The 71,823-nt window shown below is 47.4% G+C and overlaps 4 protein-coding genes and 1 non-coding gene across 5 annotated transcripts in view; 3 read left to right on the forward strand and 2 right to left on the reverse strand.

The window, feature by feature from the left end:
• The first annotated feature begins 14,988 nt into the window (after window positions 1-14,988).
• LOC100825848 (disease resistance protein RPP13) lies at window positions 14,989-20,315 on the forward strand. Its single transcript, XM_003575756.4, has 2 exons — window positions 14,989-16,057; window positions 17,804-20,315. Exons 1-2 carry the CDS (start codon window positions 15,111-15,113, stop codon window positions 19,764-19,766), a joined length of 2,910 nt encoding a protein of 969 aa, XP_003575804.1. The 5' UTR covers window positions 14,989-15,110; the 3' UTR covers window positions 19,767-20,315.
• Window positions 20,316-21,331: 1,016 nt separating this feature from the next.
• On the forward strand, window positions 21,332-21,470 carry LOC112269054. The gene has a single exon (XR_002960644.1). It is a non-coding gene; the product is annotated as a small nucleolar RNA Z247 (small nucleolar RNA).
• Window positions 21,471-51,672: 30,202 nt separating this feature from the next.
• LOC100826472 (uncharacterized protein sll0103) lies at window positions 51,673-61,596 on the reverse strand. Its single transcript, XM_024463515.1, is given in 15 exon segments — window positions 51,673-52,249; window positions 53,060-53,281; window positions 53,557-55,028; window positions 55,131-56,180; window positions 56,255-57,851; window positions 57,853-58,272; window positions 58,364-58,425; window positions 58,428-58,814; window positions 58,816-58,948; window positions 58,950-59,220; window positions 59,308-59,373; window positions 59,570-59,621; window positions 59,802-59,926; window positions 60,287-60,514; window positions 60,985-61,596. Coding segments are annotated over 9 exon segments (1,539 nt in total). The 5' UTR covers window positions 59,811-59,926; window positions 60,287-60,514; window positions 60,985-61,596; the 3' UTR covers window positions 51,673-52,249; window positions 53,060-53,281; window positions 53,557-55,028; window positions 55,131-56,180; window positions 56,255-57,712.
• On the reverse strand, window positions 53,590-54,321 carry LOC106865452. The gene has a single exon (XM_014902305.1). It carries the CDS (start codon window positions 54,319-54,321, stop codon window positions 53,590-53,592), a length of 732 nt encoding a protein of 243 aa, XP_014757791.1.
• A 9,561-nt stretch (window positions 61,597-71,157) lies between the features above and the next one.
• LOC100827093 overlaps window positions 71,158-71,823 on the forward strand; it is a 675-nt gene continuing 9 nt past the window's right edge. Inside the window, exon 1 of the mRNA XM_003575757.3 lies at window positions 71,158-71,823. This exon is cut by the window's right edge and continues 9 nt beyond it. Within this exon, the coding sequence (XP_003575805.1) occupies window positions 71,158-71,823 (666 nt within the window).

Consider the following 71,823-nt stretch of genomic DNA (forward strand, 5'->3'; position numbering starts at 1 on the left):
ATTCAAGTCCCAAAAGTTCACACTTTAGAGAATTTAAATTTACAAATTTTCTGAAGTTTATTTGGATTTATTTGGAGTTAGGAATCAAAAGTTATTAATAAAAAAATAAATGCAAAAAAAAAGAAAAAAAAAGAGAATGGACCGACCCAACTGGGCGGGCCCATCTCCACCGAACGCCCCAGCCAGGCACGAGCTCGTGCTTCCTCCTCCTCTGCACGTAAGAAATCCTTTCTTTCCATATTTTCTTTCTTCAATTTCTTTCCTTTCCGCGCGTCTCTCTCCAAAAAGAAACCACCCCATCAATCCTCACCATCCCGGGAACCCATTCAGGAAACCAATTTGAAGTTTCCTCTCATTATCGCAGTTTCCAAAATAGGTGCCCCGAATGTCGGCCGTCGACATCCACGCTTGATCTCCCTCCTCGGCCACTATAAAAGGATTCCACGCGCGTCACTTTGAGCCTTTGCCTCTCCTCTCCCATTCCCATGTAGAAAGTTTGGCCTCAAAACCTCTGTACAGCCGGCTATGTCGACGTCTTCCTCCGCCGGTCACCGCCACAATTGTTGCCGGTGAGATCACCCCGAACCTCCGTTCATCCGATTCTTTTCACCGGTAGACTCATGTGACCGTTACCTACCTTTGTGACAATGTTTCGTGACCTCTTGATGCCGTTGGCCGCGCCGTCCCCAACCTCATGCCAAAGCCGCGCCCGGAGCTCCGCCCGTCGCCATCCGGAGATGCTACGACCGTGCAAGCCGCGTCACGGTGTCTGCCTCAACGTCTTACACCGCCCCACCGAACCCTAGGTCAACATCATCGCCGTCCTTCTTCAACTCCGGCGAACTCCGTGTCTTTTTCGGTGAGCAACTTTTCAGCCGCAGCAGTTTTGATTAGCCATGTTCACAAGCCCATATCTTTTGATCAGTGTATCATTTTTGTCCTAATATTTCTGTTGTAGTTAGAGCACGTCCACCTCTCTATACCAGACTAGATTTTATACCCCGTCTCCATGATCTTCATTACGGCATCTTCGTTGGAAATTGCTTTTCACAGTATGTTGTTTCTGGATTAGCCACCTTTCGAAATTCATATAAATTGTTCAATTGATCCGTTTGGTTCCAAACCTTCTGTATTTCATCAATTAGATCCTGTTCTACACATTAGGTTACTTGTTGCACAACTTAGGATTCAGCTACAGAGGTGCATCTTCAATCAAAAGTCGTATCTGTTAACACTGTCACATCAGTTAGCTGTTTTCCGAAGCCTATATCTTTTGAGCCATTACTTCAAATTGTATGATTCTTTCTGTCATGTCAAGATCAAATCCAAATCTAAATCCTAGACCTATTTTAACACCTTTAAAAGTTCATCCACACTAGTGCATCGTCGTTGCAAAACAGTACCTTTAGTTACAGAAACTTTGTTATAGATTAGCCTGTTTTGTAAGCCTGTATATTTTTACTCACAACTCCTATTTAGGTTAAATCAGTGTCTGTTGAAATCTTGTTAGATCTCGTTTAGTTCATCCCATTGGTCCTCTGTCTTTTGAAGCCATTAGAACCAGTAAATTTTCAGTATAAGTTAGTATCTTTAATCTGTCAGAATCAGACTAGCCAGCTTTGCAAGCCAGTAGGTATTTCTCTGTAGATCCTTTTGGGATGAGACTTGTTGGGTTAGCAAGTGCAATCTTAATACTATACATTAGTATACTTTTCATCCCATGTTCTGTCATTTAGCACCATTTACCAAACAGCCAAAGTATCTAAGTTATAACAGTTCCTATAGACTTAAATTCTAGACTTAGCCACATTAGTCCATGCCCAACCAAACTTTGTATCTGTTAACACTATCTTATTGATTAGCAATGTTCCAAAGCCCATACATGTTGATCCATATTTCCAAACCAGTTCATTCTTTCTGTAGTGACTAGAGTACACCAAACTCTAATTTCTGGACCACTTTGTACACCTTCCAAAGTTAATTTACAGTAACCCATGACCCCTAGAAAATTGTATCTGTTAGCAAACATTGACTTCACCGTTTCAACTCCGATAGAACCCAAGCCTTGTTCCTACCTCTTAGATCTATGCCTAGGATAGCCTAACAGTAGTTAGGTACTGTTTAATTTAAACTTCGTATATTGTTTTGGTTCTTTATTTGGAGTTATGATTTGGAGTTCTCGAATAGTCATTTATTATTGCTTTTCGTTCTTCGCGATAGATTATACGGAGTGCGGTAACTGTGAGTATCGAAAAGAAGAAGAATACAAAGACACTAATCAGGCAAGTTCACTTTGATCATTCACCTATTACTTTATTATGCACTAGATTTTATTAGTTGCATTGTTAGGATTATTATTGTATCTATGCTAGCTATGATCGGTCCTACTAGTATTGGATACCTTTGTCACGACCCTCACCACCAATTGCCATCGTAGTAGTAAAATGCTATGCTATGATAATATACGAGGGTGGTATTATTACAAATATGATACTATTGAATTACAATATGATTTTCCTAGTGTATGGCAAAACAAGTAATTCAATGAATCGTCCTGAGTGGGCTGCTTTGAGTTTTTGGATGTCGTGACGTTAGGTCCATTTCTATGGGGCCCGTTGAGTCGTCTCTCCGTGTGATTCAGGAGCGTCCATGGTCGTCTCCCCGTGCGATTCGGGGGCGCCTGCGTCACAATGTGGGAGGCCACCCGGGATAACCAGAGACTGGACTAGTTTACTGTTTAGTAGCTTCCAGTACAACCACATGGTATTATGGGCTCTGCCAGGATGGATGTAAGAAATATGAACCTGGATCCGAGGTGACATCGGTATGTAGCAGTGTAGGTTGGAACGCGTCCCTCAGGTGGTTTGGGAGAATATGTTCTGAAAATTCCTGTAATCGATGCCGTTGCTACTCCATCTGGAGGACAGCAAGGGATTAACACGTCGATTTCTTGTGGGTAAAGTGTACCACCTCTCGAGAGTGTCAAACTAAGTACTTAGCCGTGTCCCCGGTTACGGACAATGATGAGCAACTAGATATTGGAGCTGTAAGGAAAGTCTCACTCATTCCAATTTCCTAATAAAACGAATGGATTGAACTGGGTAGGAGCATTGATGTTTCTACTCAATGTGCCTAGGTTAATAGGAGCATGGGTGTTTCTACCCCGTGTCCAATAGAATTCAAAAACTATTTGTCTAAAAATGATAGGATTTGAATAATGACGCTTTTATGCAAATAGCCAAACCCCCACCTTGCCAAATATTGCATGTACTTGATAGGTTCTGTTATAACCCTTTGGTGAACTTGCCAATACATTCAATGTATTGACCCCCTAGTGGCTGCAACGTTTAAATGTTGCAGGTGAACCAGGTGAAGTGTGAGGTACGAATTGATAGGTTTGCGAGTTTGCATTCCAACATGTTTCGACTGTGGAGTTGTCATGGGACTCCCGTATCTTCTGCCTTCCGCTGCAAGATTTTATTTTCTTTCGGAGATAACCCATGGGGTTATGCAATATGTAAGGTACTATTAAATTATGGATCAATGCGATGTAATATACTTTTGACCTTTGTATCTTGATATTACATCTTGAAACTGTGTGTGTGCTAGCGAGTCGATCCAGGGACTAGCACTGTAAGCACAGAGATCGAACCCTTGGTGAAGGGGGATCGCTTCAATTTCATTCCGATTTCGGGTATTTCCAAGCGAGTCTGTCGAGTTTAATTTTTTGAAAGAGTTGTTCTATGACTTCGCGATTCATACGTCGAACGCCGACAAGGCAGACAAAAGAACCGAAGTCATAAAATTTCGCTAACAGAAAAAATAGACTCGGGGACTCGGTTGGGGAACTCGGTGATTGAAAACTTAAATAAATTAAAAAGTATAGTGCTTCACAAACAAAAGTGTTATACTTCGGTTACATCTGCACCCGGCATCCCGCGGATCTGATAATCTTAAAGTATTCTTTCTAAACATGCCTAAGAAGCGACAGAAGGATTGGCGGCACCAAAACTCGAAGCATTTGTTGCAGTGGAAGCTAACTCAACGACGATCTCTTCGTGGACTGCCTCCTCGTCTTCTTCCTCGGCCATCTCTGCCTCTGCTTCGGATATCGGGCCCTCCACAAATTTATGATCAGCTCGTTCATCCAATATCCGATATTGTGGTGCCCGAGAGGTAGGGGGAGTCGACACGCATCGACTACAGCACGTCGAGGTTGATGCCGTCGTACCAAGAAAGTACAAACGACAAGGCTTCGTCGATGCCAACATGAGCGGCCGACTCCCGCCACTCATCCAGACGATCCTCCACCTTCAGAAGGTGCGTTGCCAATTCCGGGATGCCGGTCGGAGCTTCTTCTCCCGGCCACAAAGCTCGAAAGGACCGGTTGCCGGCGTTGAGCATGTTCACCCTGAAGGACTTCAGAGGCTTTACTCGGCTCGCAATGCTAACCAGGAAATCATCCAAGTCGTATTCGAAGGGTTCTGCCCTGGCTGGATCACTCCTTTCACGGGCTTTAATCATGGCAGCTTGGGCGGTCTCAACAGATTGTGCAAAAAATTCTGACAAAGGCAAAAAGTAGTAATAAGTCTCGGCACCCTATTACTATCAACGGACAGGTGATCAGAGGAAGAGATTTGGACAAGGGCCACTTACTAGTCAACATGGCGTCGATTTTGACGAGGTCACGCCGGCACACGCTGAGCAGGCGGGCGTTCTCGGCCTTTTCCTTCTCAGCACTACTGGCGCGGGTTTCAACCTTGGCGACAAGATCCTTGCATTTCTGCACCTCGCTTTCCAGGCAGATATTCTCGTCGGCCTGGGTAGAGAGAGCCAAAGTGAGTTGACCCACCTCGATCTTGTGCACCTCCGCCTGTGCTGCGACCTGCGCCTTCAGCCGGGCCACTTCATCCCGGTGCTGCTCTTCGAGCCGGGCCTTCTCATCTATTTAGCAGATATGTGTTACAGAAGCCTGAGTTTAAAATGGAGGGAACCCGGAATAAGGATAAGATGATACCTTGAACTTTAGCAACGCGTTTCAAGAGCTCAGATATTTGAGCATTGTCCCCGGCTGTAAACAAGAGCACGTATCAGTTTCTGCTCTGCATCAATACTCGGACAAAGTTTTTATGACGGTAAAATACACTTACTCTGGCCTAGCGATCGGTTACCAAAGCCTTGTGCTCCGCCTCCAGCTTCTTCTACTTCGCTAGCAAAATCTTGAAGGTGGCGGTGCGCTTATTCATGCAGCTCTGCAAAATAGTAATCCACATATAAGTTTGTTACAGTGGAAGGTTCACAGTTTCTCGGGGAATAAGTGTTTGAAGTTTTTAAGCTTCAGGCCGGCTATTCTAAAACCCGGCCCGAATCTTGGGGAATAAGTGTTTGAAGTTTTTTAAGCTTCAGGCCGACTATTCTAAACCCGGACCGAATCTCGGGGATTAAGTGTTTGAAGTTTTTTAAGCTTCAGGCCGACTATTCTAAAACCCGGCCCGAATCTCGGTGAATAAGTGTTTGAAGTTTTTTAAGCTTCAGGCCGACTATTCTAAACCCGGCCCGAATCTCGGGGATTAGGTGTTTGAAGTTTTTTAAGCTTCAGGCCGATTATTCTAAAACCTGGTCCGAATCTCGAGGAATAAGTGTTTGAAGTTTTTTAAGCTTCAGGCCGACTATTCTAAACCCTGCCTGAATCTCGGGGAATAAGTGTTTGAAGTTTCTTCAGCTTCAGGCCGACTATTCTAAACCCGGCCTGAATCTCGGGGAATAAGTGTTTGAAGTTTCTTAAGCTTCAGGCCGACTATTCTAAACCCGGCCTGAATCTCGGGGAATAAGTGTTTGAAGTTTCTTAAGCTTTAGGCCGACTATTCTAAACCCGGCCTGAATCTCGGGGAATAAGTGTTTGAAGTTTCTTAAGCTTTAGGCCGACTATTCTAAACCCGGCCTGAATCTCGGAGAATAAGTGTTTGAAGTTTCTAAATGTTGCAGAGTGTTTGAAGTTTTCTAAGATAAGCTTCAGGCCGACTAATTCTTACTTTGCCTAAACCTCGGGGACTAGGATTACGGGTGCTAGAGCTAGGAGTACAAATCTTAAATCTTTAAAGAAGTTTTTCATACCTCTGCAGCTCGGCTAGACTCGAATAAGGCGACCCTTGCCTGGAACAGCCCCGACTGCCGAGGTCCTGGCTACGGACGTCTCGGCTTGGGCAACTCGTAGCGTCGATGCTCGGGCCGACATCCCGGACGGGAGATGTCGGATCCGCAGCAGTCTCGGTCGCACCCGTAGCCTGAGCTGCAGGCTCGGCATGGGGAGATGGAGCCGCTGGGATCTCAGACGCGATGCACGTCTGAGATTGTGTGGCCGTCAGAGCCGCCTTGCAGAAATTAAAGTTGGTTATTTTCATGACAGTAAGGAAGAAAACCGACATCAAGGATTGAAGCATTGTAAGCCTTACCCAACGGTCATGGGCTTCGGCTTGGGTCCACGACAGGCGGTTTTCTCCGCTTCACAGTTCACGGAAGATCCTTCTCGGCGACACGTTTCTCACGGGCCGGCGCCTCAGCAGCAACTGGAGCCGACACCTCAGTAGCGACGGGCTCATCCGAGTCAACTATTTTTGGATTAATGCAGATGTAAATATCTTAGTGATAAATGTTCTAATGACTATAAGAAGATGTTGGAGATTGCTACCTTCGGTGCGACGGGAGCCGGCGTGGGCGATCGGCATGTGATCCTCTGAGTCCGGATCTTCATGGTCGATGGTCGTGCGTTGGCTCCCAAAGCGTTTATCTGGAGACTTCCCGTCTTCGTTGCGCTGAAGGGTGAACTTCTGCACAGAGAAATCAGATTGTGCCGAGATAAGTCTTTGTCAAATGAAGGCCGGCATAACCATATGTCGGATATGAATAGAAAGTGTGTATAAACAAGAACTCACTGGGGGAGCGCGGTGTTTCCGACTGTATGCCGGTAAAGCCCATTCCCAGCGCTCAGACATACTCGTCTTTGCGATTGCCTTAACCCGGCGCCGGACTTCCGCCTGGTCAAGCCGGACGGTGGACACCCGGTTCGGGTCAAACTGTCCACCGTAGAAGCACATCTTGTGCGTCCGACTTTGTAGCGGGCACAACCGCCGGTATATGAAGGTGGCCAACAAGTCATCGGCCGTCATCCCGTTTTCCTTGAGTTCGAGGATGCCGGCGTGGATTTCGTTGATCTCGGGGATGGTCTCCTTCGGATCATACGTCCAGTTTTTCTTCTCCTCCGGGGGGCCGACTACGAATGCTGGCAAGTTGATTTTGTCGGCCTTGGAGGAGTTCTTGACATAAAAGAAGGTCTTGAGCCACTTCTTACAAGACTCAAGACCTTGAATCCTAGGAAAGGCTGAACCTCGACGAGGTATCACGGTGGCGGCGCCGCACTGAGTGAGGGGCTTAGGGGCGTCGGGATTATCTTTGTCGGGAAGAACTTCGGGCCGAAACATTAAGTATTTGGCCCACAAGTCGGTGCAAGGCTAGAGGCCGAGATAGGCTTCGCAACAGGTGACGAACGCCGAGAGAGTAAGGATGGCGTTCGCCAGAAGCTGGTGCGGCAGAAGGCTGAAGAAATCTAAGAACTTCCTAGTGAAGTCACTGGCCGGGAGAGCAAACCGCGTTCGAAATGAGAGAGGAAGACAACATGCTCACCAGGCTCCGGTGTCGGCACAATCTCATTGCCGGGGAACCGACACTCCACTTCTTCCGGAATCCGCAGCGAGCGGCGGAGCCACGCAATGTCCGGCGGGGAGACATCGAAGCCCTCCTAGCCAGCTCGCTCCGAGCCCACCTTCTCTTTAACCTGTTGAGCAGCAGGGTCGATGCCGGCGGCTTCGCAGGATGAAGAGGCCATTGCTCGGAAAGTAGATCTAGGGTTAGCGTCTATGGCGAGAAGACGGTGGCGCAAGGCTCAAGCAGGCAAGGAAACGGCGGCGGAGAGCTAAGCGAGCACGCGCGAGTATGCGGTGGCGAGCTCGGTCGCTGCGAGCTAAGGTGCGCGACAGCGGAAGAGCTTGGAGCAGCAGCAATGGCGAAGTGCGCAAGAAGCAGAGGAGCAGAGGAGCGCGAGGAGGCTGGGGGAGTGCGAAGGGTTTTCACTCTCGTCCCCTTAATCAATTTATACCAGCAGCGCACTAATGGGGCGCGGATCTTCCGCGCCCACGATCCCTGTGCCCGACGAAAGGGCTGCGCACGATCATGGGGGCAATCAATCCCTTTAACGCGCACGCGCTCGGTTACCGCGCGGAGAGGCGCAGTAAATCCTGTCGAATCTGGGAGGATAAGGATCCGCGTGGGAACCAATATTCCTCCCTTAATGGCTTGCCAGTTTTACTGTCCGATGGGATGACACGCCGCCTTAAAAGACGCGCCGGCAGTACTTCGGGTCTTATCTTCCCGTTATTTAAGCAGAACGTGGAGTATAAGCGACAGGTGGCACCAATGTCGGCAGAAGCAAATTTTCTACTGCCAGCCACGGAGGAGAAAGGAATCTCAGTTCAAAGCTGAGTGAGCACGCCGACTCGGTATGTCGGATTGACTTGATCTCGGCTAAGAAGAACTCGGGGTTGTCTCGGCATCCTTTTCGGCTGGGCCCTGATGTGCTTCGAGGGTTTGTGTGTGGGAAACTGTCGTGGCCCGACGTTCTTCCCTGCCGGACCGCAACAGCTTCGGGGACTAGTGTCGGGGGGATGACCCCGGGTAGGGTCATGACGACATGCTTTAGCTGAGAAGACGAAGGCAAAGTCGGCATAGTCATGTATGCCGGCATCGTTAAGTCAAACTAATGCCAAGCCGGCATACCAAGTGTATATCGGCATGACTATCTTATCTTATAAGATTGCAGGATAAGGACGGATACTCTGATCTCGGCTAGCGCCGAGATGTCTCAACGGTCTTATCCTCACCGCGTGGCGCAAAGTAAAGCAGCGCTATCTTTATCACGGGAAAGTAGTCGCCGCTTACGTTGCGGTGCCAGGCAACTGCGCAGAGAAGCACCGAAAGAGAATCTCTGACGGAAGCCGGCAGATGATTGTTGTACTTGTTGCAGGGCGCCAGGAAAAGTAAAGTTGTCTTGTCCCCTGCGGCGCCACCCCGAGGGAACCAAAGCGCGTGCCCGGCGGGCCCAAAGAAGATAACATTAGGCTCCGGCCCGCATGTCACTGTGACATGGGCGGTCCATAAATAGAGCACTACCCCTCCCATGAGAGGGATCGAAGGCTTAGGCATCTAGGGTTTTCCCCTTCTTCTTCTTCTTCTTCTTCTTCTTCTTCTTCTTCTTCTTCTTCTTCTTCTTCTTCCTCAAGAATACAGCTCAAGGAGCGCCATTGTAGAGCTTGTTATCTCGGCTAATACAACAAACCAGGAGTAGGAGTCTTACCTCGGCAAGAGGGCTCCGAACCTGGGTAAATCCGTGTGTGCTTGTGTAATCGTGCGTGTTTCCCTTCACGTCTTCCCTCCTCCGGATCCTCCCTCGTCCATCAGCCCCAAGATAAGCCATCCCACGGCATCTGCCGTGACACCACCATGACACAACCGGGTACAGACAGTTCTTCACCTGCGGTACATGAGCCATTTAATTCCTTGCGCATGTTGGGATTGGATCCTATTGCAAGATGTCGCATGGAAAACTTTGTGTGTTTATGAGAACTAGCAAGGTGACCCACTCATCTGTGCGGCTAGATTTCTTAAACTTTTTTACATGTGTATTTTAAATTGTTTTTCATTATTTTTGGCACATAGTTGTAACAATTATTATTTCACACCAATTTGTTGATGGTGCTTATCTAAATTTATAAATGATAGTATTGTCAAAAATTCTAAGTCAATCTGGCAGTGCTATGCATTGTCATCAACATCTAAAAAAGTATGACCAACATTAATTCACGCATGTCTCACATAAAGAGAATTTGCATTGATTAGTTGATTTGTTTACCCAATAAAGAAGTTTGGACATTTCTTTGTTTTCCTATTTATTTGTGTTTTGACACTTTCACTTTTGAGTTCTGCAAAGCTTTAAATTTTGACTACATAATATATCCATACATGCATGTATTAAGTTCGGATAGTGAACCACCCGGTCATTGAAGCGAAACTTTAAATTTCATCAGACAGATACGCTACCACGCATGCCATCATGTAATTTTAGATTATTTCAAAAATGAAACAATGGTATGTTGTAGAGGGAATGAAAAATATGATGAACTTGCATGATTAGGTAATCTAATTTTACCTAATCTGCAAAGCTTACATGTACTGCAGCAGCATATTTGTATTTCTGATCCCTTGTCGTGATCCCCATGTTCTTAGAGAAAATGAATTCACTTTTCTTCTCTTTCCGCTATGTGGATCTCTTGATGGCCACCTTCCTGCACAGCGCGCGTACTCACAATTCATCTAATCGATCATGGAATAGAGTGTTAGGTTGAGAAAACCAGATTTAAAGCAATGAGGACGGGATCTCGAAGACATCCGCATCTGGCTACTTTGCACAGGAAACAAATCTTGCAGATCAATTCCCTTCCGTACAGCAGCACACTTCCTGGAACGAACACCCCTTCTATTTCCTGCGTCTTCGAGTCTTTACGTTATACATCATCACGAACAACTCCTCCCCGATGAAACTGGCCGGCGGTTTCTAAAGATCATAACATACATGCACGCAAGTTTGCGGATTTCGGCAGAGGACGATCATGGAAGCCCCTCTAAACAAATCCAGGACCTAGGAATCCCTACACGCCAAGGAGGGTAAGATGCTTTCCATGTCACCTGGCGGTGCCGAGAGGAATCATGGATCTCGGAGACTCGGATAGAGGGTGCCAATGTTGTCAATGGAGTTGGAAACGGGCAATTGTTGCCGATGGAGGTGGGAACCGCGCGAACGGACTATTAGATTAAGAAGGAGATCCAACGGTTACAGTTTGTTTAGACATTAAGGCCGACCAAATAAACGGTCAGATCTTTTGCTTTTCTTGTGAGATTTTCTAGCCTTTTATCTTTTTTCTGGTTGATCTGTCTCGTACTTTTAGTATATAATAGATTCTTAAAAAGCTTGATAACATTATCAGTTTGTAAGTTCGCTTGGTATGGACGTATATGTTGTAGTGCTTGTAGTTTCATTTGATTCTTTAAGTATCAATCAATGTCTCCTCTTGAGGCTGGAATGTAATCAACTGTTTGAACAATTTTATACTTATTATTTTGTCACCCTTCAAATTATGTATTTTCCTTGGCTGCAGCTTCTATCTCCGTACATACATTTGTGACATTATGAATTTTACAATTAGAACATAAAAAAAGGATGGCTAGTACTACAGTTGAATGGTAGCGAAATTATGTCAAAACCCTCTCTCCACTGGTGGCTCTAATTGACACCCGCCACTAGAGACCTTCTCTCCAGTGTCGGTGTTGATTTGGCAACAAATCGTAACTGATTGCAATTTTGAGCCGCCGCTGATCAGTCATTATATAGTAATGAAACGTAGAAGTCCCGCTCAATTTTAAAAATGAAAAAATTACGCAAAACCACCACAATTGAGGCAACCTTCTAGAAAAACTACTTTTTAAAAAAAATTACAAATGACCACCAGTTTTGAGCATAGCGGTCACACCAGACACTAATCACTCGTTTGATTGTGTTTTGATGGGAAAACTGACAATGGGTCCCACTTGTCGGGGCCAACATGGAGCCACGCTGGAGAAGCCGTCCACCGTGACCATGTAGGTCGGAGGCGGGCTGGAACGCGTCGGGCATTCGGTGCGCAGCCTTGTCAGGCGCGGCGGGCATCTGGACTTATCCATGCGCGGCACGGTGCGCACAGAGCGGCCCGCAACGGCGGCGCTCGCCAAAACTTGTCGTCGCAGTCCTTGACGGCTTGGCGCGGAGTCGGTGAAGGCGCTGGAGGAGAGACGCGGTTCTCACCTTCATCCTCCTTTCATTCGTCCCCTAGACTGCAGGGGATGTTTAGCCCGAAGGATGCACACCACATGTTCGACAAATTGCTACAGCAGGCCACCATGGGGAGCAGCCTATTCTCGTGTCCATGGACTACCACCTCTCGCTTGAGCACCGCCTCTCGGCCGGCCACGACGACGCGTGGGCGGCACTCCAGTGGGTGCTCAAGATTGAACCTACCGCGGCGCAATTCGGCATCTCCAAGGTCGTGCCGGCCCGCCTGCGGCTCCTAGGAAGACCACCCCCTCCAGCCTCTCCGCTCCTTCGCCGTGTTCCACCTGGAACACCCGTCCCCAACCTTCCCCAAGCAGCTCGGCCTCTGCCCGCACCGCCCACGCACCGCGCTCTCTCCGCCGCCGGCAGGGGGTGTTCGACGACGAGGGGGCTCGGCAGGAGCGCAGCGCCGGTGTTCTCTTGCAGAGCTTGTTGCTGGAGCAGGTCGCGGTATGCATCCGGTTGGTGACCGACAACACGTTCGCAAGCGAGCCGCACGACGGTGGGCAAGGTGGGTCAGGGGGTGCCTCCTCCGGTGGTGGCCACTTGGGCGACAAGAACCTGCGAGGAAGTTCAGACGAGGAGGTAGCTGTCAAGAAGTGCCGACCTGTACCAGAGCTCGTGGGGGACTTCATACTCTGCTGATGCGAGGACGGCGTCGCGGACGAGGACGACACCGAGGAGTTGCGCCGGCAGCAAGCCCAGTGCCGTCGGATTTTGTTCTAGAGGGGAAGAGACGGGTGCGCCAGGATGACCCAGTCCAGTGTGGCGCCACGTTGGCCCCGACAAGTGGGACCCATTGGAGTTTTCCCATCAAAACACGCTCAAACGAGTGATTAGTGGTTGGTGTGACTGGTATGCCCAAAACTGGTGGTCATTTGTAAAAAAAATTTAAAAAGTTAATTTTCCTAGAAAGTTGTCCCAATTGCGGTGGTTTTGCGTAATGTTTTCTTTTAAAAACCCCACTAAGGTTCTTAGCACAATCCCAAAAAAATTGTGATTGAATGTGACTTTGCCATCGCTCAATGGACTAAGAAAAACGACCTTCCACGTTCAGTTGCAAGCCTGAAATGAGCTAAGAGCATCTCTAGCCGTCCCCCCTAGAGGCCCCCAAAGGCCAAATGGGGGCGCCAACGCCGAAAAACCCACCCAGCCCCCCCCCCCCCCCCATTTTGTTTCTTCGTCCGGTGCGGCCCCACTTTACATTCGGCACCCTCAGGCCGAACCCAACCCACCGGGGGCTGACAGGGGTGCCGGCTCGTGAACAAAAACATGCGGGCCAGCATCGTCAACGGCACAAACCAAAAACTCACCCCATTTCACCCTCGCTGCCAGTTTTGGCCACTTCCACCCCCCGAATCGCTGCCGGAACCACCCCTCTCACCGGGGACGGTCCGCAGTCGATAGAAAATGTCAGGCTGCTGCATAGATCTTCCGTGTCGCCGCAATTCTACTTTCGCCGCGCGCCGCAGGCCACTTCCACCCCCGAGTCGTTGCCCACCCCGCGGCCACCTTGCTCGGGAGGTGTTCGACGATTTGCCAAGGCCATGGATTCGGACGACGAGGAGATGCTTGCCGTGCTTTTCGCTTAGGAAGTCACCGCTACCGATTATGCTGCCTCTAGCGGCGAAGAGGAGCATCAAGTCATCCTCTCGTCCCTTCTTGGCCTGATCGCCTAGGATGCACAACGGCCGGGCAAGGGAGGATCGAGGAAAGGCCGCCGCAAGAGCAAGGCGAGGCACAGGATGGAGGGCTACTGCATGATGTACGCCGACTACTTCGCCGATGGTCCATTGCACAAGGATGTGGTCTTTCGGCGCCGTTTCAGGATGTCTCGGAAGCTCTTTTTGAAGATCGCCGAGTACCTCAAGGAGTACGACGATTGCTTCAAATTGAAGAGAGACACCGTCGGCACACTTGGATTCTCAACAATTCAGAAATGCACGGTGTCCCTCCGGTTGCTTGCGTATGGAATTCCTGCTGATAGACAGGACGAATACCTCCGCATGGCCGAGTCCACGGCCTTCGATTGCATGTACAAGTTCTGTAGGGCAATTGTGGCGGTTGAACTATGAGATCAAGGGCCATGTGTTTGCCAAGCTTGTTGAAAGCACGGCTTCTCCGGTGAACTATGAGATCAATGGCCATGTGTACGACAAAAGATACTACATGGCAGATGGTGTCTATCCAAGATGGTCGATCTTTGTGAAGACAATCTCAAACGCACCCACAAGAGGAGCAAGATCTTGGTTTGCGCCACAACAGGAAGCATGTACGAAGGGTGTCGAGCGAGCATTTGGTGTGTTGCAGGTTTAATTTGACATCGTCCGGTACCTTGCTCTCACCTAGTTCAAAGATCAGATGTGGGAGGTCATGACTGCATGTGTGATCATGCACAACATGATCATTGAGAGCGAGCGGGAATGTCCGGTGTATGACACTGAACTGTATGAACGGATGGGTCCTCTAGCCGATGTTGATCATCGTGTGCCGGCCGCATTTGTTGCTTTCCTCGCCAGGCACTAGGAAATCCGAGACTTTGGTACTCATTAGCAACTTCAATATGATCTGGTCGAACATTTATGAAAACTCCGAGAAAACGTCTAGTTTTTATTTGTTTTGATTGAATTTGCTTGAATTGTGATTCAAAACTTATTAAATAATGTGCTTGTTTCAATTTACAATATTTGTAAAATTTGGTACATGGAAGCCGTTTGGGGGCGGCGGTTGGGAGACGGATGTGACTTAAAAACAAAATCTAGCAGGCGCCCATATGGCCGAAAAACCTGACAAGCCAGACGGCATATGGAAGAACGAGCGGAGATGCTCTAGAAAAAACCCTGGCTTAGATAACCATACATCTCCTCGCGTTTCATGTTCAGCTAGCTTATACAGAGAGAGAACTACTCACATGCATGCATGTGAGGTACTGTTGGTTTGTAAACGATCGAGGAGTTGACTCTCCGGTTTGCTACCCGGCCCGGATCTGGTGAGTAGTAAACTGAAGTGCAGCCCAATTCCCAAACCCTGGCTCATTTCTCAAGCCGACGCCGAGCGTCTGCGCTTGGTGTCCCCACTCCCCCTCACTCGCACCGCACACCACTGTCCTTGGTATAGCTAGCTAGCGCCGGCGGCCATGGAGTTGGCCGTGGGCGCTTCAGAAGCGACCATCAAGTCGCTGCTGGGCAAGCTCGGTGGGCTTCTAGCGGAAGAGTATGCCTTGGCTCGCGGCGTCCGGGGCGACATCCAGTTCATCAACGACGAGCTGGCCAGCATGCAGGCCTTCCTCGGCAACCTGAGCAGCAACGGCAACGACGGACACGACGACCAGACAAAGGACTGGATGAAGCAGGTCCGCGACGTCTCCTACGACATCGAGGACTGCGTCGACGACTTCTCCAACGGCATCCGTCCCGACCACCAGGGCGACGACTGCATGTCCACCATCTACCGCTTCCTGTACGAGCTCTGGACGATCCGTCGCCGCCGCAGCATCGCGGCCCAGATCGCAGATCTCAAGGAACGGGCCAAGGACGTGGGTGAGCGCCGGAGCAGATACGGCGTGCGCGACCCTGAGGCCGGCAAGAAGAAGAGCAGCTTGAGCGGGTATTCCGCCGCTGAGCACCAGGAGGCAGCCCGTCGGCTCATCGGCATCAAGGAGCCCGTGGGAGTAAAAGGTCACATGAACACTCTCGAGGACTGGATCGTCGACGCTGACAACAAGAACCTGGGCGTGCTGTCCATCTTCGGGTTTGGCGGAGTCGGGAAGACCACGGCCGCCTTGGCGCTCTACCGCAAGTGCGGCGTTCAGTTCACGCGCCGGGCAGTCATCACCGTGTCCCATAACACGGACCCTGATGTAGCCCTCCGTGAAATACTCACACAAGTCAAGACTCAGATGGAGGTCAAGAAGGATCAGCAGATCAATATCATCTCCGACATACAGCATCAAGCTCCCCGGTTGCTCAGCAGGTTGTGCAAAATTAGCCTCTGCTGCGGCAATCAAGACGAGGATGGCAAGCCCACTCACAGGGAGCACGAGGCCATAACAAAGGACCTGCGGAAGCACCTCCAGGACAATAGGTATCCATCCATCGATCCATTTCTTCGTTATCCTTAATTTACCACTTAGAGCTAGGGCGTGGGTTTCTGTGAGAACAGAGGGGCAGCGGAAGACTTCAAAACATCAAGCTGCTACTCACAATCATTTTAATAAACACCTTGTGTGCATAGAACAAATCTGAACCGGTCTATCAAATCTACAAACATCAAGTTCTCAAACCTGCACACACAAAATTAGCAACTGCAAGGATAGCTTACTGGAACATCAATACCCCAATAGAATCATCCATATATCAAATAATACAAGTAACACCAAATTTGAGCAATAAATGCTAACAGCAAGTAGGGATGATAACCAACCACAAATATAGCAAGAGAAACACCAAATCAAGCAGAGACATAAGTATTTACGTGGAAACCCCTTGTGGAGGAAAACCACGGGCGGCGGCGAGCAGAGAGTTCATTATGGAGATGAAAAGTACAAGGTGGAAGCAAGGATGGGGAGGCTTTAAATCCCAACAATCTCTCAAAAATTTAGATAAATTTGGTAGATCAAATGCCTCTCCTCTCACCCTAACCCTAGAACTCTCAAGAACAAGAAGACAGTGAACTCTCTGTCTATTTTCGAGCAAGGGGAAAGGCCTAAATAGAAAGCTTTGCATTCAGCCCCTCAGCTTCCTAACATGTGATAACAAGTCCTACTTCAGCCTACCACATGTCTAAGCATTGTTTTGCATGATTAACAAGTCAAAATGGCTCTCAAATAATGAAATTAGGAGCTGCACATCACCGTTTCAAATAACTCTTCGTACTACCGGACAGGACGACCTTTTCCAAATATGAAGCATACGTACCTGAGATATGTACTCCTAATATGAATGAACCCACATGACTTATGAAATCACATTGAAATATAGTATTTTTTTTTAAAAGTGAAATAATCAAAGTTTAAAGGAACTGCAACAACAGAGTGCAAGTATACCCAAATAGAATATATACATAACTTTGAGAAAAACATTTGAAGCAAAATGTTTCAAGGTATATTTGAATCACGTGTCCTGAAATATGAATATCTTATCTTGCATACGCTGAATTATCGGTATGTGGTTTTAGTAATACCCTAAAACCTTAGTTTTGTTCTTTTTTTTTTGGGAGGTATGTGTTTTATTTGAATTCTAGGACTCGGCTATACACCCAAAACACAATGTTCGAAAAATATATACCAAAAAATGGTTTGTTTTCATCTTTTTCAAATGGTGCCCCATTTGGTCTTATTTTATTTATTATTTTTCAAAATATTGAATCATTAGTAGCTCTAGCCGCCAAAGCCAAATCAATTGATCGAGTCAGGACTCTAGTTGGATTCAGCTTTTGGAGGGCTGGCTCGGCTCTATCTGTCGGCCTATTACATATGGAGAGTTGGAGACTCCTAATCGTACGTATTATATAATTATAATTAAGATAAGAAACGAAAGAATCGTTTGGGCAGGAGTCAATCCGCCCCAGCTGGTTATTTTGGTAATGCAAGCCGGCCCTATGTTGTCCATATTCAGTCGTGTACGTAGTTCATGTTTAAAATTAGGACAAAATTATGTTTCGGGTGCTGTCCGGTATCAATATGCTTTGATTCGTTACTAAATTATGTAAATCCATGTTCAGATCGATTACCTTTTTGCTGTAACTGACAGCTGACTAAAATCGGCTGAAGAGTACCTGCTGATCCTACTCCTGTTCCTTTGCTTGTCCTATTCTTGATTTCTTGGTCAGGTACTTGCTGTTAATTGATGATGTCTGGTCGGCATCTACATGGCAGACAATCTTGAAGTGTTTGCCAGCAAATGATGCTGGCAGCAGAATAATAGTCACAACAAGATTTGAAGCTGTTGCGAGGACATCACTTGTTGGCCACCATAAGATACACACTATGAATATCCTATCGGAGGTTAATGCCAAGGAATTATTTGAGAACAGTTTGTCAGAGAGCAGGTTTACCCAAGGCAGCAAGGCAATTCAGAATGATCAAGTTCCACCCAGAGTCTGGGGGGTGTGCGGCGGACTGCCACTGCCCATAGTCACCATGGCTGGTCTTGTGGCATCCAACAAGCAGGCAAAGCCACAGGAATGGATTGAAGTTTGCGAGACTTTGTTTCCAGAGAAGCAAGTGTGCCGCAAACCCGAGGAGTTTATGAGGATAATCAATTACTGCTACAATGTCTTGCCTAGTGATATCAAGACTTGCTCCTTGTACCTCTGCATATTCCCGAAGGGCCGCTGGATCAGCAGGAAGAGGCTGATCAGGCGATGGATTGCCGAAGGTTTTGTCAGCGAGAAGCAAGGGTTGAGCGTGGAGGATGTCGCGGAGGCATACTTCAATCAGCTGATTGAAAGGAAGATAATACGACCCGTAGAACACAGCAGCAATGGAAGGGTGAAGAGCTGCCAAGTCCATGACATGGTCCTTGAGTACATCATATCCAAGGCAGGTGAAGAGAATTTTGCCACTGTGGTTGGCGGCCAGTGGTCCATGCCAACACAAAGCAACAAAGTCCGACGGCTTTCCTTCCACAACAGTGCGAAGAAAGATGATGGGATGAACTTGTCCCATGTCAGATCACTGACGGTGTTCGGTAGCCTGAACCAACAGTCTTTAAGATCCTTCAAGGCCGGGATAGTGCAAGTACTAGACCTCCAAGGCTGCAATGATTTAAAGGCGAGTCAGGTGGTCAAGGATATCTGTGAAATGACTCTACTCAAGTACCTAAGCCTCCGAGGAACAAACGTCAGGATGCTGCCCCAGGACATAAAATATCTCAAGTACTTGGAGACTCTTGACATAAGGGAGACAGAGATTCAGGAGCTTCCAGGACATGTATGTCACCTGGAACGCATAAGAAACATACTTGGCGGAGATAAGAAAAAAAGGAAAACCATCAAGCTTCCTGCGGAGTTCAAGGGAGCAATGAAAGAACTGCACATACTGTCAGGGGTTGAGATTGTTCAGGGATCGACCGCTGCATCAGATATTCAGATGTTAACCAGAATGACCAAATTAGCCATTTACAAGCTCCACAAAAATGATGAGATGTTCAAGGATTTGCTCTCCTCGATCCAGTACCTCAGTGGCTATGCTCTGCAAAATCTTGTGATTAATGACGAGTCATCTGATTTTTTCGACACACTTGACTCCATGTCGGCTCCTCCAACATACCTGAGTGCTCTTGAGCTGTCTGGCAAGTTGCTTGAACTCCCCCAGTGGCTCCCGAAACTTGACAAGCTTATCAAGTTAACCCTTTCGGGCACAGCTCTCCGAGCAGATAATCTGGTGCTTCTTAGCAAGCTACGTTCATTGTTTTCACTAACCTTTTCAGTTAGTACAGAAAATAATGACGCTGATATGGCAGCCATTCTCGCAAAAAATAAGTCTGACTCTGGAGGAGAGATCTTTGTGCCAGTTGAGGGTTTCAATAATCTCAAGCTGCTTCGCATATTTGTGCCTCTTCTTCCAGTGCTGAACTTTTCAAAGAACTGTATGCCAGAGCTTGAAAGGCTTGAACTCCGTTTCAAAAGGTTGGAAGGTCTTCATGGTATGGACAAACTTAAAAAGCTCCATGATGTGCTTTTAACAGTTGATCACAAAGCAGGTGAGCCTACAAAGATGGTATTGGATGATTTGAAGAAAAGTTCATTAAAACAGAAGTACGCTCTGACTGTTAATGAGTCTCACGGTTGACTGCTGAAGCATCTCCATTGTGCTTGACCAGGAGACTATTAGAAGTTGATCTGAAATTATCTAGATCTCTATGTTTAAGCAGACATCTGTTTCTTGCTGCTCGTATCTTAAATTATTTAGATGCATATTTGCGTAAAATATTTTGCTGTATTGCTCCAGATTGGTTTGATCCTCTATTACAGCGGTGTTGTAAGGATGCGCTGAAACCTACTTAATTTTTTTATTTCAAGTTATGAACACTTCAAGGCATTGATGCCATGATACTGTCTTGCCAGTGCAGAAGACATACAAACAAGGAGAAAGATGGTAAGCAGCATCAAGATGAAGGAAGCTGTTGCATCATTTTTTTAACGAAACGGTGATTAAACATTTATTGTATCATTTTGTATATCTTCGTTTTTCTATCTCTAATGTTTCTAATTCGTGATACCATTACTGTATTGTGTTGTAACGTCACACTTCTTTCAAATCTCTGTTTATTCATGTCAGGATGTTTCTGATGTAATCATAAAATAACTATTTGTGCCAAATAAACACAAATTTTGTTTCCGCAATATGTCTACCCAAAGAATCCAAAATCCAGTCTTCTAGGTGGCGAGGTGTGGATGGCACATGGCAGTGAGCTTGCTGCCCCAGAACATCAGCAATGCGGTAGTTACTGCACCTTTGATGGCACTAAGAGCCAGACAGTAAGATGTGCATGCCCACCGCAGTACAAGTTATTCGATGAGAAGAGGAAGTACAAAGGATGCAAGCAGGATTTCGAGCCACAAAGCTCCAACTTGGATGAAGCATCAGCGCTTGCACAGTTTGATCTAATACCAATTCGCGGTGAGCTGATAGTGTTGAAAGTAGTTGTACCTACCGTAGAATATCTTCAGGTTGTTGTAAATGTTCAGGTAGTTGTAGATGTTCTCCCGGTTAGTTCAAACCGTGTGAGTTGTTGAGTTTGTTGTAATCTAACTCTGTAATCCTTATCTCTTTATCAATATATAAGCACGTGGCCTCCAAGGAGGTAGATACGCTTCACCACATCGTGTTTTACATGGTATCAGAGCCTCCTCCTCCATAATGACGAACGGTGCATCCTCTTCCTCTACCGGCGCAGCCATGCCCTCTCTCTTCGGGCAACAGGTGACAGAGAAGCTCACGAGGGACAACTTCCTGTTGTGGAAAGCTCAGGTCCTCCCGCAGATCCGCTGCGCCCCGATGGCTACCTCGACAGCACGATCAACCCACCGCCCAAGACCATCGCAGATGGGAAGGACAAGGACAAGGACAAGGAGGAACCTAACCCCGCTTATGGGTTGTGGAACACTCAGGACCAACAGGTCCTGGGCTATCTGCTCGGAACTCTCTCTCGAGAGGTCCTAGCGCAGGTGGTGACTCTCACCACAACCGCCGATCTATGGAAGGCGGTGAACGAGATTTTTGCCTCGCAATCTCGCGCGAGGATTATTCAGCTGCGTGGACAGCTGAATCAGACGCGGAAGAACAATGTTTCCGCCACGGCGTAGTTCACCAAGATGAAGAGCATCTCCGATGAACTTGCCATGGCAGGCAAGAAAATTGATAATGATGATTTGATTTCTGCGATCTTAGCAGGTCTAGACGCCCACTACAACCCGTTCGTCTCAACCATCTCCGGCAAGGTGGACGAACTTTCACTAAGCGAGATCTATGCTCAGTTCCTAGCGTTCGAGGCACGCCTCGAGAGCCAGAATCTGGCAAACCAGTACCAGCCGTCCGGCAACACCGTGACTCGCGGCGGACGGGGTGGTTTTGGACGTGGCGGTGGCAGCCACAACAATGCCGGCGGTGGACGTGGACGTGGAGACCACAACTCTGGAGGTGGTCGTGGCGGTGGAAACACCTACGGCTACCAGGGTGGCAACAACAACAACGCTGGCAAGCCTCAATGCCAGCTGGGTGAGAAGTTCGGCCACACCGTCCTCAAGTGCTGGAAGCGCTTTGATCGCAACTTCCACGGCATGTCCGAGAAGAATGCAGGCTCTGTTGTTTGCGGCTACGGCATTGATACCAACTGGTACGTCGACTCGGGTGCAACTAACCACATCACTGGGGAGCTGGACAAGCTGGCGGTGCGAGAACGGTACAACGGCCAAGATCAAATCCATGCGGCCAATGGTGCAGGGTATGGATATCAGTCATATAGGTCATACCACTATTTGCACCCCTAATTCCAATCTACAACTGAACAGAATTCTTCGTGCTCCTGGTGCTCATAAAAATCTAGTTTCTGTTCATCGACTTGCCACTGATAATAATGCCTTATGTGAATTTCACCCTAAATCTCTCTGTATTAAGGATCGGGAAACGAAGAAACTCCTCTTCCACGGCAGATGTGAAGCAGGCCTTTATCCTTTGAAGCCCATCAATCCTTTCCAGGCGTTTGGAGTAACCAATCCTTTCTAGGCTTTTGGAGTAGCGAAGTCGTCCATCACTCAGTGGCATAGTCGCCTTGGTCATCCTGCATCTAGTATCGTTCAGCAGGTCCTTAGGGAGAATAAAATTCCTTTTATCATGTCAACAGGGTAAAAGTCACCAGTTACCCTATTCTAGTTCGTCGAGTGTTTCTCGTTTTCCTTTAGAACTTGTGTTTTCTAATGTTTGGGGTCCTGCACCCACATCTATCGGTCGTAATGATTACTATGTAAGTTTCATTGATGACTATAGCAAGTTTGTGTGGATTTAACTTCTCAAACACAAATCTGAAGTTTTTCAGAAATTTCATGAATTCCAGCAACGTGTTGAAGGGAAATTTAATAGAAAAATCATCTCAATGCAAACTGATTGGGATGGTGAATATATCAAGCTCAATGATTTCTTTCAGAAGATTGGCATCTCCCATCTCGTGTCCTGTCCACATACAACCAACAAAATGGTTCTGCAAAATGGAAGCATCGACACATAGTTGACGTTGGTCTCTCTATCCTAGCTCAAGCCTCTATGCCATTAAAATTCTGGGACGAGGCTTTTCTCACAGCCGTCTATCTGATAAATCGTACTCCTAGTAGAGTCATCAACTCGCTTACTCCTATGGAACGTCTGCTAGATGAGAAACCTGACTATAGCTTCCTGCGGATTTTTGGGTGTGCATGTTGGCCCAATTTGCGCCCCTACAATACACGAAAATTATCTTTCCATTCCAAACGGTGTGCTTTCCTAGGATACATCACCTTCCATAAGGGGTACAAATGTCTGGATATTTCTACCGGTCGGGTCTATATGTCACGAGAAGTGATCTTTGATGAATCTGTGTTTCCGTTTGCCAATCTTCATCCCAATGCGGGTGCTAGACTCCGTTCTGAAGTCTCTCTTCTGCCACCAGTTCTTCTTAATCCCATATATCCAGGCGGTGCAATAGATGGTGCAGATTGTATGACTAATAATCCTGCAGGTGCTACTGATCCTTTGGGTAGCAGTTCTGTGTAGGACGGCGATTTTATGCCAAACAACAATGGCGCTGGCGCCGAGGAGGATTCTCCCGCCTCCAACACCATCACCTCCACGGCTCTGCACCAGGCTGCAACATGGAGTGATCAAGCCGATGAAGCCTACCGATGGTGAAAGGAATATGCCCGAGAGGCAATAATAAAATGGTTATTATCTTATTCCATGTTTATGATAGATGTTTATTTCTCATGCTAAAATTGTATTAACCGGAAAAGAGTTCCTAGTGATGCCTCTCCTTTAACTAGCTTGTTGATTAACAGATGATCAAGGTTTCCTGATCATGAACATTGGATGTTGTTAATAACAGGGTCACATCATTAGGAGAATGATGTGATGAACACACCCAAAGTATGTATAGCAATACGATCAAGTCATTAAGTTTACATTGTTGTATCAAACACATACGAAGTAGCCCTAATCCTTAGACCATGAGATCATGTCAATCACTGACACCGGAGGAGTGCTTTGATGACATCAAACGTCACACCGTAACAGGGTGACATAAAGGTGGCGTTGGGCACTCTGAAAGTTTAGTTGAGGCTCATGGATCAAGAGTGGGATCTGTCCATCCAGATGACGGAGAGATATACTCAGGGCCCTCTCGATGATATCTTGAGATCGGCAAGTGATCGTCTACATCATCCACGAGAACCGTTCTCGTTAACAAAGCTTTTGGTCTTTGAGGGTGAGTCCTTCTAAGACTACGGTTTACCCGTTACTTTCATCTCCTAGATATGATCTTGGCCCATTTGTGGTTTCAACTGTAGGAAATTTTTTGTTTTCTATGCAACGAACCCTTCAGTGGTATCAGAGCCGGACCTATGCGTAGATGTTCTGTACGAGTAGAACACATATGATGTGGGCTTTGATAATCATGTTATTGCATCCTTTCGTGTATTTTGTATCTTAGTGGAATAGTGGGATTGTAGCGGCCCGGACTGACCTTACATGTCCTCGCACATGAGACTTGTTCCACGCTTGACATGCAACATGCTTTGCATAAACGGCTAGCGAGTGTTTGTTTCTCACACTATAGTTAAGATATAATCTACAATGGGTTGCTAATAATTTGTTTATCACCGTTGTGGTTTCATGTTCGTAGGTAAGAACAGTTCTATCCTCGAAAGCCCAAAAACGCGTAAAATATGCAAAAATAAATTTGAGGCGTCTAACTTGTTTTTGCAGGGCATGTGATGTGATATGGTCAGTGTTACAAAATTGATGTATGCGATGATCCTCTTTTGTAAATTATGACAACCGGCGGGAGCCAAATGGTTGTCCTCTATCAATACTATATATATACATATATTGATAGAACAAAATTTGGCTCCTGCCGGTTGTCATAATTTGGCTCCTTGGACAAAATTTGGCTCCTGCCAGTTGTTCTATCAATATGTATGCTCTATTTTGTTCTAACAAAATTTGGCTCCTGCCGGTTGTTCTATTAAAATTGATGTATGCGATGATCCTCTTTTGTAAATTATGACAACCGGCAGGAGCCAAGTGGTTGTCCTCTATCAATACTATATCTTTTTTGAATTTGGTTCGTGTAGTCACTAAAACAACTAGAGGGATGTTGTTTTTGAGTGGGAGTTCTCGTGGTAATTTTGAATTAACTTGAACTTTATCTATTATAAACATAGTCTAAATAGTCTTTGCAAATATGTTGTAGATCATGGCACCCCCTGCTTTCAATTTTAATGTGTTCATGGAGAAGGAGAAACTAGCAACCAATGGTAGCAACTTTACGAACTGGGCCCTTCACCTGAGGATTCTCCTCAATGCTGCTCAAAAGAGCTATGTGCTTGAAGCACCGCTGGGTGCCCCGCCCGCGGATGATGCTCCTGAGGAAGAGAAAAATGTTTTCTTGACTCGCAAGGAGGACCACAGTTTAGTTCATTGCGGCATTTTGTATGGACTTGAGCCGGAGCTGCGAAAGCGTTCCGAGAACAGCAACGCTTATGATACAATGGGAGAATTGAAAATGATTTTCGATACCCATGCTGCCGTAGAAAGTTCTGAAGCTTTAGAACAGTTCTTTAGCTGCATGATGGAGGAGAACAGCTCCGTTAGCGAGCACGTACTCAGAATGTCTGGGTATGCGGATAAACTCATAGGTCTGGGAATAACGATCCCCAATGAGCTAGGAATTCATCGCGTTCTCCAATCACTTCCTCCAAGCTACAAGAGCTTTGTGATGAACTATAACATGCAGGGCATGAAGAAGTCTCTCCCCGAGCTTTTGTCAATGCTCAAACTGCTGAAGTGGAGATCAAAAAGGAACATGAAGTGTTGATGGTCAATAAAACCATTAATTTCAAGAAAGGCGAGAAAGGCAAGTCAAAGGGTAACTTCAAGGAGGGCGGCAAATCTGTTGCTGCGCCTGAGAAGAAGACCAAGGCTGGCCTCAAGCCAGGTACTGAGTGTTTTTATTGCAAGGGCACTGGGCACTGGAAGCGCAACTGCCCAAAATATCTGGCGGATAAGAAGAACGGGCTTGTGAACAAAGGTATATTTGATATACACGTTATTGATGTGTACCTTACTAGTACTCGCAGTAGCACCTGGGTATTTGATACCGGTTCGGTTGCTAATAGATGTAACTCAAAACAGGAGCTAAGGAATAAGCGACAACTAGCAAGGGATGAGGTGACGATGCGCGTCGGCAATGGATCAAAGGTTGATGTGATCGCCGTCGGGATGCTACCTCTCCGTTTACCATCGGGGTTAGTTATGAACCTTAATAATTGTTATTTGGTGCCTGCGTTAAGCATGAACATTATTTCTGAATCTTATTTAATGCGAGACGGTTATTCATTCCAGTTTGAGAACAATGGTTGTTCAATATATATGAATAATATCTTTTATGGTCATGCTCCTGAGAAGAATGGTTTATTTCTTTTGAATCTTGATTGTAGTGATACACATATTCATAATGTGAATGCCAAAAGAATTAAGTTGAATGATGATATTGCTGCATACATGTGGCATAGCCGCTTAGGTCATATTGGTGTTAAACGCATGAAGAAGCTCAATTCTGATGGACTCCTGGAATTACTTGATTATGAATCATTTGAGACATGTGAACCATGCCTTATGGGCAAGAAGACTAGAACCCCATTTTCCGGGACAATGGAGCGGGCGACGGATTTATTGGAAATCATACTGATGTGTGCGGTCCAATGAGTGTGTTAGCACGCGGTGGATATCGTTACTTCGTTACTTTCACGAATGATTTAAGTAGATATGGGTATATTTACTTAATGAAACACAAGTTTGAAACATTTGAAAAGTTCAAAGAATTTCAGAGTGAAGTGGAAAATCATCGTAATAGAAAGATTAAATTTCTACGATCCGATCGTGGAGGTGAATATTTAAGTTACGAGTTTGGCTCAGATATGAAACAATGTGGAATAGTTTCACAACTCACACCTTCCGGAACACCACAGCGTAATGGTGTATCCGAACGTCGTAATCGGACTTTATTGGATATGGTACGGTCTATGATGTCTCTTACAGATTTGCCACTATCATTTTGGGGTCATGCACTAGAGACAGCTGCATTCACTTTAAATAGGGCACCATCTAAATCCATTGAAACGACACCATATGAATTATGGTTTGGCAACAAACCTAAGCTGTCATTTCTAAAAGTTTGGGGATTAGATGTTTATGTGAAGAAACTTCAACCTGATAAATTCGAACCCAAAGCGGAAAAATGCGTCTTCATAGGATACCCTAAAGAAACAATTGGGTACACATTCTATCACAGATCTGAAGGCAAAGTTTTTGTTGCCAAAGAATGGATCCTTTTTGGAGAAGGAGTTTCTCTCGAAAGGTGTGAGTAGTAGGAAGGTAGAACTCGACGAGGTTATTGAACCTTCTCTTCATGAAATGGCGAGTGGCACAGCGCCGGAAACTGTTCCGGTGTTGACTTCGCCAAATGAAGAGGGAACTAATGATGAGGATCATGAAACACCGAAAGAGGATACTACCACACTTCGCAGGTCAACAAGGACAGCTCATGATCTATACGTTCCCGTCATGAATGTCATGGTAGTTGAGAACGATGACCCTGCAACGTATGATGAAGCAATGATGAGCCCAGATTCCGACAAATGGCTAGAAGCCATGAAATACGAAATGGGATCCATGTACGAAAACCAAGTATGGACTTTGGTGGACTTACCCCACAAGGCCGTTGAGAACAAGTGGATCTTCAAGAAGAAGACAGACGCTGATGGTAATGTGACCGTCTATAAAGTTCAACTTGTCGCAAAAGGTTTTCGACAAATTCAAGGAGTTGACTACGATGAGACTTTCTCACCCATAGCGATGCTAGTCTGTTAGGATTATGTTAGCAATTGCTGCATTTTTCGACCATGAACTCTGGCAGATGGATGTCAAAACTGCATTCCTTAATGGAAACTTTGAGGAAGAGTTGTAGATGGTGTAACCCAAGGGTTTGTCGATCCTAAGGATGCTGGCAAGGTATGCAAACTTCAGCGGTACATTCATGGATTGAAGCAAGCATCCCGAAGTTGGAATCTCCGCTTTGATGAGGTGACCAAAGGGTTTGGATTTGTCCAAACATATGGAGAAGCTTGTATCTCCAAGAAAGTGAGTGTGAGCTCTGTAGCATTTCTAATATTATATGTGGATGACATATTGCTGATTGGAAATGATATAGAACTTTTGAAAAGTGTAAAGGTGTCGGAGCACGGTCTCCGGCACCAGGGATGCCGAGCACCCCCTTTTTGGTTCGGTGGAGGGCGAGGGGATCGCTCCGGCGATCGCCGGCGTGGCGATAGACACGAACTGTAGACACGAGAGTTTACCCAGGTTCGGGCCACCCTGAGGTGTAATACCCTACGTCCTACTTTGGAGTTGAATTCCTTAGTATGAGTGTTACAGGTTGCCAGGGAGTTCCCGGGCTTTTCTACTTGTCCCTCTAAGGGCTTGGCTACTTGGGTGAATGCTGAACTGGTCGGAACAGAACCGAATCGAACCGAACAGAACCATTTGACCGGTGGCAACGGTCCTCCTTTTATAGACAAGGGGATACCACAGGTGCCAATGCATGCAGCGTGACACGTTTACTAGACGCGTGTCACGGCCACATGGAATACACTTTTACTCATCCATGCTAGACGCCATGCAGCGCCCAGTCCACTGTACACGGTAGAAAAAATAGTTCGTAGGGCAGTCGCCCTAGTCTTGCTAAGCAAGTCTAGGCCTGCTGATAAGATTTCTGTCGGTGCATTAAATGCACTGCGCCCGCCGTCTTATCCTGTCTTCACTGTTCTTGCAGGGCCCACCTGCATGCCCGAGCGTGGGTTGCTGGGGTGCCCCTTCCCGGCTAGCGCACCTGCTAGTTTCCGGGAGGCGTTCCTTCGGCTTCCCGGGACCGGGGTTCCCGGGGGCTTCTTGTACGGGGCCCTTAGCTTCATCTTCACCAAGGGTCGTCTCCTCGAGGAAGGCTTCCCGGACTCATCGCTTCTCGGGAGGTCTTTCTGACGTGGCTTCGTCACTGGCGACCCACGCGTCCCGTATCAGTGGGACCCTGTGGGCCACTGGTACAACAGTAGCCCCGGGTCGTGGGCCGGCAGCCTTGAAGCTTCGAGCAAGTGCTATCCTCTGTCGGTTGCTGGGCTATGCCCTATCCGACGCGTGGGTCCCAAGGGGGAACCCCCCTGGCACCCGGCCTCACGGACCGCATTTATAGTTCCACTCCTCCGAGCGAAACGGTCGGGCGCACGATTCGTGCCTTATCCCCATTAATCACCAGAGGGTTAAGGCCACGTCGCGCACCCCCCTCTTAATTCTCGATTCTTTAGGGCACCTTATTATCGTGGGGGTGTCCGTTGCGGCCCGCCAGCCCCGATAAATACCCAAGGCCGGCGGCGAACACTCCCCATTGCCTCTTGCTTCTGCCATTGCCTCCTCCCAAGCTCTCCACGCTCCCAACTCTGACCAGACCACCTCTCCCGCCGATGTCTTCCAAGGGCCAGAACCGTCCCAAGGGGAGCACCAGCAAGGGGGAAAAGCGCGAAAAGGCCAGTAAGAAGGAGCTGCCGGACAGGGCCCGGAAGGATGAGGAAATGCGGACTAAGTTCGCCTTCTTCCCCCCGGGGTACAATGGCGAGGGGGTCGACAAGCTGGTCTTGGCATTGGCCACCAAGCACAACGAGTATGGGCCGACACGGATTCTCCCCGTCGGTGCGGAGCGCGACGGGCAGTACTTCCGGATCTTCGGGAGGTACATCCTTGCCGGGTTCGTGCCGCCGCACTCCTACTTCCTTTCAGCCATCACGGAGACCTACGGGCTCATCATGGCGCAGCTTCACCCCACGTCGTTCTTCACACTGGCTGTCTTCCAACACCTCTGTGAAGCGTTCTTGGGGGTGATGCCGTCGGTGGCGTTATTCTGCCACTACTACTACCCGAGGCTGGAGAAGAAGGCTCCCCTGTCCTCGGGGGTAGTGTTCCGATTCCGCGACAGGATCAAGTCAGAGTTCATCGAGCTGGGGAAGAACAAGATCGAGCACGAGTGGCGCCGCGACTAGTGCTGGGTGCGCACCGACGAGCTCCAGGAGTTCCACGAGGAGCCCCTCGGGCCTCCAAAGGGCTCTGACGACTGGACGCTCCGCGACCAGAAGGACGAGGAGCTGGCCCCAATCTGTGCGAAGCTCAAGGCGCTCCGTGAGGTTGGGCTCACGGGCATGGATGTGGCGCGCCAGTTCATCGGGAGGCGCGTGGCTCCCCTGCAACGGCGCTCACATCCGACGTGGATGTACACCGGGGCCGGTGACCGGACCCGGCTGCAGCGCACGGACCTCCTCCCGGGGGAAGTGCAGTTCTGGGTGAAGGGCATCACTGGCGAGGACGAACCTTACCGGTTGCCCCCGCTTGGAGCGCACCCGCTCCATGCCGGGATCCCGAACCCGGTAGCTCGGGATCTCCCACTTTGCGACGAGTGGGGGATCGTGAAGGACCCTTCGGCGCAACCCTCCCCCCCCCCCCCCCACACAGCCCAGGCCCCAGAGGGGCAAGGAGCCGGCTGCCGGCTCAGGGAAAGGGGGCTCAAGCTCAAACCGGGGTACAACGGCGAGGAGCATCCCGGCGGACAGGGTGCTCAAGCTCAAACCGGTGGGGTAAGTTCAATGTTGTCCAAAACGCCTTTGATTTCACAACAACAAAAAATTGTGCCTGACTAACTTATTATTGCGCTTTCCAGTTCGTCGAGGAAGAGGGGGTAGACCAGCACGTTGCCGGCATCCCTGACCAAGAAGCCTCGCCCGGCATCGGGCGGCGGCGACGGAGACGCCACTGACGCGGCTGCTATGACGGCGGCAGCGGCCGCTAGGGACCCGAGGGTCCCTGATTCAAGCTCGCAGGGATCCGGCCCGGCGGCAGGTACGTGCGCGTCCCCACCCTTCCTTTACTCATCTGTGCCGTCTCCCGTACTTGACGCAGGTGCTCTTTGTGCAGTCGCCGGGGAGGTTCCGGCTACACCCGCACCCACAGAGGTGTGGGTAATCGACCTCGCAGGAGGTCGACAACGATCCTCCGGCGGAGGTTGCCTCCGCCGGAGCCCTTCAGCAATCGGCCACGGCGCCCGCCTGGGCCGTGACTGTTGCCGCTTCACGGCAGCGTGAGACGTGAGAGCGTATGCTCCCCCGTGGATGCAGGCGACGTCACGAGGCTCCTGGAAGCCGGGCTCGTCGGCGTCGTCGTTGTAGTCATCCTCGCGCTACTCGGCGCGAGGCGTGTCGCATCCCTGGGGAGGCCGGTCCTTGCCGCCGCGGGCCTGACCGCGACCCTCCGCGGGTTCTCCTTTGTCGCCGCCGGCTGTGCCCCGGCCTGCTCCGCCGCGGGGGTTGTTCGGGCAGTCCCGGGAGAGGTGCCCGATGTCCCCGCAGTTGAAGCAAGCCCCGGCAGCGCGGCGCTCCTCGGGGCGCTGCTCGCGCTTCTCCTTGATGGTCTGGAGAGTGTGACAGTCCTGCGCGTTGGTGTGGATGGGGCAGCGCGCGGCCACTGCCGGCTTGCTACCCGATGCCCCCGTCGACGCCGCCTTCTTGGTGGGCCTCTGGGGAGCCTCTGACTCTGCAGCAAGCACTTGCTTCCTGCCGCGTTTCCGGGAACCCCTCTTCCCGGAGCCCTCCGGTGGGTTTGCCGCCGCTTTGGCGGCAAGCTCGGGCGCCAGGCGCCCTTCCTCGGCCATCGCGCACTTGTGCGCGAGAGCATAGAGGTCCCTTGTTTTTCGGATCCGGTGCGTGTTTAGCTTCTCACGCATCTTCGGGTCGCGGATGTTGATGGCGTACGTGTTGATGATGACGGCCGCCTCCGCCTCAGGAATGGAGTAGGAGAGGTTGGAGAACCTGTTGGTGAAGTCCCGCAATGTCTCCCCCGGTTTCTGCACTACCGTGTGCAGTTCCGCCATGGCTTCCGAGCGCTTGTAGCCGCCCTGGAACGCGTTCACGAACTACTCACGCAGGTCAGCCCAGGAGGGTATGGACCCGGCTGGCAGGTTGGGCAACCAAGTCCTCGCTGATCCTTTGAGGACCATCGGGAACCAGTTGGCCCTAACCTTGTCGTCGGCACCAATGACGTGCATGCCCAACGTGTAGGTCAGGAGGAAATCCTTGGGATTCACGGTCCGTCGTACGTCCCGAGCGTCGGCGCTCGGAACTTGCGGGGCCACGTCACCCGGCGCAGCTCACGAGTAAACGCGGCGCAGCCGTCCTCGGTGCCCATGGGAGCATCGTCATGCTCCTCTGGGCGCGGGCGTTCTGCTTCACGCCGGCGCTGGCGCTCCAAGCGCTGGCAGAGGTCTTCTGTAACATCCTAATTTTCAAAACCCTTCACATGCATTGCATTTCATAAGCATCATGTTACCCTTGCGTTTGATCACATTTGAAAACCCTAAAATCAACCCAGAAAACCCTTTATAAAAGTGATTTCATTTGAATTTGGTCTTTGTTCTTGCTTTTGATTAATTTGCATTTTAACCTGTCGCACCAGTGGCACCCGGGGGACCACCGCTGCGCGACGCGTGGGCCCCGTCCCTGAGTTCCCGGGAAGGTTCCATCCTGGGCAGCGGCTACGAGCAGCCCGGCAAGCTACCAGCCCGGAAGGGCTCGCGGGGCTTCGGGGAATATTCCCGCCTGGGCACCTCCCGAGAAGCCGCTTCCCAGGGGGAGGTTCCCGGGTGCGTTGGGCCCAGGCGCTTCCCGGGGAGCGACTTGCCGGGACAGGGGGTTCCCGGGCGCATGCCCCCGCCTCAAGGGTGGGGCCCAGTGACCAGATCAACAGCGCCACGCGGGCGCGTGGCGGGCATGGGGTGCGTGGCCCCACCGGGGCAAGAAGTAAGGCGCACGGCTCATTAAATGAGCCGACAGGCGGGGCGTTACCCGTCCAAGTCAAGTGAACAGTGGCTGTCCAATCCTACTCTAGGGTTTTAGAACCCTAGCGGCGGAGGTGGCGTCCATGCGCGCCACCAGCTCACCGAGGGAGAGCTGTATGCCTCTCCGCTCGACATTTGTAGCCCATGCACCGTGGCACCTTTGGCATCCCCTTGAGTATGAAAGGAGGACCCCCGCCAGCGCTAAAAGGGTTCAAGTTCTGCTCGGTTGGGGTTCCGGTGGATTCCAGTTCCGATCAAAGGCTCCACGTTCGCAAGTTTGGTTAGCTCTGGGTAGCAGGTAGCGTACGCAAGGGAAGAGAGAGAGAGCCCGAGGACCTTCCCCCAGCAAGGTGTAAACACTTGATCTGCAATCAATACCAGCTCAGACAAGCAGGACGTAGGGTTTTACACCTCCGGGTGGCCCGACCCTGGGTAAAAACGTGCGTGCATGTGTTCTTTGATTAGCGCGCACTTCTAGTACATTATTCCGCCGGCCCCGCAGGGCCCATCGGCTGAGCCGGCGATCGCTGGGGCAAACCCCGATGCCCCTGCCGAACCTAAAAGGGGGCCGTGACCGCACGCCCCCGGTGTCGGAGCACCGTGCGATGACATAACCCATGAGGGTTTTGGCCAAAAAAGGGATCTAATGTTTATATAAAGCTATCCCATAAAGTTGCTTTTGAAATTATTTTGAAAATAATTTATTTTGATAGCCTAAAAGGCCATAAAAGCCATTTCATAGGCAAATGTATTTTTAAATAGTTTATTTTGAGGAAATTCTTGTTCCAAAAGTTTGATCATATGAAAATATGATTCTTACAAATTGTGTTGCAATCTATTTGGAGTGATTTGGAGCCTTGAATCAAAATTGGAGTTCAAAAACAGAAAAAAGAAAAAAAAAAGAAATGAAAAACCGAAGCCGAACCGGACTGAACCGGGCCGAACCGACCGGCCCATCCCGGGCCCGAGCCGCCCGTGGTCACCGCCAGGCAGGCCCCACGCCATCTTCAACCTTCGTCCGGATTCCACGGGCAGCCCGAGTCCACGACGCCCACGACTCCTCTCACGATTTCTTCGCGCACGAGACTCCATCTCCAAATCCAAGCGCGTCAGTTTGAAGCCCTCGCTTTTCTCCTCCACTTCCCCAAAACCGTCCACTCGACTGCACCACGGTTTCACGTCAATTTCTCGCCGAAGTTCATCTCGGCCGCCGCTCCGGTAAGCTTCTTCGCGCCTCCGCCGCCGCTCCGGTGAGCTTCTCGCACCGTCACCCGCCTCTTCTTTCTCCTCTCTTCCGTGCACACCTCATGACGCGGTTTGTTTTCATTTTGGCCGACCGCAGCGAAGCCGCCCGTGCTCGCCGCCATCCGCCGCCGCCCGTGGAATGGCGGCCTCTGCCCGAGGACCGCCGCCCGTGGAATGGCACCCGTGGAATGGTGCCCCGAGCTGTCTCCACCCCAAACCGACCTCGCCGCCATCCCTTCAACTCCGGCCACCCGCGCAGCCGCCCCGTAAACCCTAACCCTAAACCGTTCAGGCCAATCCCGTCACGCCACGTGGCAAAGCAAATTTTAATTTAATTTCGGCCGAAATTAAAATTGCACTTTTGGTGAAAAGCCCATATAACTTCAAAGCATCATAACTTTTACACCGCTTGTCCAAAAATTATGATCCGCACCTTTCTGGAATCGTCACAACTTGTAGAATATTTTGGCACAGACCAATTTTAATTTTTAACAACTTTTCCAGAAGCAAATTACAGAATGGTTGAATATGATTTAAATTTCAAATGAATTATTTCAAAAAGGTTTTGAACATGTTGACTTGCTAGAAAATTATTTGAGCATGTTCTCTATCCATTAGGACCAGAAGAGAAATTATTTTGTAATGATAATGGCATACAAGTGTAAATCTTGCTCTATGTTTGCAAAAACCATATAATGTTTTAATTAAAACCTATCCTTGTTCATCCATATTAATTACCTCTTTTATTATTGTATACCCTGTCCAAATCTTTTGAGAAGCTTTCCAAAACAGAAACAAAACCTGTTGCATTTATAAGTAACCTATGTGTGCATCATCATAGCATATGCATCATAGCATGTTTTGTATTGAATGTTGTGTTTATTGTGTATATGTTTTTTTTATTTTAGATTGTGTGGAGTGTAATCCCTGTTGTTGCGAAGAGTGTGATAACCACGACAACTCTGGACAAGGCAAGTTCACTTTCATCATTCTCCTAAATATTTTACTATGCACTAGTTGTTTTATTAGATGCGTTAGGAATATTACTCGTACCTCTATGCTAGCTATAAATCCCAGGTAGTATAGTTTACCCTCGCCATTACCTTGCCAATTTGCCATCGATTGTAGTTGAATGCTAGGCTATGGTAGTATCGTCGGGGAAATTACTACATTACGAGATTGTTATGCCTTAGTGTTGGAAATATGCCCTAGAGGCAATAATAAATTTGTTATTATCATATTTCATTGTTCTTGATAAATGTTTATTGCCCATGCTATAATTGTATTGATTGGAAACTCAAATACATGTGTGGATAAATAAACAAATACCGTGTCCCTAATACGCCTCTACTAGATTAGCTCGTTGATTAAAGATGGTTAAGGTTTCCTAACCATAGACATGTGTTGTCATTTAATAACGAGGTCATATCATTAGGAGAATGATGTGATGGACAGACCCAAACCTAAACATAGCTTTTGATCGTGTCACTTAAGTTTAAGTTGCTTATGTTTTATTATGTCAAGTATTATTTCTTTAGACCATGAGATCATGCCACTCCCTAGTACCGGAAGAATACTTTGTGGGTATCAACCGTCATCTCGTAACTGGGTGATCATAAAGGTGTTTTTCAGGTATCCCAGAAGGTGCTTGTTGGGTTGTATGGATCAAGACTGGGATTTGTCACTCCTTGTGACGGAGAGATATCTCTGGGCCCTCTCGGTAATATAACATCCTAATGAGCTTGCAAGCATGTGACTAATGTGTTTAGTTGCGGGGGTATTATATTACGGAACGAGTAAAGAGAACTTGCCGGTAACGAGATTAAACTAGGTATGGCGATACCGACGATCAAATCTCGGGCAAGTAATATATCGCGAGACAAAGAGAATTGGATACTGGATTAATTGAATCCTCGACATAGTGGTTCAACCGATGAGATCTTCGTGGAATATGTGGGAACTATTATGGACATCCAGGTCCCGCTATTGGTTATTGATATTTGATCATGTCCACATGTTCTCGAACCCGTAGGGTCACACACTTAACGTTTCATGTTGCTTGGGTTAGATGAGATAAATGATGATGATATCGAATTATGATTCGGAGTCTTGGATGGGATCCTAGACGCAACGAGGAGCTCCGGAATGTTCCGGAGATAAAGATTTATATATGGAAAGTTGTTTTCAGGGTTCTGGAAAGTTTGGAATATTTCCCGGTTTTGACCGGGAAGCTTCTAGAAGGTTCCGGAGGGATCCGGAGGGTTCCACCTTGAGGCCCACCTATCCCTGGGCTAAATGGGCCTGTGAGGGAGCACCCTGGCCTTAATGGGCCGAGGGGCTAGCCCACAGGGCCCATGCGGCCAGGAGGAGAGTCCTGGCCGCGGGAGAGTCCTGGCCGCATGAGAGTCCTGGCCGCCGGAGAGTCCTGGCCGCGGGATAGTCCTGGCCGGCCACGCCTCCTCTACCCCTATATAAATAGAAGGGGGGGCAAGGGAGAGAGACACCCCAAGCTTTCAGTTGGATCTCTCTCCCCTGAGCCCTCCTCTCCTCCTCTTCTCACGCGCACGGCGTAGCTCTGCCCGTGAGAATATTCACCATAGTCACCACGCCGTCGTGCTGCCGGGATCTCGTCTACCTCTCCCTCTCGCTTGCTGGATCGAGGAAGGAGGAGATAACGTGAAGCTGAACGTGTGGATACCAAGGAGGTGCTGTCCGTTCGGCACTGAGATTGATCTCATTGAAAGTTCCACTACACCAACAACGATCTCGTGATCGTAACGCTTAGCGGTCTACGAGGGTATGGTGTTCATGATCCCTCTCGTTACATACATCTAGTATATATATTCTTGGGTTTCTTCCGCACTTCTCGTAGGAAAATTTTTGTTTCCTATGCAACGAACCCAACAGTGGTATCAGAGCTAGATCTATGCGTAGATGTTTTGTACGAGTAGAACACAATTTAGTTGTGGGCGTTGATGTTCATATTGCTACCTCCTTTGTGCACTATCGGATTTTGCGGGATAGTGGGATGAAGCGGCTCGGACCAACCTTACTTGTCTTCGCACAAGAGACCGGTTTCGCAATTAACATGCAACTAGTATTGCATAAGGCGGCTGGCGGGTGTCTGTCTCTCCCACTATAGTTGAAATCTGATTTGCAATGGGAGGCCTATATGGTTAATAAGCAATTTGTATATCACCGTTGTGGCTTTTGCGTAAGTAAGAACGGTTCTTTTAGTGCAGCCCCTAAAGCCACGTAAAACATGCAACAACAAAGTAGAAGCGTCTAACTTGTTTTTGCAGGGGCATGTGATGTGGTATGGCCAAGATATGATATAATATATTTGATGTATGAGATGATCATGTTTTGTAATATTTCACGACTTCCATGTCGATGAGTTTGGCAACCGGCAGGAGCCGTATGGTTGTCTCATTAATTATTGTATGACCTTCGTGTCAATGATTTAATCGCCATGTAATTGCTTTACTTTATCGCTAGTAGTAGCAATAGTCGTAGTAGCAATAGTTGGTGGAGGCAACTATACATGACGCCCGAGGACCTAGGCGCCATGCTGGTGATGATGGAGATCATGCCCGTGCTTTGGAGATGGAGATCAAAGGCACACGAAGAGAAGGCCATATCATGTCACATTATTTATGCATGTGATGTTTATCCCTTTTATGCATCTTATTTTGCTTAGTTGACGGTAGCATTATAAGATGATCCCTCATTGTTAATATCAAGATAATAATGTGTTCTCCCTTAGTATGCACCGTTGCAAAAGTTCGTCGTTTTGAAGCACCACGTGATGATCGGGTGTTATAAACTCTACGTTCGCATACAACGGGTGTAAGCCAGTTTTACACATGCAGGAATACTTTGGTTAACTTGACGAGCCTAGCATGTACAGACATGGCCTCGGAACACAAGGAACCGAAAGGTTAAACATGAGTCATATGAATGATGTGATCAACATGCTGATGTTTACCATTGAAGCTACTCCATCTCACGTGATGATCGGACTTGGTGTAGTGGATTTGGATCATGTGTCACTAAACAACCCGAGGGATGTTGATTTTAGTGGGAGTTCATTAGTAATTTGATTAGCTTGAACTTATTATCATGAACTTAGTCTAATTGCCTTTGCAAATATACTGTAGATCAATGGCTCGTACTACGTTCAATATGAATACTCTCCTAGAGAAAGATAAACTGAAGTCCAATGGAAGCAACTTTACGGACTGGTTCCGGAATGTGAGGATTATCCTCAAAGCTGCCAAAAAGGCTTATGTTTTTGATGCAGCGCTTGGTGCAGAACCCGCAGCAACTGAGTCTGCTGACGTTAGGAACGTTTGGCTGACTCAATCTGAGGACCACAATGTAGTTAGGTGCGGCCTCTTGCTTGGTATGGAACCTGAGCTCCAAAAGCGTTTTGAGCACCACTCGGCATATGCTATGATTGGGGAACTGAATACTTTATTTCAGACCCAAGCCCGTGCGGAGAGGTATGATGCCTCCGAAAGGTTCTTTAACTGCAAGATGGAGGAGAACAGCTCCGTTAGCGAGCACGTGCTCAGAATGTCTGGGTACGCCGACCGCCTGAGACAACTGGGAATTGAGATTCCTAATGAATTAGGCATTGACCGGGTTCTTCAGTCACTACCACCTTGCTATAAAAGTTTTGTGGTGAACTACAATATGCAAGGGATGGATAGGACACTTCCTCAGCTCCTCGCGATGTTAAAAACTGCGGAGGTGGAAATCAAAAAGGAGCATCAAGTGTTGATGGTCAATAAGACCACCAGTTTCAAGAAGGCAAAGGGTAAGAAGGGAAATTTCAAGAAGGGTGGCAAAACTGTTGCCACTCCCGCGAAGAAGCCCAAATCTGGACCTAAGCCGGATACTGAGTGCTTCTACTGCAAGGGAACTGGCCACTGGAAGCGTAACTGCCCCAAGTACTTGGCAGATAAGAAGGCTGGCAACGTCAAAGGTATATTTGATATACATGTTATTGATGTGTACCTTACTAGTACTCGTAGTAGCACCTGGGTATTTGATACTGGTTCAGTTGCTCACATTTGTAACTCGAAACAGGAGCTACAGAATAAACGAAGACTAGCAAGAGATGAAGTGACTATGCGCGTCGGGAATGGATCAAAAGTTGATGTGATCGCCGTCGGCACGCTCCCTCTACATTTATCTTCGGGATTAGTTTTAAACCTTAGTAATTGTTATTTGGTGCCTGCGTTGAGCATGAACATTATATCAGGATCTTGTTTAATGCAAGACGGTTATTCATTTAAATCAGAAAATAATGGTTGTTCGATTTATATGAGTAATATCTTTTATGGTCATGCACCACTTGTGAATGGTTTATTTCTATTAAGTCTCGATAGTAGTGACACACATATTCATAATGTTAATGCCAAAAGGTGCAAAGTGGATAATGATAGTTCAACATATTTGTGGCACTGCCGTCTAGGTCATATTGGTATAAAACGCATGAAGAAACTCCATTCTGATGGACTACTTGAATCACTTGATTTTGAATCATTTGATACATGTGAACCATGCCTCATGGGTAAGATGACTAGAACCCCGTTTTCAGGCTTAATGGAACGGGCCAGTGACTTGTTGGAGATCATACATACTGATGTGTGCGGACCAATGAGTGTTACAACGTGCGGTGGATATCGTTACTTCCTAACCTTCACAGATGACTTGAGTAGATATGGGTATATTTACTTAATGAAAAACAAGTCTGAGACATTTGAGAAATTCAAGGAATTTCAGAATGAAGTGGAGAATCATCGTAACAAGAAAATTAAATTTCTACGATCGGATCGTGGAGGTGAATATTTGAGTTACGAGTTTGGCACGCATTTAAGACAATGTGGAATTGTTTCACAACTTACGCCGCCTGGAACACCACAACGCAATGGTGTGTCCGAACGTCGTAATCGTACTTTATTGGATATGGTACGGTCTATGATGTCTCTTACTGATTTGCCACTGTCGTTTTGGGGTTATGCATTAGAGACAGCCGCATTCACTTTAAATAGGGCACCATCTAAATCCGTTGAAACGACACCGTATGAATTATGGTTTGGCAAGAAACCTAAGCTGTCCTTTCTTAAAGTTTGGGGATGCGAAGCTTATGTAAAAAGGCTACAACCTGATAAGCTCGAACCCAAGTCGGAAAAATGCGTCTTCATAGGATACCCTAAAGAAACAATTGGGTACACCTTCTATCACAGATCCGAAGGAAAAGTGTTTGTCGCTAAGAACGGGTCCTTTCTAGAGAAGGAGTTTCTCTCGAAAGAAGTGAGTGGGAGGAAGGTAGAGCTCGATGAGGTTATTGAACCTTCTCTCGAATTTGAGTGTAGCGCAGCACCAGAAACTGTTCCCGTGCATCCTGCATCAGCTAGAGAGGAAGCTAATGATAATGATTATGAAGTTTTGAATGAGACAACTACTGAACTTCGCAGGTCGACGAGAACACGTAATACTCCTGAGTGGTACAATGTTCGTGTCATGAATGTCATGTTGTTGGACAACGATGAACCTGCGAATTATGAGGAAGCGATGATGAGCCCAGACTCCGAAAAATGGTTAGAAGCCATGAAATCCGAAATGGGATCCATGTATGAAAACCAAGTATGGACTTTGGTAGACTTACCGAATGACCGAAAGGCCGTTGAGAACAAATGGATTTTCAAGAAGAAAACAGATGCTGATGGAAATGTTACCGTCTATAAAGCTCGACTTGTCGCAAAAGGTTTTCGACAAATTCAAGGAGTTGACTACGATGAGACTTTCTCACCCGTAGCGATGCTAAAGTCTGTTCGGATTATGTTAGCAATTGCTACATTTTTCGATTACGAAATTTGGCAGATGGATGTCAAAACCGCGTTCCTTAATGGTCACATTGAGGAAGAGTTATACATGGTTCAGCCCAAAGGTTTTGTCGATCCTAAGGATGCTAATAAGGTATGCAAACTTCAGCGTTCCATTTATGGGCTGAAGCAAGCATCTCGGAGTTGGAATCTCCGTTTTGATAAGGTGATCAAAGGGTTTGGATTTGTCCAAACTCACGGAGAAGCTTGTATTTACAAGAAAGTGAGTGGGAGCTCTGTAGCATTTCTAATACTGTATGTGGATGACATATTGCTGATTGGGAATGATATAGAACTTCTTAAAAGTGTTAAAGGCTATTTGAATAAAAGTTTTTCAATGAAAGACCTTGGTGAAGCAGCTTACATATTAGGCATCAAGATTTATAGAGATAGATCAAGACGCCTGATAGGACTTACACAAAGTACATACCTTGACAAAGTTTTGAAAAGGTTCAAAATGGATCAAGCAAAGAAAGGGTTCTTGCCCATGTTGCAAGGTAAGATATTGAGTAAGACTCAGTGTCCAGCTTCGGCAGAAGATAGAGAAAAGATGAATAGTATCCCCTATGCCTCAGCCATAGGCTCTATTATGTATGCCATGCTGTGTACTAGACCAGACGTGTGTCATGCTGTTAGTTTGACTAGCAGGTACCAAAGTGATCCAGGAGTGGAACACTGGACAGCAGTTAAGAATATCCTTAAGTACCTAAAAAGGACTAAAGAAATGTTTCTCGTTTATGGAGGTGACGAACAGCTCGTCGTAAAGGGTTACGTCGATGCTAGTTTTGACACTGATCCGGATGACTCTAAGTCTCAATCCGGATACGTATTTATTTTGAATGGTGGTGCAGTTAGCTGGAGGAGTTCCAAGCAGAGCGTTGTGGCAGCATCAACAACTGAAGCGGAATATGTGGCTGCTTCAGAAGCGGCACAGGAAGGAGTTTGGATGAAGGAGTTCATATCTGAACTTGGTGTGGTTCCGAGTGCGTTGGATCCCATGGACATCTATTGTGACAACACTGGTGCCATAGCCAACGCCAAGGAGCCGAGGTCTCACAAGAATTCCAAGCATATTAAACGCCGGTTTCACACTATTCGTGAATATGTCAAGGATGGTGACATAAAGATTTGCAAAGTACATACGGATCTGAATGTCGCAGACCCGTTGACTAAACCTCTTCCACGAGCAAAACATGATCAACACCAAGACTTCATGGGTGTTAGATTTATTACAATGTAAACTAGATTATTGACTCTAGTGCAAGTGGGAGACTGTTGGAAATATGCCCTAGAGGCAATAATAAATTTGTTATTATCATATTTCATTGTTCTTGATAAATGTTTATTGCCCATGCTATAATTGTATTGATTGGAAACTCAAATACATGTGTGGATAAATAAACAAATACCGTGTCCCTAATACGCCTCTACTAGATTAGCTCGTTGATTAAAGATGGTTAAGGTTTCCTAACCATAGACATGTGTTGTCATTTAATAACGAGGTCATATCATTAGGAGAATGATGTGATGGACAGACCCAAACCTAAACATAGCTTTTGATCGTGTCACTTAAGTTTAAGTTGCTTATGTTTTATTATGTCAAGTATTATTTCTTTAGACCATGAGATCATGCCACTCCCTAGTACCGGAAGAATACTTTGTGGGCATCAACCGTCATCTCGTAACTGGGTGATCATAAAGGTGTTTTTCAGGTATCCCAGAAGGTGCTTGTTGGGTTGTATGGATCAAGACTGGGATTTGTCACTCCTTGTGACGGAGAGATATCTCTGGGCCCTCTCGGTAATATAACATCCTAATGAGCTTGCAAGCATGTGACTAATGTGTTTAGTTGCGGGGGTATTATATTACGGAACGAGTAAAGAGAACTTGCCGGTAACGAGATTAAACTAGGTATGGCGATACCGACGATCAAATCTCGGGCAAGTAATATATCGCGAGACAAAGAGAATTGGATACTGGATTAATTGAATCCTCGACATAGTGGTTCAACCGATGAGATCTTCGTGGAATATGTGGGAACTATTATGGACATCCAGGTCCCGCTATTGGTTATTGATATTTGATCATGTCCACATGTTCTCGAACCCGTAGGGTCACACACTTAACGTTTCATGTTGCTTGGGTTAGATGAGATAAATGATGATGATATCGAATTATGATTCGGAGTCTTGGATGGGATCCTAGACGCAACGAGGAGCTCCGGAATGTTCCGGAGATAAAGATTTATATATGGAAAGTTGTTTTCAGGGTTCTGGAAAGTTTGGAATATTTCCCGGTTTTGACCGGGAAGCTTCTAGAAGGTTCCGGAGGGATCCGGAGGGTTCCACCTTGAGGCCCACCTATCCCTGGGCTAAATGGGCCTGTGAGGGAGCACCCTGGCCTTAATGGGCCGAGGGGCTAGCCCACAGGGCCCATGCGGCCAGGAGGAGAGTCCTGGCCACGGGAGAGTCCTGGCCGCATGAGAGTCCTGGCCGCCGGAGAGTCCTGGCCGCGGGATAGTCCTGGCCGGCCACGCCTCCTCTACCCCTATATAAATAGAAGGGGGGGGCAAGGGAGAGAGACACCCCAAGCTTTCAGTTGGATCTCTCTCCCCTGAGCCCTCCTCTCCTCCTCTTCTCACGCGCACGGCGTAGCTCTGCCCGTGAGAATATTCACCATAGTCACCACGCCGTCGTGCTGCCGGGATCTCGTCTACCTCTCCCTCTCGCTTGCTGGATCGAGGAAGGAGGAGATAACGTGAAGCTGAACGTGTGGATACCAAGGAGGTGCTGTCCGTTCGGCACTGAGATTGATCTCATTGAAAGTTCCACTACACCAACAACGATCTCGTGATCGTAACGCTTAGCGGTCTACGAGGGTATGGTGTTCATGATCCCTCTCGTTACATACATCTAGTATATATATTCTTGGGTTTCTTCCGCACTTCTCGTAGGAAAATTTTTGTTTCCTATGCAACGAACCCAACACTTAGGATATATGAAATGTTTTATTAGATGTAAGGCAAAACAATTAATTCAACGAATCGTCCTGGGTGGGCTGCTTTGAGGATTTTGAGGATTAGCGGCATCAGGTCCATTTCAATGGGTCCCTTTGAGTCGAGTTCCCGTGGATTCAGAAACGGATCGTCCATGGACGACTCTCCCGTGGATTCGGGGAGCGCCTACGTTGCAAATGTGGAATGTCACTTGGGGTAACCGAGACTGGACTAGTTTCTTATTTAGCAGCTTCCAGTACAACCACAATGCTATATGGGCTCTGGCGAGACAAGAGTAAGTTGTATGAACCTAGACCCGAGAAATTGTACTGAGATAGCTGCGTTGGGGGAGCGTGATTCTCTCGTGATTTAGGGAATTACCTCTAAAAATCTCATAATCGATGTCGTTGCTACTCTACCCTGAGGACAGCAAGGGATTAACCCATCGGTTTCTTGTGGGGAATGTGTACAAACTCTCGAGAGCGTCAAAAATAAGTACTTAGCCGTGTCCCCGGCAATGGACAATTTGAGCAACTAGATGTGGAGCTGTAAGGAAAGTCTCACTTATTCTAATTTCCTAATAAAATGAACGGTTTGAACTTGGGTTAGGAGCATTGATGTGTCTACTCAATGTCCTTAGTTTAATAGGAGCATGGGTGTGTCTACCCCATGTCCAATAGTGATAAAATTCTATTTGTTTAAAAGATAGGACAAAGTAACTAAGCTTTTATGCAAATAGCCTTGAACCCCACTTTGCCACATTATGCATATACTTGGTAGGTTCTGACATAATTCCTGGTGAATCTTGCCAATACATTCAATGTACTGACCCAAGTGGATGCATCGCTTAATGATGCAGGAAGCTCCGACGACGAGTAAGATGTACGTTCTGCTTGCATTGGGTTACGGGCCTATATTCCAACACGCTCTCATCGTGGTGTTGATGTAGCCCCTGTATCTTTCGCTTTCCGTTGCTAAACAGATGTTTTATTTTCAGCTAACCCATAGGGTTATGCGAGTTGTAAGTACTTTTAAATTTTTAGATGTTACGTTGTAATATTGAGACCTTTGTTCTATGATATTACATCTTGAAACTGTGTGTGCTAGTGAGTCGATCCAGGGACTAGCACTAAAGCACAGAGATCGAACCCGTGTACGGGGGCGGTCGCTTCATCTTCCTGCTGGCGGGCGTTCAGGACGCCTCGCGCGTCACCCCGTGTAACGGTCGGTGACGAGTCCGAGGACCCCACGGGATCCTCGCCTCCTTGCCCTCCCGGGAGGGGACGGTGTTCTCCATGCCCTGAGACGCGGGGCGCGTCTACGTGTCCCGAGTTCTGTCTCCGGCCTGAAGCGGCCGAGCCGCCCTCGCCCTTGCGGCTCTTGGGCAGCGAGCGCGAGGAGTGCGTCCAGCTCCGCACTCCACGCTTCATGCGCCGGCATGCCATGCAGTGGCTCGTAGCGCACCATGACACGTGCGGCTATGATGGCTTCCGCCGAGGTCTGGGCAGGAGGCTACCGATTCTCCGACCGGCTGCCCTCCGCCATGTCACCCGGTGCCCTCGGATGTGTGGGGAGAGACTCCATTGCACGCGACGCGTTGTGGTCGTGGCGCGGTTGTCGCTGCGCGTCTTCAGCTCGCAAGTGGACTCGCTGGCTGGCGCGGGCGACGTTGTGGTCGCTCGCGCAGCTGGCTCCAGCGCTAGGCGCCGCAGGCCCCCTCAGCCTGTTGTCCGCCGACGGCCGAGGAGGCGGAGGTGGCAGCAGCGACTGCTGCTACCGTGGAGGGAACCCCTGGTCCCCTTGTGCTTGCGACGCGTGCGCGGCATCGTGGGATCGAGTGCGCATGGCGAGGGTGTCGCGCAAATCGACCCGTGGCTCATCTGCCCTCTCGGGCGGCATAGCGAGCTAGTCGTAGACGATGAAGCCGGTGTTGAAGACGATGACGCCGGCGGTCACCCGAAGCTTTCAGCACGCCCCCTTACCTGGCGCGCCAGATGTCGGAGCACGGTCTCCAGCACCGGGGATGCCGAGCACCCACTTTTTCGTTCGGTGGAGGGCGAGGTGATTGCTCTGGCGATCGCCGGCGTGGGGATAGACACGAAGTGTAGACACAAGAGTTTACCCAGGTTCGGACCACCCGAAGGTGTAATACCCTACGTCCTGCTTTGGAGTTGTATTCCTTAGTATGAGTGTTACAGGTTGCCGGGGAGTTCCCGGGCTTTTCTACGTGTCCCTCTAAGGCTTGGCTACTTGGGTGAATAATGAACTGGTCGGAACAGAACCGAATCGAACCGAACAGAACCCTTTGACCGATGGCATCGGTCCTCCTTTTATAGACAAGGGGATACCGCAGGTGCCTATGCATGCAGCGTGACACGTTTCCTAGACGCGTGTCACGGCCACATGGAATACATTTTTACTCATCCATGCTGGATGCCATGCAGCGCCCAGTCCACTGTACACGGTAAAAAAAAATAGTTCGTAGGGTAGTCGCCCTAGCCTTGCTAAGCAAGCCTAGGCCTGCTGATAAGACTCCTGTCGATGCATTAAATGCACTACGCCAGCCGTCTTGTCCAGTCTTCACTGTTCTTGCGGGCCCCACCTGCATGCCCGAGCGTGGGGTGCTGGGGTGCCCCTTCCCGGATAGCGCACCTGCTAGTTTCCGGAAGGCGTTCATTTAGCTTCCCGGAACCGGGGTTCCCGGGGGCTTCTTGTACTCGGCCCTTAGTTTCACCTTTACCAAGGGTCGTCTCCTCGAGGCAGGCTTCCCGGACTCATCGCTTCCCGGGAGGTCTTCTTGACGTGGCTTCGTCACTGGCGACCCACGCGTCCCGTATCAGTTGGACCCCATGGGCCACTGGTACGACAAAAGGATTACTTAAACAGTAAGTTTTCAATGAAGGACCTGGGTGAAGCAGCTTATATTTTAGGCATCAAAATCTATAGAGATAGATCGAAACGCTTAAAGGGTTCAACTATGTTGCAAGACTCAAAGTCCAACTATTTTACCTATGTTGCAAGGCAAGACATTGAGCAAGACTCAGAGTCCAACTACAGCAGAAGATAGAGAAATGATGAATAAGATTCCCTATACCTCAGCCATAGGCTCTATTATGTATGCTATGCTGTGTACAAGACCGGATGTGGCACATGCTATTAGTTTGACTATCAGATACCAATCTGATCCAGGTTTGGGGCACTGGACGGCGGTCAAGAATATCTTGAAGTACCTCAGAAGGACTAAGGATATGTTTCTCGTGTATGGCGGTGAAGAAGAGCTCGCCACGAAATGTTACGTCAATGCTAGCTTCGAGACCGATCTGGATGACTCTAAGTCACAATCCGGGTACATATTTCTCATGAATGGAGCAGCGGTGAGTTGAAGGAGCTCCAAACAGTCCGTAGTGGCGGGATCTTCAACAGAGGCGGAATATTGCTGCTTCGGAAGCAGCGCAGGAAGCAGTTTGGATGAAGGAGTTCATAACTGAACTAGGTGTGGTTCCAAGTTCTTTGGATCCAATGGTTATCTATTGTGACAACAATTTACCATAGCCAATGCTAAAGAACCAAGGTCTCACAAGAATTCCAAGCATATCAAGCGCCGTTTCCACTCCATCCGCGAGCATGTCAAGGATGGCGATATAAAGATTTGCAAAGTACACACGGATCTGAATGTGTCAGACCCGTTGACTAAAGCTCTCCCAAGAACAAAACATGATCAGCACCAGAACTCCATGGGTGTTAGATTTATCACAATGTAATCTAGATTATTGACTCTAGTGCAACTGGGAGACTGAAAGGAATATGCCCGAGAGGCAATAATAAAATGGTTATTATCTTATTCCATGCTTATGATAGATGTTTATTTCTCATGCTAAAATTGTATTAACTGGAAACGTTAATGCTTGTGTGTCTAATAAACAAACAAGAGTTCCTAGTGATGCCTCTCATTTAACTAGCTTGTTGATTAACAGATGATCAAGGTTCCTAATCATGAACATTGGATGTTGTTAATAACAGGGTCACGTCATTAGGAGAATGATGTGATGAACACACACCCAAAGTAGGTATAGCAATACGATCAAGTCATTAAGTTTAGATTGCTGTATCAAACACATACGAAGTAGCCCTAATCCTTAGACCATGAGATCATGTCAATCACTGACACCGGAGGAGTGCTTTGATGACATCAAACGTCACCCCGTAACAGGGTGACTATAAAGGTGGCGTTGGGCACTCTGAAAGTATTAGTTGAGGCTCATGGATCAAGAGTGGGATTTGTCCATCCAGATGACGGAGAGATATACTCTACGCCCTCTCGGTGATATCACATCAACACCGCTTGCAAGCACGTGACTAGGTCACAAGGATGTCATATCAAGGAACGAGTAAAGAGTACTTGTCGGTAACGAGATCGACCTAGGTATAGTTGATACCGATGATCGGATCTCGGACAAGTAAAATATCGGGAGACAAAAAGAATTGGTTACGACGTTTATGGTTTACGCGATCACAAGATTCATCGTTGAATGAGTGGGAGTCATTACGGATCTCCAGATCCCGCTGATGATTATTGATCGAAGATATGTCTCGATCATGTCCACATCATTCACGAACCGTAAGGTGACACACTTAAGGTTCATCAACGCTTTTGAATGGATACGGAACACCGGAGAAAAGGTTGGACAGCGCGCTCGGCGATTGTTATATCGGAATAGCTAAGGGGATAAGTGTTCATGTTTGTTGATTGAACGAATTGACAAATATTAAATAAAAGAATTAAAAATGTTTTATTCATTTATGGGAGAAAACCCCTTCATTTTGAGTGGAGTTTTACACCCATTATGGGGACCTTTGAGTTTGTGAGTGGAGTGTCCACTCACATGAAGAGGGGAGAGGTGGGGGCACCCCTTGGGGCTGATGCCCTTCCACTCCTACATATAGAGGGGTAGTGCTCCTCTCTCCCTTACACACTCATTTGCACCTCTTGGTCCCTTCCTCCCGCTGCTCCACCTCACGAGCCATGGCTTAGGCGAAGCCCTGCTCAAATAGTTTCTCCACCACCACCACCACGCCGTAGTGCTGTTGGAGTTCCCGATGGATCCACTACTTCCGCTGCCCCGCTGGAACGAGGCATCAAAGGTCGTCGTCGAGCCGTACGTGTGACCGAGTGCGGAAGCGCTGCCCGTTTGCACCGCTCATCTTCGCAATCTTGAGATCGGCAAGTGATCGTCTACATCATCCACGAGAACCGTTCTCATTAACAAAGCTTTTGGTCTTCGAGGGTGAGTCCTTCTAAGACTACGGTTTACCCATTACTTTCATCTCCTAGATATGATCTTGGCCCGTTTGTGGTTTCAACCGTAGGAAAAATTTTGTTTTCTATGCAACGAACCCTTCAGATGGAACTATACGGTATGGTAAGCATGGGTTTATGTGCAGCACCGAAGGGGAACCAACGACGTTGCAGGATGCGTTGGATAATCCCAAGTGGCGGTCGACAATGGATGAAGAATACTCTGCGCTAATGAGGAATCAAACCTGGCATCTCGTACCCGCTAGTCAAGGTAACAATGTTATTGACTGTAAGTGGGTATATAAAATCAAAACAAAATTTGATGGCACAGTTGATAGATACAAAGCTCATTTGGTAGCCAAAGGTTTTAAGCAACGGTATGGAATTGATTATGAAGATACCTTTAACCCTGTTGTGAAAGCTGCTACTATCAGACTTATCTCTCTATAGCTGTGTCCAGAGGATGGTGTCTTCGTCAACTTGATGTTCAGAACGCGTTTCTTCATGGTGTTTTGGAGGAGGAAGTGTATATGAAGCAACCACTAGGGTATGAGGTCCCATCTAAATCCAATTATCTGTGCAAGTTGGATAAGGCCCTATATGGGTTGAAGCAGGCCCCAAGAGCCTGGTATGCTCGGTTGAGCACAAAGTTACAGCAGCTTGGCTTTACCCCTTCCAAAGCTGATACCTCTCTGTTCTTCTTAATAAGGGAAATGTCACAATTTATGTTCTTATTTATGTTGATGACCTAAGTGTGACTAGTTCGTCAGGAGATGCAGTTCAGGCTTTGCTCCGTGATTTGCGTGCTGACTTCACCCTTAAAGATTTGGTGACTTGAATTTCTTCCTTGGCATTGAGGTAAAAAAAAGCAGGGAGGGAATTGTTCTCTCTCAAGAGAAATACACCAAGGATCTGTTGCGCAAGATGGGAATGGAACATTGTAAACCTGTCAACACGCCTATCTGTACTTCCGAGAAGCTATCCATAGCCGAAGATACACCTCTTGGGACAGAGGATTCGAGCTGGTATCTAAGTATTGTTGGTACATTGCAATACCTTACATTGACTCGGCAAGATATCTCCTTTTCTGTCAACAAAGTTTTTCAATTCTTGCATGCACCAACTGATATGCACTGGACAGCGGTTAAACGTATCTTGCGTTATCTGAAGTATACACAGGGTACTGGATTGAGCATCAAGAAATCAGACTCGAGTTTGGTGAGTGCTTTCTCTGATGCAGATTGGGCTGGGTGTCTTGATGATCGACATTCGACAGGTGGCTTTGCAGTATTCTTTGGCAGTAATCTTGTTTCCTGGAGTGCTCGCAAACAGGCCACAGTGTCACGGTCAAGTACCGAGGCTGAATATAAGTCTCTGGCCAATGCTACAGCTGAGATCATATGGGTTCAGACTTTGCTAAAGGAACTCAAAATCAAGCAGCCACAAGCAGCCTCTCTGTGGTGTGATAATCTTGGAGCAACTTATTTATCTGCTAATCCTGTTTTCCATGCAAGGACTAAGCATGTTGAGGTGGATTATCACTTTGTTCGAGAGAGAGTATCACAGAAGCTCCTGAATATTCGTTTTGCAAGTGGCGGATGGGTTTACAAAACCTCCGTCAGTTCGGTAGTTGACAGCCTTTAGGCACAATCTCAACCAATCTCAACCTAGATAGGTTTTGATTGATGGGGAGTGTTGAAAGTAGTTGTACCTACCGTAGAATATCTTCAAGTTGTTGTAGATGTTCAGGTAGTTGTAGATGTTCTCCCGGTTAGTTCAAACCGAGTGAGTTGTTGAGTTTGTTGTAATCTAACTCTGTAACCCTTATCTCTTTATCAATATATAAGCACGCGGCCTCCAAAGAGGTAGATACGCTTCACCACATCGTGTTTTACAGATAGCACTACCTGAATGTGCAAGGCTGTGTGTGATCGACTGCTTTTGTATGTAGGCAGTGTACAACCAAAGCACAAGCACTTGCTGGAAGAACAAGCTCCCTTTGTCAAATGGAAATATGGATGACTATGTCCAGCGGACAGTTCTTCTCAAGGTGCCAAGTAGAAACAATTCTCAGTCTGAGTTCACTAGTGCCTCCACCAAATGGAAGAACAGAAAGTATTGGGCACTAGGGAGTTCCTTGGTTCTAGAACTTGTGTCCTCATCTCCATTCTGGTTTTTGGTACTTATTGTAGTAGCACCAGAAATAAGAAAGCCCAATCGGTGCAAGGATCCAGTAAATCTCAATTGCCCCTGAGGACCTTCACTTACTAGGAGCTGGAGAGAAAAACCGATAATTTCCATGAGGTATTAGGTAGTGGTGCCTCTGGCGTTGTCTACAACGGCCAGGTGCAAGATGAGCTTGGGACCTACGTCAGTCAAGAAGATCAACAAGGTTCAACCAGAAACTGAAAAGGAATTCATGGTAGAAGTCCAAACCATTGGGCAGACATTCCACAAGAACTAAGTACGGTTGCTTGGTTTCTGCAATGAAGGAACTGATAGGCTGCTAGTTTATGAGTTCATGACCAACGGCTCACTCAATCGGCTTGCTGATGTTCGGCCAAATTGGAACACCAGAATTCATATTGCACTTAGGGTGGCAGGAGGGTTGCTGTACTTAAATGAGGAGTGCAGTAAACAGATTATTCATTGTGACATAAAGCCACAGAATGTTCTTCTTGATGACAGCCTTTTAGCATAGATTTCAGACTTTGTCCTAGCAAAGCTTCTGCTGACAAATCAGACACGAACAAACACTGGAATTTGAGGTAATCGAGGATATGTAGCCCCTGAGTGGTTCTAGAACATTGGGATCACATCCAAGGTCGATGTCTACAGCTTTGGGGTGATACTACTAGAGCTTGTTTGTTGCAGAAGGAATGTTGAGTTGGAGTTCACTGATGAAGAGAAGACTATACTGACTTATTGGGCAAATGACTGCTATAGGTCCCATACGTTTGAGTTGTAAGTCGAGGATGATGAGGAGGCGATCTTCAACATTACGAAGGTGGAAAGATTTGTGGCAGTGGCGCTGTGGTGCCTCCAGGAGAACCCAACCATGCGACCCAACATGCTGAAGGTGACACAAATGCTTGACGGAGCAGTTGCAATCCCCACCCCTCCTGATCCCTATCAAGTTTCCACAAGTTCCGTTCTAGTATCTTGAATCTGTTTGAATCCACATTTTTGGTAGCAGATCAGTGACGAAATCTGAGATATTCAGTTAAGCACATAAGGGCTAAGGCTAATACTTAGCTCATCCTTCTAATGTTCTGCAGTAATTAAAGTACTTCCACAAATCAGTGAATTAAGAAGACAAAGATGATGTTCCAATAAACAACCTTTATTCAATAATGGGCAATAGATTTATTTTTTCTATTATAGAACAAACAACTGATGAGCTACGTTGGTGGTTAAGTCCTCGCGTCATGTGTACTTATACAGCAATTTGCAAACACCATGGGTACATTCGGATCAAATGCAGTGCACAGATAAAGGTTTTGGTTATGTAACTATGTGAATAATTAAATTTGAAGGACAATATGATGTCCGTATAAAAAATGGATGAAAATTTCAGAGAATGTGGCTTGTTAGCCAACTTTTTTGTACGTCCATCAGTCAGGGCTCGTGAGGCATCGGCAAGGTTAGACAACGGCATACTTCAAATAGATGCTTTCTAGTATTGAATCGAAGTTCATGGAATGGAGATGCTAGACGGAAGTCGCCGATTGAACGAGTTAAATCATTGTGAGAAAAAAAACACACAAATTGTGATAATTGCTCCTCGTATCAATCAGCAAGTGCGAGTGGACGAAGGAGCAAGAACAGAGTAGGCTTGGAACCAATTAATTTGGCGACCAGAAGATGTGAATAAACTTGGATGTGATCAAGATTCAGCATCCTGAACTTGTCGCTGCCTGATCTGATCTATCAAATCACGGCCACGTATCCCTCCTTGTATCCAGATGAGAAGCTTACCGAGTACTTTTTCGGCGAGTCTCGTCCCCGTCAGCGCAGTAGGCACCGGCCCTCGATCCCATGCCGGGGCCGAGGCGGAGGGCTGCGGGCGGAGCATGAGAGCGCCGTCGCTGATCTCCGTCCGTGTCCATGGTCGGGTGGCTGGTCCGGCGACCGGTCGCCGCCTCCATCGGCCGCATCGAAGTAGTCCGTAGAAAAGGTACCATTGCGGCCCATATCCACCTGAAGCCCAAGAGGGGGAGGGTCACGGCAACCTAAATTTCGTTATTTTATTGGCCCAACGAATTGAATTGGTTCTCAAAAAAAAAATCAGTCGGATCAATGAATTTTGCCAGACTCGTAACAAAAAATTGAGTAAAGTACAAAGAACTCCATGCTTCAAGCCAGTCCATTTATAAAAGGTTACCAATAAAACTCGAACATTTTTTTTTCAGGAAACAAGTATATTCAAATCCAAAAGCAAGATACTGGAGCTAAAAATACCTCAATAGACATACCTCATTTGCGTTTAGTATACCGCGGTAATGGTATTATTCTACCTTCCTTCTGAGATTCTTTCTTGAGTTCATTAAGATCAAGTCCTTTGAATAACCCTCGCTCGATGCAGCACACCATAAGTCATTAAGCCAACAATCGGACACCTTGTTGCACAACTCGGTCTTGATAATCTTGATGGCTGAAAAGGCTCTTTCAACCGATGCCGTCGCCACCGGTAATAGCAACCCCAACTCAATAAGGCGATAAACCAGAGGAAACATAATATTTCTTTCAAGTTCAAACATCTTTTTGGCTATGCTTGCAAGATCATAACAAACTCTAAACTCATCATGTCTTCTCATGTGGCTCATGAATAACTCAAGCTCAACTTTGATAGGCTTGCGATCATCATACGAGAAATCTGCATCATAGATGTTTGTAAGACTAGCAAGTTTGTCCAAATCAAACTTGGCAAATGAGTCTCTTGGATCAAGACAAGCAAAGGCAGCAAGCAATTCTGAAGTCATGTCATTAAAGCGATGATCTAGCTCAGTGGTGATAGCATCTATAGCTGCATAGAAGGTATCAACACGAAAAAAATGTTCAGTGCTAATGTTATTTCTCCTTCCTCTTCTTGATTGGCCAAATCTTGGTACAGCTTCATCCATATTTGGCACTGGAATATCATTTGCAGTGCAGAAAATTTTGACATCTTCAAATAATGGTTCCCAACCATTGCTCCTCAAGTTGACCAAGCATGATTTCACATCTGTAACAAAAGACATGGCTTGAACAATATTTTGATCCTTGTTTTGCAAAAGAAGTGATAGCTCATTTGTAATGCGAAGGATTTGCAACGTCAACTTCATGATGAACACAAAGGTAAAAGACTCCATTAGATGCACCAAACCTCCTGCTCTAGATGGATTGCGTTCATCTTTATGCACAATCTCTAGCACTTCTACGACTGCAGCCCACATTGATTCAATACGAGCTAAAGTCCTATAATGATCAAGAGCCCCATCTTGTGTCACCCGGTCTAGCCAAAGATGTTTCCTGATTTTTGCCTCTTCCTAATAAAATCTCTCCACTCTCTAGCTTTTCCAACAGATTTATGCGTTGCTTATCAAGCAATACATCCTTCCTCTTGCAAGATGAGCCGGTACTGGTTACAATCAAGGCCACATATTCAAAGAAGTCCTCAATGGACGTACAACATCTTGAGATAGCAACAACTACCAACTACAACCAGTGAGCAAAACAATGCATATAGAAAGCATACGGGTTCTCATCACGGACCAGTTTTTGAACACCATTGAATTCTCCTCTCATATTAGAAGCCCCATCATACCCTTGCCCACATAAATTTGCAATAAGTAGCCCATGATTACCAAGAACCTCAACCAATGCTTTCTTTAGTGCTTCCGTTGTTGTCTCCGTGACATGCTTGATACCCAAAAATCTTTCAATAACTTCCCCCTTGTTGATATACCTATAGGACAATATGAGAAATAATAGAATAAGCCATGCATATAGGTAATAATAAAACTATAAAAGAACACACAATAAACTCAGTAAGTAGCCAACGACATACCTCACAACCAGGGCCATTTGCTCTTTGACTGATATATCACGAGATTCATCAATAAGAACTGAGAAGAGACCATCGCCCATCTCTTGCTTAATTGCTTTACGAACCCCATCAACACAAGTTTTTGCAAGTGCTTTTTGAATCTTTGGAGAAATCATTTGGGCATTTTGGGGACATAGCTCCTCAAATGCAATCCTCACTTCCTCATTTCTTGCTTTGTGCCAATCAAGCATCTCTAGAAAATTACCCTTATTTAAGGAAAGGGCAGATTCATCATGCCCACGGAATGCTTCACCTTGCAACATAAGATGACTTACAATGCCCAAAGATGTTTCCAAACGGGTCTCATATTTCACTTGTGATTCCTTGTTGTAAGTTGTAACCTTATATTCCACACTTGACTTTTGATTTTTGAAATCATCATGTGCTGTCCTTGCTATGTTGTGGATACTCATAACATTACCAACATGAAGAGGAAGTGCTCTATATGCATTCTTCCAAGTATCCCACCCACCTTTTGTGAAGGCGGTACAACCAAATTTTTCACCAACTGGTTCTACTTTAAAAAGAAAGCAATAGAAGCAATAAGCTGCATTCTTTGACTCACTAAATTCCAACCAAGGATTCTTTTTATACCATTTTTCACAAAAGTGCCTACCGCAATGGTCAATTCTATATTTATGACCAGATGGTTGAGTTGGACCTTTTGCCACATAAACCAACCTAACTTGATTTCTAACGTTGGGATGAAAATTATCAATTGGAATACGAAGCCCAGGATCTACCTCAATGTGGCCTATGTTCCATTCTTCAATTAACTCTTCCTCTTGGCCAGAATGTTCTAGGTTCTCTTCCTCTTCTCCTTGGCCAGAATTTTCTTGGTTCTCTATCACATTCTCTTGATTCTCTGCATCTGCATCCTCAATCTCTATATATGATCATCTTGGACAGGGGACTGATCTTGGACCTCTTGGTCTTGGTGCTCTTCTCCTTGTACAGAGGGTGGATTTACTCTGCTAGTGCTACCATCATTGCCAAAGAAGATCTTTATATCTGAATAAAAATATATGGATATTCAGTTTCTGAAATTTGAGTTCTAAAGTTTCGATTTTGATTTTTGAATATACCTCGCATCACATATCGTGATTTCTTCTTAGGCGGCATCTGGGCAAAGGTGCTCCTCACCGGCTCGCCGGTCGCCTAAGCCGCTCAGCGCCTCCGCACTTCCACAGACAGGCGCAACGCCCGTCGCCGTGGCCTCCCGCCCGCTCGCCCAGTCGCTCGTCGTTGCCGGCGACCTGGCGTTCTGCTGCTGTGACGACAGTCCTGAGGGCTGATACGCTGCGCTGGCCATGGCCCCTTCTCTCTTCTCTGTCTCCGGCAGTCTGCAGTTCGGTTCACCGTGCGCTGCAGATTGGTGCTTAGCGGCGGCAGAACAGAAGGGAGTCTCGTGAGGCAGGAGGAGTCGAACAGACGAGCAGATCGGCCGATCGGGAACCGTCCTGGCACACTATCGATGGAATTTCACTTACGTGAGCAGGCTAGACCGACATAGTAGAGGCTAGGTTGGGCTGGGCTGAGGTAGGATAGTATACCTATATTGGGCTTCTGGGCCAAAATTTAGGTGTGACGCGGGCCGCACCATGCCATACCGGCAGGTCCGCCCCTTATTTAGGTGTGCTTACGTCAACCATGTGCATCAATCCCTCAGCCTAGAAAGACTACCATGAGAGTATCCCTAATTGATTTGGTAGATCGAATGGATTTTTCCTTCAAAAATGTTATTTTTAAACAAAAATTCATGTAAAAGTTAGAACCGAACAATCTATAGTTGTTTCAACCAATTTCACGAGACGAACCCAACAAAGATCTCGGATTTCTCAACATGAGTCACTTATTATAGTTGTTCCATGAACCGAAAGAATTGACCAAAAGTCAACCAAAAGAATCGTGAAACATTTAAGAACTCCGATACCATGGTTTGTTTTTTCAATAAAGAAAAAACTGGATACACATTTTCCTCGTGCGATAATTACCGCGAGTAACAAATAAAATTAATAAAAGAGTGCTATTTAGATTTAGATGTATGAGTCGATAACTCTTTTTTCATCAAATATGTAAAAAATATATTTTATGGTCACATTTATGGTCATGTATTATAATGGAGGAAAGAAATCATCCTCGTGGATTCATATGGATCGTGGAGGATTTGTCTAGGATTTTACCTTTTTTACTAGTAGTAAAAGTAAATACTACTCTTTTGATCTCCTAGTATTGATATATTTAATCCCTTAGATCTGCTAAATGGAGGGCTTCTATTCATTCGTCCCTGCCGTAAAAGGCCTCAATATATAACCTCAATCAGTGGCGATCCAACATCAGCAACGCAGAGATGGCACGCAGCATTGGAACTGTGTTCCGGCACTCTACATCGATTGATGCACACAACCAATGTATACACTATGTTCATAGCTGAAAATTAAGAACACACTCCGTCAAAAAAAAATCTCCGTAAAAAAATTTAAGAACACATACCTCAAAGAAAAGCATCTCCGACGGACGGCTAGGATGAGGGGCAGCTGGCTTCAGAAAATCCACTGTTGTTGAACCCTAGTGGAATAGGCAAGGGCGATCTCCTCCTTGACGTCATCATCTACCGACGTGACTGGTCTCGTCGGATCCCTATGGAAAATCTTGGCCTGCTCCAGATACATGTCCATCCGTCGCAAACATCTGCGACACGGTCTCGATGTCACCGCTGCCCCTCGACGCAAAATGATGCTGCTGCCGGTCGTGCGAGGTCTCAGACGACAGCGCGGAGGGACGGCCATACCATTGGTATGTTTCAGGGGTTTTCAAGACCTTGAGGAGCTCCAGCAGCTCAGTCCTGAGCATGCCCACCATTGGGTTAAACTGCTCCGCCACCTCCTCCAGCATGTTCTGGGGATTCACTAGCTTGTCCTGGGCATCCTGCAACTTCATGCCGTCCGCCATGGTTCTCACCTCCTTGATCATACTCGCTATCTGCACACGGGTCTCCTCCATCTGCAACTCTGCTGGCAGCTTCTCCACCTGTAAGACCGCCATGCCAGTGCGCCACACAGTCAGCGTCTCAAGATCCGCAACAGTCAACCTCCCATAAGAGCTGCAATCATGACACTCACATCAACTAATTAACCAAGACAATTAATTAAAAGATGATGCATGCGATTTGTGTGTTCGATACTCTTTGGTACCTCTTGTATGAGTATGTGATCTTGAGGATCTCACTTCTCAGTGCTGCCCTCACCCTCAACCAGGGAGGAGGTTGACAATGACCTTGCGCACTTCCTTGCTGTACAGGTCGCCGAAGCCGACAGTCACTGAACCGGATTCAGCGTCCTGTCTTGTCTGCCAATAGCTCCCGGCGATCACCTTCTGTATCATTGACTTGTCTCCGACATGTGACACCGTCAGATTGAGGTCCTGATCAGCAACGGTAAGCAGGCCAGAGAGGCACTGGGAGAAGGCCATGGTCAGGCCACTCATGTCATGGACGACAGAGAACGTCCCACCCATGCTCTTAGCCGTGACCGCATTGAGCACCTCAGAGTCACTGTATGGGCCGAAACCAAACGTGTATACAGGCACGTTGCCGACAATGACTTGGGCAGCATCACCACCTCGGTTCTGCTGGCCGTCAGACATGCATGAGCATGATGGCGATGATGCGGCCATCACTCACCTTGCGGTCGGCAAGGACCTTCAGTCCTGTCTGAAGGCCGTCCCTTATGTTGGTGCCACCTTGAGACATAAGACCATCCATTATCTTCTGCAATTCTGATCTGCCGCAGCGGACAGAGCCTCGCGGCACCATCAGAGAAGCTGACAATGGAGAGGCGGTCAATGGGGCAAAGCTTCCTTAAGACAAACTGCATTGCGATCTTCAGCTCGCTCATCTTCTCACCCGACATGCTGCCACTCATGTCCAGAATGGCCACCAGGTCCAGGCCTGGCCGGTCAATGGTAGAGTCGCTGCCAGTGAGCTCCAGCATCAGCTTCTGGCTGTTCTCCTTGAATGGGGCTTCCTTGTTGTTCTTGATCACCAGCTGCACTGTAAGATTAACATCACATTAAAACTTAGATCAGATCTGTAGAGTCTAGAACTCTAGATAGCCTCGTAGCCTAGGAGTGACAGGACCTGAATTTGGAGGAGCAATAGTGATTGGCTCGTCGTCGCTGAAGGAAAATTGTGCAAATGAATAATCTGCAAATTAAGCAAACACTTGACTACTTGAGTTAATGAACCCTGTTGAAGTTAATCTTTTATGTGCAGCATAATGAACCAACACAAAATGCTCTAGTTTTTTTTTAATATTAATAAATGACATAGATGTGGTACTCTTTCCTATCAAATAGTTCCATCACAATGCCATGCAACTAACTAGCTAACAGATGCATACTTGATCTTGCGTATTGTTTGTTGAAGGCCTGCTTTCTTTGGAAGTCGATGACCTACAGGCACAAAATTATACGGATTAATATAGGTTCTTCTATACAAAGAGCTGCCAACTGTGAATGTATAGTATTAAATAATATTAGTCCTACATATAAATGAAAATCATCCATGGGAGCAGTATGTGACAAATATATATACCAGGCCTGTAGGTGAACTTCTGGAAGTGTCAATCTTACCCAGTTCATCGACAATCTCGGCTATGGTAGGCCTTCTCACTCGGTCAGAATCCACACATCTTAACGCTACTTCGATGCAAGTCTTAACTTCCTGTGATGTATCCAACGACATTGTTGCCTGCAGCCTTTTCCACCAGTTTCCAAAGTTGAAATATCACGCAGTCATGTCAGAGGTAGGACACACCACATGCTAGTATTTGTGAATAATGATGGCTGCTAATGATATAGCTAGGAGTCTCTTATTCTTACAAGCTCAACAAATTGTTGGGAAGGCATATCTGCACACTGAGAGTAGCCACTATACCCTGCCATTATTTGTATGATTATAACACCCAAACTGAATACATTAAACTTTGGTGCGATTTGTTGTTTATCGATGTATTCTGGTGGCATGTATCCACTGCATGGTATATACATGGAACACAATTACTTTCTTAAAAAGTGAATAAAATAAATCAATTACTTCTCATGAGGTATCAACTTACCGTGTTCCTATAAATGTTTGAGTGACGACACAGGTTTGTGTTGAACCAAGAAGTCTGGACAAACCAAAATCTCCAATTTTTGGTACTATATCTTCATCCAGCAATATATTTGCAGGTTTTAAATCAAGATGGTAAATAGGGCTAGATCTCGTGTGAAGGTACTTTAGACCTTCACAAATTCCCTAATTATTCCATAACATATTCCCCAATCAAGTCTGCAGGATTCATCTGTAGAAGTAAATAGAAAATGTATATTACCAACTACCAAGACTAAACATTGTGATCATTTTACGTAACATGCAAAAAAAAAGAAACTACTCAAGTATATCATACCAGAAAGATAATTCGCAAGGCTTCCACCTTGTAAGTATTCTAAGCAGAGAGCTCTTTGGTCTTCGGTAGCAAAGACAAGTTTTCCATTGTACTCAACAACTTTATTTCGTGTTTCATAGCAGTAGCCAACTAACCGTATGATATTATGATGTCGAACCCCCATAAGGTTAATATACTCATTCTTAAATTGGTCATCATCAAGCCCTAGCTGGTTATAAAGTTTCTTCACAGCAATCAGTTTCCCATCGAGTACCCTCTGTTAACAATCTCTTCCTTAGGAATTAATATGGCACATGGGTTCTGTTAGCTAGCGTAGCAGTAGTATATATCATTTCCAATGTAAAAGATGTGAGTGTGAGTCATACCACTCCATACACTGCTCCAACTCCAGGCGCACGCGCACACACACACATCGACAGGCTTGAGAACTCCAAGCTGTCACTGTCTAATCGATCTTCTTAGCAGCCTCCCAGCGATGGTCCGGAAGCACCAGAAAGGGGATCGACCCCAGCAACCAGCCAGGCAGCCACAAGGGGAATAATAATAAATCTATTGAAGTATTGGGGATTCATGATTGAACAGTGCACGAATGAACTCACGAAATCAGGAGCTAAAACCGTCGATGCTCCTGATTGAAGCCTCGACCGCAGCTACATGGCCGACGAGGAACGCCGGAGCCAGAGCTTGGGGAGTTCCATCAGATCTGTAGCACAAGAGGAAGCCTACAAGATGCACTACTACCTGGCTAGAGCTGCACGGGGGTGGGGGCCTCTCCCAGCTCGTTGCCGGCATCTTGCCGGAGAAGAGAGGTGAGGGGCCGGCGGCGGGGGATTTGGTCGAGGGTTGCTCCCACACCGTCACAGAGAAAAATAAACATACTCCGTACTCCATATATTATTTTCACGTAAGGGAGAGAATGTATTTGCAAAAAAAAATCGAAATTGGCAAAAGGTTTATCTGATGTAGTAGCTGTAGCCAACTTACCGTGCTTTGTGCTCAAATTCGTGGAGTATTCAACTCGAGAAACTCGAGAAACGAAGAAACCAAGGAGAGGGGGAAAAAATTAACGGACGCAGAGTAGTTTCATCGCACTGATGATCGAAGAACGGGTATCCGGAGCTAGACGAGACGACGCCGGCCGGCTTCTCGTTGTCGGCCATTCCATGAGTAAAATGCTAACAGTCCATGTACTTGTCACGCGGCTTGCTTTAGTCTCTCAACTCAGAATTTACATCTTTTAATCACTAAACTTAGCTTAAGCGCTCACCGAACTGATTGCGTGTGAATTCAATGCCACGTCGGACGGTCAACCCCGCCAGCGTGGACACGGAGGCGCACGTCTGGGCGACTATTTTGCAGTAACCCCCTCCTTTCTTTTCTTACACTGTCTAGGTCGTGTTTTTCCATTTGCCCCTCCCATCCCTCACCTAAAAGACCCCGACGCAGAGAAGAAAAGAGAGAAGGGAGTAAAGGGAGGCGACGTTAAGGTCGCCGGCTTGGTTGTCGGAGAGCGATTCTAGCGCTGAGAATCACCTCTGGACCCGCATCGCGACGCCACTGGACGGTGTGGAGCCCCTGCAATGGCTCCAACCCGGCGACTCGCCGCCCCTCTATGGTGAGTGCATCTTTCTCTCTCCGTGCGCATGCGATGTGGAACGATTTAGCCTTATTTTTATGCAATCCGGTCGGTCCATGAGGTAGATTGTTGATGGAGACTCGATTTTGGGGGTTAGGGTTTTGTGAGCGAAATTGGGGTTTTGGGTGTTGTTTAAAGTAGTTCAATTTTGAATGTTTCTGTAGGTGAAGACATCGATTTGTTCTCCGTTGAGATCTGGCATGGTGGTTTTTTCGTAGGCAGTGAGGTTAAATCAAGCATATGTAGGTGGCAAGAGTGTTTGGTTTGATTACTGTGAAGTAGAGACATGGTCTCTTGTCTGGATTGAAAGTTTGGTTGAAAAGACATTTGGCTACATTTTCTCTACGATGTCATCTATTTACAAATCTGCTACAATTGTAAAGAGATGGATATGGACACGGTTCTTAATGTATAACTTGACATATTTTTCAAATAAATATGCACACACAAAAATCCACAAAATTGTGAAGTCTTTTCTCAAGCAATCTAATAGTAGCACTTCAGCTGACAAAATTAAATAGGTCCAATTAAGGAAAAATATTAGGTGAAAACCACATTTACGGTGCAAACTGTATAGGAACCATGTTAAGAAGTTTCAAGCATTTCCTATTAAAAATACCATATGTTGGAGGTGTCATGCTCTAGAAATGTGCAAAAGTTCAAGTTAAAACTCAAATGCATTTGGAAGGAATTAAGACAAACACCAGGCGGGAAACCTCCCGCGATCTCTCCGTGCCCACGCTGGCAGGGTTGACAGTCCGACGCGGCGTTGAATTCACGCGCAATTAGTTTAGTGAGCACTTAAGCCAAGTTTAAGAATTAAAAGATGCAAATCCTAAGTTGAGGGACTAAAGCGAGCCGCGCGCCCAAGTGCAAGGACTGTTAGTGCATTTTACTCTCCCGTCCGGCTCGTGGCATTTTGTTTTAATATTTCCATCACGCGCACTGTTCACGGCCATTGCTTCCTCATCAACTATTTTGTGTTTTCGTTTCAAAAAAACAGTTTTTTCTATAGGACGCATGTTGTATCGTCCCCAGGGCCCAGGCCCAGCCAATCAGTTTGTTTTCTATGGGCCTGTTGGACCACCATCACAGAAATCGGTCACTACTCACCGACGAGGAAAGAAGTCCATGTTTACCCTCAAATGTATTGACGAGGAAAGAATTTCATGTTTACCCTCAAATGTATGTGCGGGGACGCATAACTCCTGAAGTCGAAAGCCGTTTAATTTTAACCCATAAAACGACAAATCACCCCATAAGCCGGTTTTCACGCTGACATGGCCAATTTAGAGCGGTTTTCCTGTTGACGTGGCCAATTTAGAGCGGTTTTGTTGCTGATTAGGATTTTTACCTGCTGACGTGGCAATTATAGATTTTTTTCTTTTCTTATCTTTCTTAAGCCTCTCTGCACATTCCTCTCTGTGTACGAGACTGTGCACCCCGACTCTTGGTCGCGCCGCCTGGCCCCGACCCCAAGCCGCACCGACGGCTACCCGCATCCCCACTCGCCGCCGGCCGCCGCCCGCGTCCCCATGCCCCTGGCCGAGCTCAAGTTCGAGCCGAACTCCATGGCCTCCAGGCTCCAGCCACCATCTTGTCCGACCACGGTGAGATCTGCCGCCGTCGGGACTTCTCCGCTGTCTCCGCTGCACCGGCTGTCGAGGACCTCTGGTTCGCAGTCCACCGCCGCCTCCTCCCCGACCCTGTTGCCGCCGCCGTGGGTTCACATGCAGGCGGCCGGGTCTGCGGGTGGTTGTCTGCACACGGCCGCACGGGGAATACCCACGGAAGCTATTCGCGGTCCGGTGCTGGGCAGCACGGCATCACTGCTGTTGGAATGGATTCGCAAATACGGAGCAGCATGAATCAAATTCACTCCTATCTACTGCCTCCTGCTACCTCTGTTTCATAATTCTTATATCAAATTTGTCCATTTCTAAAAAAGTCTAAAATATATATAGGGAGTATTTCTGATCCCACCATCGCTCATTGTATCATCTGTCTCTTTTTTTTTTTGAAAGTAAGGATCATCTGTGGCTATGGCCGCATGGGGACAAAGGGAGTCCATTGGCCTGATCGTTGTTTCTTATTTGGAACTAACTCTGTGGTGCGCGTACACCATAGGAGGCTCGGCAAGAAAGAAACAGCGGGAAGAAGCGCTTTAAGATGCATGTAACTGACACGTCAGCAGGTCAAAATCCTAATCAGCAACAAAACCGTCCTAAATTTGTCACATCAGCATGAAAACCGCCTCGTGGGGTGATTTGTCTGGTTTTGTAGATTACAGGGTTAAAATTAAACGGTTTTTAACTTCAGGGGGTAATGTGTCTCAGAAGATATATTTAAGGGTGAAATATGGGCTTCTTTCCACTGACGATTAGGGTTTGACGAGGCCATGAAAGGGCATGAGCTACCGCACCTCCACCACCTGGAGGCCCATCCTTTGTTTTCCCTTTTTTCTTTCTTCCCGCGAGCAAGACTTTCCAGCTTTCCATTCAACTGAGTTTTTTTTTCTTTTTAGCATTCAGTTCTTTCCCTTTCCAGCTTTTTAAAACGGGTTGGGAGACTTTTTTTTTTTTGAGAATGGGTTGGAAGACTTTCTAATGAAACGAGTTAAGTCATGCTTCAGCCAGAGTACTGCGAAATAGTCTGCACATGGTAGACAAAAAGGATATATGTACACTTGGAAATGTGCACGGTTAATCATGAGATACCAATATGATTACAAATAAATTCCAAGTTTTTCTTTTTTTTTGAAACGGAGGCAAAAGTTTTAAGAATAAGTTTCGATGCCGAGTTAATTTACGAAATACCGGACAAAAACCGTTACAAACTCCTAAGAGTCGTCGCGAAATGACAACCCCTAAGACACCACAAGCCGACCTGGTACCAAACGCACTCCACACGAGCTACTGAAGATGAAGACCGTCGTCGAAATCGTTCGCAGGTGTCATCGTCATCACACATCACTCCTCAAGCTAGCAACTCCGACTTCACTTCAAATGACCACTACCGAAGCCCTCACTTGACAGTCGCCTGAATACCACGTCCGCCTATGACAAACAGTCGGCCAACACACCGAGGCCGCTCTAAATATGAAGATCGCCGCACATCGACCCACCAATCGCGAGGCACCATCGCCGCCATGCTGCAAGAGACACCCAGCGCATCCACCACGGCAGCATCGTCCTCGACACAGTTCCTCTGACCGGCGACTCGGACTTCACCACAAGCAGACATAGAACAGACTCCACGACACTGCAGCTCTGACCACGCCACTACATGGCAGAAGCACTGCACAAACGAACCCAGAAAATCGACGGAGGATCGACAACAAAGCCAAAGCCGCTACCTGAACCACTCGCAGCCGACGTCGTCGCCTCACGGGCCAGAACACCCACACGGACAAGCCACCAGAACATGCTCGCAGCTCGCCGGAGATCACATAGGCCACTGCCCACTCGGACCCATATCGGACCGAGCAACAGCAGCGGCACCACCACATCGCAGAATCAGCCCGCACCAAGCCAAGATCCATGCCTCCACGGCGCCGCATCGAGCAGGGCCATCGCAGCCCCGCCCCGCTCCACTGCCACCTCGAGCCGCAGCCGCCGCCACCAATAACTCATGCCGCACGCCCCCAGACAAGACAACAGGCAGACGCCGCCTCATCAAGCCGAGCTGGCGCCGCCACCACGCGCCCCCTGCCTCGCCCCGACGTCCTCGCAGCCCCACGCGCGTCCAGATCTGACCCGCATGGGGCCCAGATCCGGCCCGCACCGCCGCCTCCGCACACGCACATGACTGCCGCCGCGACCCTGCGCCCCGCGCCGCCTCGCTCTTGCGGCCACACATCGCCATCACCGGCGAGGACTCCGGGCCGCCACCCTATGCCACCACAGCTTGAAGCGCCGGCCGACGAGCCCCGCCGCCGCTGTCACGGCACGGCTTTGCCCGGCGCTGACCGCCGGCGGCGGCGAGGGGAGGAACTTGGGCGGAGGGGAAGGTTGCCCGGCGGGATGGTGGCGCTGCCCGAGTCTAGGCGACGCGGGGGCCAGAAGGGAAAAAAAACAGGCTTACAGTCACTATACTCCCCTCCTTCCCATTTTATTCGTCGTCTTAGAATTTCGCAGATACCAAGACTAACTACGCGCGTGTAATCTGGCAAAACGCTCTGCGCTGATTTCACGTGGTAAAACGTACCGTCGTCCGCGCGCTGGCGAGCGACGAATCTGCCGCATCCACGCGGCCGAGCGTCACCTTTCCTCCTTGGGCCTTGAATGGGCCAGTGCATGCGTGGGCATTGAATGGGCAATGCATCCAGCGATATAACTACCGCAGGCCACGTGAGACTCAAAACGACTGCGGACGGATCTAAAGCTTAGTTAGCGCTAATACGACATTTATTATGGGAAAAAAATAAAAATCTAAAACGACAAATAAAATGGGAAGGAGGGAGTACCAGCGAGCCATGTTCTTCTTTTATATCTTTAACCTAGACATGCATGTGTTCCACATATCGTCGAAAATCCAATAAGTAGATCGTTCTCTCACTGCACCACAGCATAGATTTCCAACAGACAAATTGCTCGAGAAAACATCTTTCATTGACAGAATGTCGATCGGGCCGACTGACATACTCAATCACCGGGTCCTCCTCGACTAAAGTTTCTTTGCCGACCGACTCTTTGTCGCTAGTGTGAAAGTTTTCGCGACCAACATGTCCTTTCCTAACATACGTTCTTTTCCTAGCCGACAGTCCGACAACATTATTTTTGCCAACTAACTTTCCGTTGACCACTTGCTCCAGCTTGTTGCACGCCATCAAAGCCAGTTGACGGTCCGCCGGTTTGAGGAGTATAGACCAAGTACGGAGCCAGTGCGTGCAAGAATACAAAACCTGAGGAAGTATCGAGATTACGTGTCGCAGCCTGGCGCATTGCCTTAGCCTTAGAGTTCTCATCCGCAGGAATAACACCAGAAGACAGCGGGGTGTTGGTACGCCCACTGCGGCGCAGCTGGGTCAGACGCCGCGGACGCCACCGCCGCGGCCGCGAGTGGAGGAAGCGACGCAGGCGAAGCAGCACGGGGAGGAGAGGACGTAGCAGCACGAAGAAGAGATGGCGTAACAGCACGAAGAGGAGCAGCCATCCTAGCCGGCCTAGCGGAAGCCAGCTGCACCGAGCCAGCGGCCGGCCCAGGCGAGCCAACGCCCGCCCCTACTGCCGAGGGACGCGTGCCGACGCGCATTGCAGGGCTGCATGCGCCAGCAGCAAGCCCACCATCTGCCCCAACAGCAAGCACGCCAGCACTCATTCCACCAGAAGCTCCCACACATACACTCGTACGAGGCAAAGGCACATCGGCAACATGCGTAGAAGAACCAATTGCCGGACTGGGTACCATGTTAAGTCCCACATGCACTGCAGATGGACTCACTGGAACCACATTTGGAGAAACCGCGGATTCTTGACAAGCCTTGGAAGCAATTTTCCCTGCCTCCGCCTCGACACCAGACGAAAGACTCGTCCCACCAAAGCGGGACGAGGAGCACGTGGAGTAACTGCCCAGCCCGAAAAATCCACCTCCACCCCTCCCACCTGAAAACATGAAGACTGCATATGGGAAGAGGGAGGCTGAATATTTTTTGGAGTGGGATTATCAGAGGGAGAGGCTGCACTCTTTGCCTTTTTATTTTGCTTATCCATAGTATCGTCATCACGATCGTGAGACTTGTCCTTGGACTCATCATCACGCTCCACAGGAGTCGGAGCGACACTAGGATCCACCTGAAAATTCTCAGGTTCCAATGAAAATTGAAGCACATACCCAATCTTTGCTACCGTGACATCCACATCAACCGGAAAGAGCATGGGGTCCAGCAAAGTGACCTTGATGCGAACGATCCCTCTCTTCCAGAAGCAGTGCATATCAACCTTCTCGGTAACGCCGATCACAGAACCAACTGCCCACATCCCAAGAAAATGTTTCGAGAATGGAGGCACACCTCTGACATGCACCCAGACGGTGTGCAAGAAGAAGGCGGGAGGAACCTCATCGGAAATCCACTCGCTGAATTCCAACAATACTTGATGGGACTTGAGACGAATTTCCAAATTAACAACCCGCTGGAGCTCCTCTTGTGAGGGAAAAGCCACCATGGAAGCATTATTGCCATGGGGGATTGCCTCCCAAGTCCATGAACTGCTAGCCGGGATCAAACGACGAAGCTCCGCCTCGAGCACCTCACCCAAAATAGCCCCTCCCGACACAGAAACTAAGGCGGTAGGAGATATGCTCGACGCAACCCCATTACCAGCCATTGCTTCTTCGGGAATCTGAAAAAAAAACCCATCTTGTCTCCACCATAGCCGCATAATCTGGCAGTAGGACGAGGCATTTTCAGAATTGGGCAACGGAGTTCATTGTGATCATATTTATCACACACCACACAGTAAACATTTTCAGGACAATCTTTAGTCACATGCTCTTTGGAGTTACAACGCCAACAAATCATTTTTTTCTTCTTCTCTTTAGCAGCAGTACCTTGACGATCCTCGACGATGGGTGGCGGTCTAGTCTCTGCCTTGAGGCTGCTTGAGTCGTTATATTTCTTTCATTGTAATAAGTTTGTTCGGTATTTTTTGGCTGTGTGCGTTTCGGCGCAAAGGTCGGGAGTGTGATACTCTGTGATTGGATCGCTCGATATAACATTGAGATCAATAAAATTTTCCATTTTCGAATAAAACTTTCCGTTGACCAACCTACCATATTTTGCATTGCCTATCAATGCAATATCAATCAAGCTACATGTCTGGTGTTCTGCCCCGCATGTTATAGGGTATTTTAAGATGATTCTTTTTCAATCTAGCCAGTTGCAGAGTACGATGATTAAAATTAAGTCAAGAACAGGTACGCAGCCTACCACATGTGGCATGCATGACCTCAAGCACTACGTACGACATGCATCATATTCCATGCATGTTAGATCGATGCTAATTAAAACCACTTGTGAATTGTACATTATGATGTCCGGGCACATATAGTTCCGTAACTCATCTGTCCGTAGACACAACTGCTAGCTAGTAGGTGTCATCTCGCAATCTGTACAACAACGACCAACATAATGTTTCTTTCAATCTAAGAAAACCATAATATTGTTGCAAACTACCAGCTAGCAACCAGAACAAGTTGTTCTTATTTTTGTAGACCCATAGTAGAATTTTTTTTTTTGCCCTCGGGCCAATTGCTTGAGTTGACTCTATAAAATAGAAAGACTTCCATATGCCAAGTGTTCGTAAAAGAAATTCACTCTGATTTAAATTTAAATCTGGGTCACTTATTATGACTCGAAGTGTTGTGCACTGTTTTGTAGCCAACTGAAAAGACACAAGTTGTTATGCATAAACTAGAAAGACATCCCACGAGCTACCAAGTCTTGATACCCCATTCCATTTTGGACGTTGTGTTTCGTCATTTTCTCCAACACAAACTATAATAATAATTCACAACCAACATTCGAATCAGCCGGCATTCGCTGCCCTAGTCATTTTTGTATTCTACGAGAACCAACAACTTCGTACTCCCTCTTTTTTCAATACATGGTGTATTAAATTTTATTGTACAAGATTTGACCAAGAATTATTTCACTAATATATTCTTCATATGAAACAAAACGACACACCTAGCTAGTAAATTGTGCTTCTTTCGTGTCGTCACACAGGGGCAACCTGAGAGAGACAAACCCTAGCCATCGCCCCACCTTCCCCATCCCCTTTCGCATCTTCGTCGCCGGAGAAGAATATTGGCCTAGGACAAGTGGTGGCTGCATCGGCGGTCGTCCTCATCTTCGCATGGATTTGAAGAGGAATGCTTCGGACCAGCACACAATTTTTTTTTGTATGACGTGAGTAGGCCGAGGGCACCCTGTGTGTGAAGGAGCCAACATGTTCAAATTTTCCCTTTGATACCGGTGTTATTCTCACAAAGGACAACCTGATTAAAAGAAACATGCAAGGTAGCAAAGCATGTTGTCTTTGTCGGCATACCGCATACGCAAACACTCATGCTTCTTTTTTGGCTTGCTCGTTCTGTTCGATCTACCGTCCAGGGGGAGGGGCCGCCATGTCTTTTATTGAACAATGTTGGAAACACTCTTCTTTTTTTGAAGAGCACATAGGAAACATTATTGATCTGAGTTCCGCTGGAAATATGTTCAGAAACATAGTCACGCAACCCACGAAACAATAGAAATGAACTATTTTTTCGGTAGACAACTAAATAGAAGTCAACTTAATTATTCTTCTGTTTCAAAATATACAGCGTACTTCCTCCATCCAAGATGTCTCGAGTTTGTCAAAATTTAGATGTATCTAGACATGACTTAGTGTATATATGCATTCAAATTTAGTCAAAGTTGAGACATTCTTTGTTGGACGGAAGAAGTATAACTTTTGTTAACAAAAAAATATTATAAAGTTCAGTCAAAAATATCACTCCCTCCGATCCATAGTAAGTGTCGGAGATTTAGTATAAAATTGTACTAGCTTTGTACTAAATCACTGACACATGTTATGGATAGGAAGAAATAACATTTACTATTTTAAATAATAATAATGAAAATATACTTCATATATACTCTCTCCGTATCATATTAAATGACTCAAATTTGCCCAAATATAAATATATCTACGTTAAAAAAATCTAGATACATATAATAAAAAATTAATTAATATGAGACGGACGGAATAATAAATCTAGCGAGCCATGCAAAAGCCTTTGGGGCTCGCCCTCTTTTTCTCTCCGGTCCCGCGGTTGACAAGTCGTCGCCACTCCACATGTCGTGTAGTCGTGGTGTTGCAGATCGACTTGCAGGAGCTAATCCTCGGAAACCTGACAGATGCCCTGTTCCTGTCTCTCCCGCAGCACCCAGAAGCGCGTCGTCCGGTGCCTCAATTACTCCCTCGTCCTGCTCCTCATCCTAGCCGCCGCCGGAGGCATCCTGGCCCTAATCCTCGCCTTCGCCCCCGTCCACCAAATCGAGGTCACCGTCGAGGACGCCCGCCTCAACACCTTCTCCCTCGCCGCCCCAAATGACTCCTCGTCCTCGTCCCTCTTCTTCTCCTACAACATCGCGGCCGCCGTGGCCGTCCGCAACCCCAACTGGGCCATGACCATCCAGCACACGGAGCCCCTGGTGGCCTCCGTCGTCTTCCACGGCCGCCGCCTCCACGACGCCGCTGTCGTCGCGGGGGCAGGGAGCAAGCACCGGCCGCGCGAGACGAGGCTGCACCGGATCATGGCAGCCAGGGAGCGGGTCTCCGCGGCGATCCTCCTTGGCGACGCCGCGGCCGAGGAGTTCAGGAAGGAGAACGCCACGGGGGTGTTCGACCTGGAGGTGCTCTTTTCTGGAGAGATCAAGTACTTGGGCTTCGCCGGCGTGTTCGCTGATAAGAAGGATAAGCTGGGGTTCACGTGCCCGCTCAGCCTTCAGCTCGCGCCGCCTGGGGATGAGGTCGTCGTGTTCCGGGAGGTCGGCTGCAGGCCTGACAAGCGCGAGAGGATC

Source organism: Brachypodium distachyon, chromosome 4, assembly GCF_000005505.3.
Source record: "Brachypodium distachyon strain Bd21 chromosome 4, Brachypodium_distachyon_v3.0, whole genome shotgun sequence".
In the NCBI taxonomy this organism is placed as follows: Eukaryota; Viridiplantae; Streptophyta; class Magnoliopsida; order Poales; family Poaceae; genus Brachypodium; species Brachypodium distachyon.

Excerpts from the sequence above, each read along its gene's own strand:
- LOC100825848 (XM_003575756.4), top strand. The coding sequence starts at position 15,111 with ATGGAGTTGGCCGTGGGCGCTTCAGAAGCGACCATCAAGTCGCTGCTG. Across the intron at positions 16,058-17,803 it reads AAGCACCTCCAGGACAATAG|GTACTTGCTGTTAATTGATG; the intron begins GTATCCATCCAT and ends TTTCTTGGTCAG.
- LOC106865452 (XM_014902305.1), bottom strand. The coding sequence starts at position 54,321 with ATGTCTTTTGTTACAGATGTGAAATCATGCTTGGTCAACTTGAGGAGC.